We start from the raw sequence: 72,089 nt of genomic DNA on the forward strand, positions 1-72,089 counted from the left end.
GCTGTCTCCTTTGCTGCTGTAACACTGAGAATTTCCCTGTTGCAGGACTAATAAAGGACTTCTTATCTATCCATCCATCCATCTATATAGCTATCCGTCCATCTATATAGCTATCCGTCCATCTATATAGCTATCCATCCATCCATCTATATAGCTATCCATCCATCCATCCATCCATCCATCCATCTATTTAGCCATCCATCCATCCATCCATCCATCCATCCGTCCATCTATATAGCTATCCATCCATCCATCATCCATCCATCCATCCATCTATCTATATAGCTATCCATCCATCCATCTGTCCATCCATCCATCCATCCATCCATCCATCTAGCTATATAGCTATCCATCCATCCATCCACCCATCTGTCTATATAGCTATCCATCCATCCATCCATCCATCCATATAGCTATCCATTTTGGGTCATTTATTTTGGTACATTCGTAATGAAATTTACACACAATATATAGAACGACGGGTTCTTTCAAATAATATCAAAAACTGAAAAATGGAGATAGGAGGTTTTGTTCCAACAGCAGCAATATATATATATATATATATATACACATATCGCTGTTGTCAGAAGAAAACCTTGTATCTCCAAAATGGTAACAGGAGAGGGAAAAAACCTACTTTGCTTTCTGTGTAAGTCAATGGAACCAGATGTCTTTCCAAGTCATATTTAGTCATTTCTTTTGGTCCATTCGTCATGAAATGTATAGACAATGGAAAGAGCAACAGGCATTTTCACATTATGACAAAACCTGAGAAACGACAACAATGGAGGTTTTCTTATGACAGCAACGATATATTAACCCAATCCCATTTAATCAAATGTTTAGAGATGCCAGACTCCTTAAACCAAAATGACAACAAGGTGTGTATATATATATATATATATATATATATATATACATACATACATACATATGATACAACTGCATAAACTGAACCGTGTAAAGAAAGGAGTGTGACGACCACTTTAATGATCTCAAGTATGATAGGTGCCTTTATTGCCTATTGTTTTCAGATGACTAAGTACTTTGAAATGAGGGCAGACAAGAGTCCAGGGCACTCCTGTGCTGTGGAAATGGCCTGAAGTGTGGCACCCCAGCTGTGTCCACGGTGAAGACGGCTGTGTAGCTTCACTCTGCGCTCTGCCATGCTAATCTCCATGCTAAGCTACAACAAGAGCCAGAAATGGGCTTAAAACAAAGCACATGGTCTAAAACACTGATATAATAGAGAAGTGGATTCTTTTAGATACGACTGTTAGAGACGGTCGCGCTCTTCTTTTCCCGTAACATCTCCACAGTGAGCTCTGCTGATTACTCTGCCATGCTAATCTCTGAGGCTAACAACAAGAGTCTGAAAATGGTGTATCTGACTATATCTTACTGTATTATATCATACTGATGTCATAAATAAGAGGATTTTGTTTAATATTTTGTTCATTTCAGTCAGTTCTGACTTTGTTTTCCACCAAATCTCCACAGTGAGTTCTACTGTTTTGTCTGCTATGCTAATCAATAATGCTAACAGACTGCTTAGAAGTAACGCACACTCCATGCGTTCTTATTATACTGATATCATATCGCTGTTAGAACAAAACCTCGTATCTCCAAAGCTAACTTTATAGGAGAATTACACTCTCTTACGCAACTTTATTAGGTACTGTTCAGTGGCTTGTTAACACAAATAGCTAATCAGCCAATCACACGGCCGCAACTCAGTGCATTTAGGCATGTAGAGGTGGTCAAGACGACTTGCTGAAGTGCAGACCGAGCATCAGAACGGGGAAGAAAGGGGATTTAAGGGAGTTTGAACGTGGCGTGGTTGTTGGTGCCAGACGGGCTGGTCTGAGTATTTCACAAACTGCTGATCTGCTGGGATTTTCACACACAACCATCTCTAGGGTTCACAGAGAACGGTCCGAAAAAGAGGAAATATCCAGTGAGCGGTCAGTTGGGTGGACGGAAATGCCTTGTTGATGTGAGAGGTCAGAGGAGAACGGGCAGACTGGTTCCAGATGATAGAAAGGCAACAGGAACTCAAATCACCAACCAGAATCTCTGAGGAACGTTTCCAACACCTTGTTGAAAGTCTGCCACGAAGAATTAAAGCAGTTCTGAAGGCAAAAAAATTGGCATTCAACCAATGTACCACATGAACGTGGCCATAAATAGGTGCATTCTGGTAATTTGCACACAGACAAGATGTATTCAGCATTTTCTTCCACAAAATCTTCACAGTGTGTTTAACTGTTGCTCATTTTTGAAGCTAACGAGTGTTTTCTGCCCAACAGGGAATTTTAGAGACAGTCACAATCATCTTTTTCCACAAAATCTTCACAATTAGTGCAGCTTTGCGTCTAATGTTTGCCCGGCCGTGCTAATCTCTGAAACTAATAGCAGTCTATGAACTACAGGCTCTTTAGTCAAGGCCCCTGCAGGAGGGCCATCATCATGGCTTTAAAGTGAGAGTGATACTGTGTTAGAATGATCTCCAAACAGCACCGCCTCCCTTAAGTGCCTGGTATTCATTTGCGTTCCGCACTGAAACACCTCAGGGCGGAGGGAGGTGGAGAAACTCGCCTGTATAGAGGCGAATCCTTGGAAACACGGTTCTCAGAGCTCAAAACATACAATCACAGTGTCTCATTCTTTGCTCCCACCAAACAGACACAGCAGTCAAGAAGAAAGAGCTGTGGTACGACTCGTAAAATGACATGCTCAATCATGACCACCCCTTTCAAGAGCCCACCAACACTGGGGGCACGAAAAACATGCTCTGATTACTCAGAGCTTTTGTGTTTACTATGAAAGTGTGTGTGAATGTATATTATCTACTAAGGAATGACATCATTCAATGACATACATTTCGCCGTTGTATCTCCGTTTTTTGACATTTTTCAGTTTTTGACATAATTGACATAAATAAGGAAAAACCTGGTGCCCTTTACATTGTGTGTAAATTTCATATTGAATGGACCAAAAGAAACGGCCCAAAATGGCTTGGAAAGACGTCTGGTTCCATTGTCTTACATTCAAAGTAAAGTAGGTTGTTTCCTTCTCCTGTAAAGTTACCATGTTGGAGATACGAGATTTTCTTCTTCTTTTCAAATGATAATACTTTTATTTCTACTTGACTAATTGATTTACAATCAATTACTATTTACAGTGAGTTATTAATAATCTTTATTTCATTTAGTATGATTTGATTCGGGTGGTCCAGCACCTGGAAGGCCGTTTCTATCTGTAAGTGGTGTAAGCAGTCCTATTAGATACCTTTATCAAGATTGATGAAGTATTAATTCTTCTAACCTTGCAAACAAACGATAGATAGATAGATAGATAGATAGATAGATAGATAGATAGATAGATAGATAGATAGATAGATAGATAGATAGATAGATAGGTAGGTTTGTGCGTACTGTTGCCCAATGTTGTGGCCATCTATTCATCTCTTTGCCCATCTAGCTCTCTCTCACTCTCCAGGGAAAAGGCATTCCATCTGAGCTGATGACTAAAGGCCTGGACGCTTCCAATTTTTACATGTCTGGGTTTGGTGTTTGGCAAGAAAACTACTAGGAAAAGTGGACATTTCAAAGACAATCAGGACGACATACTGTAGACAGAAACAGAATTTCCGGGGGGAATTTTCATGATCCAGAACTTTATATTCTTTTGACTTTTTCCTTTAGTCTGGTTATGCAGATTGATTGAGTCATTAATGGATGGAATCAGGTCTTAAGCGATTTTTAACATTTATTTAGCTAGGTATATTAGGTTGCTTGCAGAATATGGCTGTTTAAATCAGGGTTTTGATGAAAAATCATCACTGACGCTGCAAGTTAGCCCAACCTGTGATTAATATGTGTATAGAAACTTGGCCCACACCTGAATACAATTCTACAGGCTGATAAAACATTCTCTGCTTTCATCATCCCTATACATTCCTTACATACTTTAAATGTTGCACATTCAGTGTCATTCCTCCCAACTCTTCAGCAGGACACCTCTGTTTGACCTTAGAAACTGGCCGTTGCTTGATGCTGCTGGCCATGTTGTCTCAAAAGCTTACTGTTCGAAACTCTGACCACACTGTTCTCTCTGAAGCAGCCGCAAAGTCACCATGCCCAATGCCAAGTGTCGGCTGGAGAGGTGTAAAGCCCCCCAGCATTGGGTTGTGGAGAAGTTGAACTGTGTTCTCTGGAGTGATGGAGCTCCATTCAAGACTTTTAAGGTGTTTGTGATCCAGAACTATTCATCCAACATCAGTACCTGACCTCAAATCCTCTCAGCAAAGTTCCAACATCTAGTGCAAAGCCATCAGAGAAGACTAGAAGCTCTTACTGCAGCTGTTCCCTAGTAATACATTTGATTTTTTAGTTAAAGGACAAAGAGCAAGTGTCTCTAAACTTTTGATCATGTGGTGTATGTGGCCAAGCTGAAATGAGCTGTTAATTAGCATTAAAATATCACTGTTGTCCGAAGAAAACCTTGTATCTCCAAATAGGAAAAAACCTACTGTACTTTTAATGTGAGTCAATGGAACCAGACTTTTTTCCAAGTAATTTTAAGGCATTTCTTTTGGCCCATTCATCGTGAAATTTACACACAGTGTAAAGGACAAAAAGTATTTTCAAATTATGTCAAAAAGAGAAAAACGACAAAAATGGAGATACGAGGTTTTTAACATATTACCTGTATTTACCTGATATCTGTATTTCAGATACCCCAATAGTATCCTTACCTGTGAGATACACTGTCTTGCTTTTAAATTCAGTGAAAAGATATTTTCACACCGTAAGTTCTCTAAATCGTCTCATGTCCGAATCGCTGCTCTTTGAAGAAAACATTGTATCTCAATTTTTGTCAATTTTCAGTTTTTGTCATAATTTGAAAAAACCTGTTGCCTTTTACATTGTTTGTAGATTTCACAATGAATGGACCAAAAGAAATGACCCCAAATCACTTGCAAAGACGTCTGGTTCCATTGACCTACATTATAAGTAAACTAAAGTGTTTTCCTTCTCCTGTAAAGTTATTATCCATTTTGGATATACAAGGTTTTCTTCAGACAGCAGTGATATACCACCTGCTATACTCTGTTAGCTTGTAACTGCATGTGTGGTGTTTCGGTCTATATTGAGGTTTGGAACTGGTTAAATAAACACACCAACATCCAGAAAATGACTGTTTATTTTATAAATATATAATCATTATTAATTAACATTCTATACATTGTGTTTATTCAAATATTAACACTTTTCTCAGCAAATAAACACAAACTACACAAATAAATAGATTTTGAAAATGAGTCTTGGGTGCCTAAGACTTTCACACAGTGCTGTATGTTCAACTTATATTAGTCACATATAAGGACATGAATATGGACATACATGCTAGCTTATTCACAACTGCCCTTATTAGATATGGGACATCTATTTTAGCCGTATATCAATATTTGCACAAAACATTATTCGTATACAGATGGCACAGATTACTGATATGCTATCTTTATGTTACATAATATCGGGTTTCTATACTCGTTTATATTCGTCTATGTTGCTGTATGACTAAGCTCTAAACCTGTGCACATTGTAAGCCATGCAATATGATTCAAACATGAAATAACAACATATATTTACATATATTTTGAAATATGCCCGACATTTTATGGTATCTATCCATATATGTCTATCAGGTTTCCTTATGGGTAAAAATCTGTTTTTTTTTTCATTAGCTGATGGATAATTAGCTGATGGATCAAATCAAATGCCAACTTTTGCCACTTTGGGCATTCCTGTGGTAGCGGACAGCGTCACGGCCTTGTTATTATATCCGTACACACTTTACTTGAACATGGGTTGCTAAGTCATTTTGGAAACCTTGTAAAGCCTGTTAGAATCTCTCCCTCTCTCTCTCTCCCTCTCTGGTTTCGGTGCCCTGTGCTCTGTGGTTGTCAGGTTGTGTTGGGCTGGGAGGCGGGTTGCTCTGCTGCAGAACCTGTTTGGTTGGTCAGTTTACGCATATCTGTCAGGAGCTCTATGCCTAACCAAGTGAGCAAAGGCATCAGATTTAGTCCGAGTTCAGAGGAGTCAACATCTGCACCTGCATCTCAGCGTTGGACCCCTCAGCATCTTCAGGTAAGACCCACTTACATAGCAGCAAACGTAAAATATTACATGATGGGATACAATCTGTAGGGAGAACTCTTAGAATACACTCTCAGAAATACAGGTACTAAACTGTCACTGCCACTGGGGTGGCCACTGGGGTGGTCTCCTCAAGGGTGCGTCTCAGTACCTTTAGACAGGGAACATAACTGAACCATAATCCACTGAAATGATACTGTACTGACTCCACACACCCTGCCTCGCCTCCAGGCTGCCCTGTATTAAAACATTCAGTTATGAAGAGGTACAAATGCCAACTTTTACCCGGAAAAACTGATTTAAGGACCACAGTTGGACCTTGAAACCACTGCTGTACGTTTAAGGGGACATTTACAATGTTTGTATCTTGATGACCCAAAAATGCGCCTGAACAGAACCTGCATTTCTGACAGTGTATGGACAGAAAAATGCTAATTTTGTTGTGCAAGTTGTTTACAGTACGCTGCATGGTGCTTAGGCTGAGCATGTGTTCCTTGGCAAGGTGTGGCTCGGTGACAGTTCCGAGGATTATGATGGTGCTTGGTGTGGCACTAGTTTGTTGTTGTACAGTAATTTTAAAGTAAAGTTTGTTATCAGAATTGTCTACATTTCTACAGTTGCAGTTTCTACAGTTGTTGTGCCATGAGCTTCGGGTTTTGCCGCCTTTACAACTTTCAAAAATGTTCAGTCAGCTGTTGGTACAGAAAACGTGAAGCTTGCTTCCATTTATATTCAGTGCATTTCTACTAGCTGGCTTTATAGAAATGTGCCTTGCTATATCAAGTGCTCCGGAGGGGCCATCATAGCTAACTGGGAAACGTATAGCTTGTAGAATTATTAATAATAATAATAATATAAAATAAAAAGAAATAATCATATTTACCAGTAATAACATCCTGTAGCTTATCATGATGAGAAATGTGTCTCACTGTTTCTGCATAATTCAAGTATTAAGCTGTAAAGTCTTGGATTTATTTATAATGGTGGTAATAGGAACCAGATGTCTGTAAATCAAATATAGCCATTCAACTAATCCAAAAAGGCCACTGAACCCAGACACGCCTTCTGAGTATTTGTATATAGTGTTGGTAAAGGTAAAATAGCGGTAGAAGTAGATGATTTTAGGACAAATCCATGTTTCTAAACGATCATGGAACAATATCTCAGGCCTCCAGCAATGCATATGGAGCCCTTTCATTAAAACCAACTTTCTGTGAGACGTCTGGTTCCTATGAGTTTCTCTAGAGCCGAGCGTTTCACTTCAGAACTCGGTCAAGATGTTTGCCATGTCCAGAGGACAGTTAAGTAGGCCTATCCGGTAAAGGAGTGGTGAGACCTAGTCTAAGACTAGTGCCAACTAGTACTGCAGTATTGGACATGTGTGTTAAGTGGGTGTGGTCGTACAGTGTTTTTGCTACAGACATGTGATAGGATTTATTCTTGCAGTACACTTGAAAAAATAATAATTATATCAGTTTAATTACACACCACATTTCCATTCAGTCCCACAGAGAAAGAGTGAGGATGCATGGGCTTATATGGAAAAGAAGTCTGAACTTTTTAGTCTGTAAAGTCAAACAATTCACTTTTTTTTGAGTACGCTTAACAAAACGACATCAGATGCCATCTATCCCTGTGGGCAGGCCTTGCAGTCGGGGAAAAAGATGAATTCTGTATTGATTTTAAGCTTCCAACCCTTTATAAAGCGCATAATACCTAAATGAATGGTACCGTGGGTTTGGCGTTAATGGCCATTATCATGGTGGTATTAGAGTGCCCCACCACACCTTTTTCAGTTCTAACGCAGATAAGCCCTTGCATATGGCGAGGAACAGTGCTTGCTGTGGCTAAAGACGAGGTGAGGACAGGTGTGAATGTGAGGTGTGTTCGAGAGGGAGAGAGAGGTATGCGGCAGGGCCTGGTGCGCAGCACGTCAACTTCAACTCATCCGAACAGACAGGTTTTGCGCATTCATCTCCATCTCAGCACCATGCCTGCCATTCCACTGGCATGAGCTGGCACTAGCACTGGCACTAACACACGCACACATAATTACTGTTTTAAAAGATACGATGCTAAGGGTTTAATGAATGTTTCTATTTCTAATGCGGATATGCTTTTAATTCAATGGAGGGATTCCTCAATAGCCTGTTCCCAGCACTGTTCAGCAGCAAGGTCTGGGTAATTAGCGCAGACCTCTAGCTAGACTAAAGGGACAGACTAAAGGGACAGACTAAAGGGACAGACTAACTCTAGTTAAAGGGGTAAATGTCTCTAGCTAAACTAAAGGGATACAGGTCTCTAGTTAAAGGGGTAAATGTCTCTAGCTAAACTAAAGGGGTACAGGTCTCTAGTTAAAGGGGTAAATGTCTCTAGCTAAACTAAAGGGGTACAGGTCTCTAGTTAAAGGGGTAAATGTCTCTAGCTAAACTAAAGGGGTACAGGTCTCTAGTTAAAGGGGTAAATGTCTCTAGCTAAACTAAAGGGGTACAGGTCTCTAGTTAAAGGAGTAAATGGCTCTAGCTAAACTAAAGGGGTACAGGTCTCTAGTTAAAGGGGTAAATGTCTCTAGCTAAACTAAAGGGGTACAGGTCTCTAGTTAAAGGGGTAAATGTCTCTAGCTAAACTAAAGGGGTACAGGTCTCTAGTTAAAGGGGTAAATGTCTCTAGCTAAACTAAAGGGATACAGGTCTCTAGTTAAAGGAGTAAATGGCTCTAGCTAAACTAAAGGGGTACAGGTCTCTAGTTAAAGGGGTAAATGTCTCTAGCTAAACTAAAGGGGTACAGGTCTCTAGTTAAAGGGGTAAATGTCTCTAGCTAAGCTAAAGGGATACAGGTCTCTAGTTAAAGGGGTAAATGTCTCTAGCTAAACTAAAGGGGTACAGGTCTCTAGTTAAAGGGGTAAATGTCTCTAGCTAAACTAAAGGGGTACAGGTCTCTAGTTAAAGGGGTAAATGTCTCTAGCTAAACTAAAGGGATACAGGTCTCTAGTTAAAGGGGTAAATGTCTCTAGCTAAACTAAAGGGATACAGGTCTCTAGTTAAAGGGGTAAATGTCTCTAGCTAAACTAAAGGGGTACAGGTCTCTAGTTAAAGGGGTAAATGTCTCTAGCTAAACTAAAGGGGTACAGGTCTCTAGTTAAAGGGGTAAATGTCTCTAGCTAAGCTAAAGGGACACAGACCTCTAAACAGTCAGCTACTAGAGAGCGTGATATTAGTGATATTAGTGATATGAGTAATTAGTCATGGTGTTAAATGTGCTAACAGACTGCAGTCAAGGGAAAAACCTAAAGAGTGCCTGTGTTAAGAGACGCCCTGGCTGTGGATGTTCCAGCACAGTGCCAAACTAACTGACCAGTAATCTGTTTTTGGTTGACCAAACAGAAAACCCAGATACTTATTCATACACTCAACACACATTCATGTGTGATGAGTCAACATGAGTTGACAAAAACTACAAAATGGATTTCATCGGTTTGCTTTCACAGTATCCCTGTTTCATCTCTTTGCTATTATTAGATTACCTCATTTTCCTTTTTCTGAAAACACCAGCCACACTTTATATCCTGTAAACATGTCATGGAGAATGGACAGACAGAAATGGCCCAAAATGAATTGTAATGTGATCTCATAACAGTAACCATCCAATAAATTTAAGGACATTTTACCTCTTAGAAAGTTTTTTATGATAACAAGAACATGTAGCTTTGTAGCCAAATGTACATATATATATATATATATATATATATATATAGGTATGAAAAATGGCCAAAAGTCTTCACATTACAGGTTTCCCTCATCAATATTATGCACCGTAATTTTTCACAAATAATGTAAATGTGAACAACATGTGACTTGACGGGTACCCAAACTTTTGCATACGATTGTATATTGTTGTCAGTTGAACAAAACCTCATACATCCAAAATATTATTTATATATATTTATATTATATATAGGACAATGAAAATACTTAACTTTTCATTAAAATAAAAATATTTTTTCCAAGCAATTTTAGCCCATTTCTATTGGGCCGTCCATCAAGAAATTTTCATAAAGCATAAAAGGCAGCTGGAATTTTGATTTTGACTTTTCAGAAGGAAAAAAAATCTAATCTTGACATTGTAATACTGTGTAAAGGGCAGGTGGTATTTTCGAATTTTTGTCAAAAATAAAACAAACGTCTTTTTGTTCTAAGAGTGATGATACATAGGTACAACAATGATATGAGACCAGATTGAAAATCTGAAAATTAAACTTGGAAATAAACTGAACATTTTAGAATTCTGACCATTTCAAGACAGAGACAAGTTATCATGAGTAAAACAAAGACGGAATATTGTAGACATTCTGCTTTATTTCCAGGTCTCTATTCAAATTTAAGCCAGTTTGTGCCATTGACCGCATTAAGGCCGTTGCAGTAAAAGGTCAGATCTTTTCTTCAGTCCTCTCTCTTCCAGCGAAGCTCGTGGTCAGATGACTCTCAAGAGGATTTGCACTACTCATCACAGGCTTTTGCACAAACCTGTGTTCATGCCAGCTCAAGTGCACACCGTCATTAGCCACATGGAGACGCGCTGCACCAAATACTGAGAAATTCTGAAATTCATGTTAAAATTTCAAAGATTTTTCTTTTCATTCAAATTGTTACGCTTACAATTTGCATTGAGTCGAGAGGTCTTAGACTTTTTGGGCCCACTGTATATTACTATGTAGTTATGTCATGTATATAGTTGGCATGCATGGTAGTCTTCCTACAGACAACTGTCAGTCTGCCTTCCCTCTATAGACTATACTCATATCACTAGTGCTTCCTTCTCTTCTTAAGAACCGTGAGTTAGTTCTCCTTTGAGTAACTGAGATTCAGATGTGTTGAGCTGAAGTCATCAGCACTAACAAAGCTGATGATGTGAGCGACATTCTATTTAGAAATATTCTGTACACTGAGCGCCTTCATTTGAAGCTTTGGGTGGGTGAGCGGGGTGCACCCAGGTCAGAGAGACCACAAACACTGACGACACAATGCAGTTCCATGCCCATTTATGGTAGGAGAATTATGGTTGTGGGTTCTGTGTACGTGGTCTGTTTTGAAGCTAAAACAGGATTCCTTCTGTTGATATTTATGTCAGTGTCTGAAGATGATGTGGGGACATGATGTGCAATGATGAGGTTGATTTTATTTCCATTGTATTCCCTAAAGCTTGGTACCTCAACCACTTCAGAACCTTTACAGCTGTTACGAATGGAGTATCTGGCTGTGACATTTGGAGGATAGCATGTTGTTGCTGTCGCACCTCCAAAATAGTAACTTCTTCGATTGTCATGGAAGTTCATTTAAAAAGTTCTTTTTACATTTACAATTTTGGACCATTTCTATTGGCCTGTTCATCATTAAATTGGACCACAATGTAAACAATACCTGGATCTTTAAAAAAAAAGGGTTTTTTTGTGCGTCTGGAACAATGCATATTTTCTCAAGCCATTATTGAATGGCTCAATGCGCTCAGAGGAGAATGCTAAGCCCAACATGTCTATGTACAGAATGCCATACAGAAAAAAATATCTTAAAAAAAGATGATTGATCTTTAAAACAGATCCCTTCTTGATATTTATAATAAAAATTCCAAACAAGCAAGTTCAGTCATTTTACAGCTCATAGACCTCATTAACTCACTAGCTCACTCATGAAACATGGAGCGATGAGGAGGCGGACGCAAAACACGATTTATTCGGGGCAAATCCAGGATTCGTGGTCGATACAGTCCAGGTTCAGGTAGCCAATGCGAAAAGCAGGAGGGACAGACGTGACAAAGAACACAGAAATCCAAATACTTGACAAAACACTTCGAACAGAACAAGCAAAACTTCCAACACATCAAACAAAGACGAGCACTAGATTAAGGAAAACACAGGGCTTAAATACAAGAGAGCTAACGAGGGGTTCAAAGACACAGGTAAAAAACAGGTAGAAACAATCAAGGGCGGGGACAAGAAACAAGGGGCAGAACCGGTAGGAAACCAAACAAAGAAGCACATGGACAGGAGTAAAAGGTAAACAAAAGCACATGAGGAGCCTGGGAGGGGCCAATCGTGACAACTCACATTTAGCAGGTTGAAGACTGTCCACAAGGGGGAGCTGTTAACATACAAATAGGGCTTGTGTTCATCATTAAAAGAGAAAAAACTTTACAGTAAAACTACATTATATAAAGCAAAAATCTGAATGCTTATAACAAGCTACAGATGTAAGGTAGGGCAGACGAAAGCAGTGTAAGCCTCATGGTACAGTGAATGTACACCAGGGCTAGCTTGGCACTAACATGTTGCTAACATATTATCTCAAAAAAGGGGGAAAAAAGGTTAAAAAGGTATAAGAATGATTCAAATTGATGCTGAGAATCAATAAAAAAGGACAGAAAAATATTTTGTGCCATCCAGTCGTTTGAAATTCTTAGCCAACGTGTCCAATCTACACTTCACCACACCTACTGTCTCTTTGGATTTTAGATGATAGATACTAGAACACCCTTCTATATATGCTTACTCATTTCAATAGGTGTTGGTGGTAGAACAGTGTTGAATGCTTTATGCCTTAATAGACTGCACCTAGGTTTGGAGGATGGGTTGGTACCAGAAAAGACTTGCTCTTAGGCCTGATCTGGCCTGTGGGCCACTACTTGACCCATGACACAACTGGGTCTTGAATCAGAGCCTGAGAACTAAGTGATGCTCTTTGGAAATAGCATTCCAGTGTATTTATCAAACCTTAATGATGCAAACATAATTTTAAAAATGTTCTTCTTTGTTTTGACAGATTTCTTAAGGACCTCTCTTTTGCGATATGCTGCAGTAAACAGAAATAAAAGACAATGGTAAGGGGAAAATGCAATTCATTTAATTAAATTCATTCTTTTATACGTAAATTATTTATGACTAGTTAACTTTCAATGAGTGAATACAAATATAATAATAAAAAAAGTTCCAGGTGACAGTTTCTAAACATTCATTCTGCCTTGTATTCATGATCATTCAGAATGGGGAAATCGAGAGTTCAGTCTCCTCGGACAATAAAGTCTTGGAGATCACAAGGAAAGGACCCATGTTGGATGCCGGAATTAAAGGCACTGGAATCAGTGTAAAAGGGGGTAAGAATCAAGTTTTGACCTGATCCTAAGCACGTGGTTCATAATGAACACTGAAACAGAGTTCAGTGTATTTACAGTATACCACGTCTTACTTTTGTGCAAACTTCATGCATACAATTTTATGATGACCTCACTGAGAATTTATTTACATTCGCTAGATGAAGATCAGATTGTTGCTGCCACGATTCACTTAGACCACCTTGGCAAAGAAGATGTGCTGAAATTACTCGAGATCATTAAGCCTTATGATGATAACCTCGAAATTAAGACCAAAGGAGGACTAAACACCAAAATGGTAAGCAACGTCTTAACGTTGACAGTGCGAAGAGGCAGTATATCTAACCAGAAACTCCTCAACAACTTGCTATCTCAGAAAAACACATATTGAATAAATATGTCACAATGCAAATATTGTAAATGGCATTGATTTAAAGCCGACATGCTGACTTTGATCTCATATTTATTGTTTAATGTCAAATCTAATGTGCTGTAAAATTGTGTCACTGCTTAGTTACTTAGAGGCTGTGCTGGCTATATAAGAAAATTTGAATATATCAAAAGCATGTTGCAAAATATTCAGTTTCACTTTATACCCATTTCATGTCATTTTCACGCCATATGTTCTTTCTTGTTTCCTCCCCTTAGAAACTTGGTGATCTTCTCTTGAAGGGTGAAGCCCCAAGGCTTGCAGATCCAAACCTTCAAGTTCCATCAGTTGAAGTCTGTGGGCTGAATGGAAAGTTAAACTCCCCGAAAATCAAGGATGACCTCACAGCTCCATCAGTCAATGGAGAAATCCCACAGATCAAGGTGAAGGGCTCTATACCCAACGCAACTGTGGGGGAGGGTGGCAAGTTCAGAATGCCAACTGTTGGCATGTCTGGGCCTAAACTTCAAGGTGCAAATCTAGATGGCACCATCACATCCCCCAATGTCAGTGTCTCTTCTCCAACACTGAACTCTCCAGATGTCTCAGCAGAGGTTAAGAAGCCAGACGTGAAGTATAAGGCTCCTAAGTTTAAGATGCCAAACTTCCGTTCTCCTGCTAAAAAAGTAGATGGGAATCTGGAAGTGACTACTCCAGAGTTAAAAGCAGATCTGCAATCCCCAGATTTGAGTCTGTCGGCCCCAAAGGTTGATGGAGATCTCAAAGCACCAGATCTCAATGTGAATTTGCCCAAAGCAGAAGTAAAAGGCCCAAACCTGAAGGCAGACATCCCTGATGTTGATGTTGAAGCTCCCTCTGGAAAATTAAAAGTACCTAAGCCCAAATGGGGTATCTCAAAGCCTAAGGTAAAGACTCCAAATGTTGATGCAAACATCAAAACACCAGATGCTGACCTCTCTGTACCAGATCTCAAAGCTGATGTCAAGTCCCCAGGTGTTAATGGAGCTTTACCTGATGCTAAGCTCAGCACTCCTGATGTAGACATTGACACACCAAATCTTGATGTCAATGCTCCCTCTGGTAAAATTAAATGGCCCAAATTCAAGAAACCAAAAGGAACACTGAAAGGACCATCTGTGGACATTGATACAGACGTGAAAAGTCCAGATTTGAATCTATCTGGCCCCAAAGTGGATGCAGACATCAGTGCACCAAATGCTGATGTGGATGTACCAGCAGTAAACGTAGATCTGAGTTTACCCAAGGCAGAGATAGAAACTCCAGACGTTGATCTGAAAGCTCCCAAAGTAAATGTTAATGCTCCATCTGGGAAAACCAAGTTCCCAACTCTCAAGCTACCAAAGTTAAACTTACATAAACCAAAGATGGAAGGGCCAAGTCTTGATGCAGACATAAAGACACCGGAGTTAAATGTCTCAACTCCTGATGTAAATGTGAACCTGCCCAAAGCTGAACTTGATGTGTCAAACCTAGATGCCAAGGCACCAGACGTCAAACTCTCTGCACCAAAAGTTGAAGGTGATATTACTGCACCAGACCTCGACATCAAAGTTCCAGATGCAGACCTGAAGGCCCCATCTGGCAAATTAAACCTGCCCAAACTAAATATCTTACGTCCAAAAGTGAAAGGGCCAGATGTAAATCTTGATGGTAGTCTTAATACCCCTGATATCGACGTCTCAGTCCCTGACGTCCCAAAACTTGAGGGAAAAGTCAACGCACCCACAGTGAAGTTACCCAAAGCAGATCTCAAAGGACCTGAATTAAATGTCAAAACACCAGACCTAAACCTCTCAGCACCTAAAATTGAAGGAGATGTCAGCGCACCCACTGTAAATGTAGATCTCCCCAGTGCTGATCTCAAAGCACCAGATATAACCCTTAAAACTCCAAATGTTGATACCCCATCTGGAAAAGTAAAGATACCTCATTTTAAGATGCCCAAATTTGGTCTCTCTGGACAACAAGTGAAAGAACCAGAACTTGATGCAAATATGCAAATACCAGCTGTAGATGTAAAATTACCTAAGACAGATCTCAAAGGGCCTGACTTTGACCTTAAAGCACCTGAACTCAATGCCTCTATACCAAATGTGCAGGGTTCAATTAATGCTCCAGGTGTAGATGTAAATTTGCCCAAAGCTGACCTGAAAGCTCCTCGTCTTAACCTTGATGCAAAAACACCAGATCTCAACCTCTCTGCCCCAAATGTAGACCTGAGCCTACCAGAGGCAGATATTAGGGGTCCTGATGTAGATCTAAAGGTCCCAGATGTTGATGTTAATGCACCATCTGGAAAAATGAAGATGCCACACTTGAAAATACCCAAATTTAATCTCTCTACGCCAAAAGTCAAAGGCCCAAAGGTGGATGCTGGTGCAGATCTAAAGGCACCAGATGTCAAAGGGCCTGATCTTAACCTAAAATCACCTGACCTGGATCTCTCCGTTCCCAAAATTGAGGGCTATGTTGCTGCTCCAGCTGTAGATTTAGATATACCCAAGGCTGATCTGAATGCTCCACAATTTCACATTGATGCAAAGACACCAGATCTCAATCTGTCTGCCCCAAATGTAGATGTGAGCTTGCCAAAAGGAAACATAGAGGGCCCTGATGTAGATCTAAAAGTCCCAGATGCAGACATTGATGTTCCTTCTGGAAAAGCAAAGTTGCCACACTTCAAGATGCCTAAATTTGGCCTCTCTGGGCAAAAAGTTAAAGAGCCTAAACTGGATTTCAAAGGAAATGTGGATGTTTCTGTCCCTAAGGTTGAGGGAGAAATAAATTCACCAGATGTTGACCTAAGTCTACCCAAAGCTGAAGTTAATGTCCCTGATGTTGATGTCAAGACTCCTGAAATAGAAACTCCTAGAGGAAAGATGAAACTCCTCACTTTGAAAAAACCCAAATTTGGTGGATCCACTCCAAAAGTGAAGGCACCTGTAGCTGAAATCAACGCAGATCTCAAAACTCCAGATGTTAATCTATCAGCCCCAGCAATAAAGGCAGATGTTAAAGCTCCAGATGTCGATTTAAATTTGCCTAAAGCTGGCCTCAAAGGTCCTGAGGTTGATTTGAGCTCCCCAGAAGTTGATGTAGAGGCTCCGAAAGGAAAGATAAAATTTCCAACACTTAAAAAATTCCAGTTTTCTGGCCCAAAAGTGAAATCTCCTGATGTTAAAGTTGATGCTGATGTACAAGGACCTGATGTGAGTATGTCTGCCCCCAAAGTTGAGTCACCCAAGGCTGATTTGAGTTTTCCCAAAGCCGAGGTTGACGTGGGATCTCCAGATGTCAATGTTAATGTTGATACTCCCAAGAGTAAATTCAAATGGCCCTTCAGAAGATCAAAGGATGGAACAAAGGGTGCAATTGCAGATATTCCAGATGCACCAGAGGTTGATGCTGGAGGGGTCAGTACAGATGTTACCATGGCACTTCCAAAAAATGTACCAGTGTTCAAGACGCACAGACTGCCCAGCAGCAACATCAACAACATCGAAAATATCATACAGAAAATTTCTGGGGCTGTTGACTTGAGCAGCGATCCCATCAAGACACAGGCGGAGACCTCAGTTCCTAAGGCAGAAGTGAAAATGACCCCTGCATCTTCTGTTGACAATGGAGAGACAAAAACAGTAGACATCAAAGAAAGACTGAGAATGTTTGCAGCACGCTCCTTCAGTGATCTGACCGCTCCTTCAATAGATGCCTCAGACTCAACAGCAAGCCTTGAAGTCGGGGCATCCTCAGGTCCAGAAAGTCCTACGAAAGTGAAAAGAGGAACGTTCAAAGTAGCGACTCCTGAAGCTGGCAAGAATCATCCAGTCATCAACTCAACTACAGAAGAAGATAAACTGTCTCTGAGTCTTAACAACATGCTCGGTTTGCTCACCAAATCTGACGAAGATTAAGTTTACGTAACAACAGGATACAATTCCAAACCCAGTTTTTACTGTCTGGAAAGTCTAAACCTACAAAAAAGGGATTATTGACATTGACGATGAAAGTGTGATGTAATATAAGACGATGCTTCTGTTCATGTCACACTGTCTACTTTTATAGAATTTGATTCGAAAAATTACCTAGAAAAAATGAAAATTAAACAAAAGTGTGAACGTTCTTGGGTGGAGTTCAAAGAAATGGGATAGAATTCTGCAACGTGTAATTATTTTGTAAAAAGTCTGTAAAACATTCTATCAGGTTTGTGTCAAAGTTTATGGCAATCACAGCTTAATATTTTTACATTACTAATATGAAGGAAAAGTTGTGCCTTTCATTTTGAATATCTATTTTGTCTGTACACAGTAATCTAATATATAACGTTTTTATAAATGTATATGTTCCTATATGTATTCATCAGTATTGTTGCTAATGGAAAACTATAATGCCCAATTAATTACACAAAAAAAGTCTCTGGTTCAAGTCTTTGACCAAATATTCTATAACTGTATAGAATTTCCGTAAACACTGCTATATATTTTTTCTAATAAATGTCATTTTTAATGCAGCAGTTGGAACCTTTTCCATTTTTTCACATTTAACAGGATTATTATTATTATTGGCGTGTTGCACAGTGCAGCCGTCGAAATGTTGGTCCTATGGTTGGGGCATCACGAATTTGATCCCTGGTGATGGAGCCAGGGGGGAGCATAATTGGCCTTGCTCTCTTTGGGTAGGTGGGATGGTCCCCCTTCTCCCCATCACACACTGTTAGCTGACTTAGCCGTTATTGTTCTAATCCTAGTGTGTTTAGCTGCCCAATGAAGCACGTACAAGCCTTCACCTTGGAGGGATACACCTAGATATTTGGGAGGAGGTGGATGTACCTAAATTGAAGAGAAAATGGTAAAATTCCATACTTGAAACTCGAAAGCAGTAATTTATTGTGTACAGTCAGCTCCAGAGTTACTGGCACCCCTCAAGAAAACAATCTTACAAAGTACCAACATAAATAATGATCAAATGTTCTTCGAAAATGTTTGGAGCAACTGCTTACCATTTATCTACAACACTTCCAAGGGTGTTGCTTTTTTAAGAACAATGTATTCTTCCAAAAACATATGTAGCAAAATAATTAGCATCCCCAAAGAATATTTGAAAGAAAAGTTGTGTCTTCGGTTCTTATTTTCACTCCTGTAGGAACTCTATTGCTGTCTATAAAGATGTCCTGTTACACTTTGATATAAATATGAGGTTGCATGTAAAATCCTTTTGTCCTTAAGGCCAGAGAGCTGTGGACATGGATTAGGCTCATTAAAAAATGAGCAATCCTTTGAAATGAGGGCTGTTTTGCTCCAAGTGGTCCAGGAACTCTTGCAAAAAAAATCAATGGTGTTAAGAATTCAATTAAATTCCTGGAGATTTTAAAATCCGTCTCTGTCGGAATGCTGACATTTGACCGTGGCCGGACCTTTCAGCAAGATAATGACCCCAAACACACATGAGAATCCAGACAAAAATGGTTGCTGGAACACAGAACCAACGTTTTGCGATGGCCCTCGCAAGATAAAACTGCTCACTTTGAAAAAACCCAAATTTGGTGTATCTACCTCAAAATGTGAAGGCACCTGAAGCGGAAATCAACGCAGACCTCAAAACTCCAGATGCTAGTCTCAAGATCTGAACCCCCACTGACAAGTTGTGGTGTGTTTACAATAAGGCAGTCCACAATCAAACAACACAACAATATCAAAGAACTGTACATGTTGCATGGAGGAGTGGTCCAGGATCCCTCAACAAATGTTCTCTAACCTTGTTAAGCATTTTGTTACAAAACACAGAGTAAAAATAAAAATACCAGCTTACTCATTTGTTTAAACCCCAAATATCACTCACTGTGGTTTATGTAGTATATTAATATAGGCTCAATTTCATGAAAGGTTCATGAAGAATTGTACAGTAGCTCATCGATCTGCTTCTTGATCTCATCTGTAAGTCAAATGATGTCTGTTTATCAATGACAACTCGTTGCTTTACATCATCAACTAATTTATTTATGAATATGGATAACAGAAGAGATATCCAGCACTCACACACCCCTCAAACCCACTCACACCCACTGTGTGACGTACACATACTCCACAGTCTTGTCCTTGCAACCATACAATATGACTATGAAGGTAAATGACATTTAAAATCAGTCTGAAAACAAAAGAAGATGGATTAGCCTGGGGATCTCCAATGTCTACTTTGGGCATCCCCAGCGAAAGCCAACTTTCCTTTCCATCAGCAGTTCAGTGCTTCTTTAAAAGTGGTTGCATCTCTCGAGTAAAACAAGGCAGTGGTTCCACCAGCAGTTCACACTAAATGTCAGGCTTACACCTGAACTAAAGAAACTAGAATACAGAATCCTCAAGACTGGCATGAAGATTCCTGGAAATATTAAGAGCTTCACTGAATGATGTTACTCAATAACTTCATAGTCTGTCATGAAACAATAATCAGTTCAGGAGAACATAGTACAGTTCAAATTGTTCAGAGATTGAATTTTTTCAGCCTTTAAACCTGGTTGTCTAAAGTATTTCTGACAAGAGCAACGTTAGGCACTTGGGCGGGACAACGTGGCAAGTGTCCTTCTGACCAATCAAAATTAGGCTAGACTTTTCAGCTGATGCGTCTTTCCACAGCTCTACTCACGCAAACCATAGACCTTTTAGTTGACCCGGACCGGCTACCAGTGGAACGACTGTTCTACTGTCCCAGCTGAGTGTGACTCTGTTTGGTGTGCAAGTTTTTTGGCTGGTCAACAAAAGCTCATGTTGCCTTTATGATCTAAAATCTCACACAAATTCTAATTCTGACCTCTGCCAGAAAATAAAAGCTTAACACACGGAAAAAGCCGGCAGCAGCAGGTCTGTATAGGTTGCAGTGGCTACAGCGTCCATCACTGTGCGCTGAATCGCCCACACAGTCCTGATTAAGGATATGAGTTTTCGCCATTCACTCAACTGGAAACACTGTTTATATTTTTTTTCCAAATCTAGGTTTCAGTAAATTATAATCAAGTCAAAAGTCTCTAAAATCACTAAGGTTTTTAATGTTTGCAGCCCTGTCATGTACTACTATTTGTAGAACACACTTTCCTGTCTGGTGCCAGAGACCCTCAAAAATGGCAGGAGTTGAAACTTCTGACTGATCATGATATGATCAGAACAACGTGTCCAAGTGGAAAATAACCTAAAGCTCTTTCCCCTTCAAGTGGTAAGTGGGAGGTTAGTAGCTGAAGGCTCTTTGCACAGTTAACATGAGGTTTAGTGGATTTTAGCCTTTAATGCAGTTTCTGGTCCTGTATTTTGTTGTTACTGGTAGTCAACTGAACTGACTGCGACTGATTGGCCACCTAGTGTCATAGCCACCAGTCACTGCAGAATCCAAGCCCAGAAACTGTATTCAAGGTCCTGATTTTTTAAAAAAGCTCTGAAATATGGAAGTGACTGCCGCTTTTATGTGTAAATCTCAGATCTCAGCAGCAAAAATGGAGGGTGCAAAGAAAGGAAAATATCTTTTACCCACTGTCATTTTTCTTCACCATAACTGGCCATTTACTTGTCTGGCACAGATGGATGGGTAATGTTGGTTAAATTACTCCCAATTTATTGATTAAATTATTGAAGAGTATTATTTGCATAGAATGCTTCTTTTAAGACATTTCCTTTAAAAACATCCTCCCATGTGTTGCCAAAGCATGGCTCCTTTGAAAAAGACAAAAATTCAGATCATATAATACGAGCAGACAGTTCAAAAGTCTAGGGCGAAATCCAGGAAGACTGCAGCATTTTCATATTGGACCAGAATGTGTTCTGTTCCTGATACGCCTCCCTACTGCCATCAGTAGTCATAGAGAGTCATATGTCCATATGTCCTTCTCTCAGTAGCTGTGCGGGCATCGCGTTTGTTGAACCTCAGCTAATGTGATCTCCTCCAGCGTGAAGGCCAGTCATTCTCCACCCACTGCTGGAGCAGCCTCAGTACATCAATGCGTTGGTAGAACTGGCAGAGCTGGGTGAGCTCCGTGACGGGTTTCTGGCTGTAGCGGAGCAGGAATTCCTGCGTGGGGCTGTTGTACGTGGAGCCGTGTGTCCGCTGCTCCAGCAGCGTTAGCTCGTCGTAGCTCATGCCCCAGCGGCTGGCAAAGTTCTTCCAGTTCTTGATAGTGCAGTGCGTCGGGTCCAGCTTCAGACGTAGAGAGTAGAGAAGGTCTTCGTCGTCCAGCAGGTCGCTGATTTTGGGCGGAGGAATGGAGCATAGGCACTTCTCGCAGGAGCTGGACAGGAGGTCTTTGGTGAAGTCTGAAGTGGAGATGAAACAAGGATGAAATGATTGATAGCATTTTTATCACTTGCGGCAGGGCTACCTCAAGACTAACTAGGTTAAATAACACGTACACCGATCAGGTGTAACATCATGACCACCTCCTTGTTTCTACACTCACTGTCCACTTTATCAGCTCCACTTACTCTATAGCTGCACTCTGTAGTTCTACAGTTACAGACTGTAGTCCATCTGTTTCTCTGATACTCTGTTACCCTGTTCTTCAGTGGTCAGGACCCCCATGGACCCTCACAGAGGTGGTGGATCATCCTCAGCACTACAGTAACACTGATGTATTGGTGGTATGTTAATGTGTGTTGTGCTGGTATGAGTGGATCAAACAGCAGTGCTGCAGTTTGTGTTGGTCATCCTCAGTGGTCACAGGACGCTGTAGGCTGGATATTTTTGCTTGGTGGACTAAAAACTCCAGCAGCACTGCTGTGTCTGATCCACTCAGACCAGTGCAACACTAACACACCACCACAGAGTATCAGAGAAACAGATGGACTACAGTCTGTAACTGTAGAACTACAAAGTGCAGCTATACAGTAAGTGGAGCTGATAAAATGGACAATGAGCGTAGAAACGAGGAGGTGGTCATCATGTTATGCCTGATTGGTGTACAGTCGGTGCAAAAGTTTGACGGCACAAATTTAAAGCTGCCAAGTTCAGTGCAAAATTCTATTTATTTGCTGAGATTAACATTTTTTTTGTTCTCCAATGTTTTCAATTCAGCAAATAAATGCAAAGTGTGTTCTGTAGTGGATGCTGACTTATCCTCAGTTAGAAAACCAACAAAGCATGAAATTTAGCCAGGAACATGGAACATGTTGGGCTGACAATACTGATGGTAAAATGTAGGGCTGTCATTGATTAATCAAGTAATCAGAGTTCAAATAAAAACTGAACTAAACTATAAAAAGCCATTTATAGCCTTGCAATGGATGTTTTACAAGCACTTCACTTAAAATAAAAACATACATGAATATTATGTGGAAACTTGCATGTAAATGAATGGGTCCTTCAGGTTTTGCTTTATACTGTGAAAGAATATTTTCATTATCATCAAACTACCAATTAATCATTGCTGATTCATCAATAGGCAAATGTGAATCTTTTTTATTACAAATCGTGTTTAATCAAGTAACTATGAAAGTTTTGCTGCATGAAAGAATGAATCATATGGTTTTTATGAGTATACAAGCTACATTAGCTACATCGCATACATTTACATACATAACTATAATATTCAGTGGTCTGCTAATTATTATCATCCTCAAATAGCAACTGACAAAGTAATCTTTTCATCAAAGACTTGTGAATCTAGTACACAGAAAAAAATCTGACCGCCCTTCATTTACTTAACTTCCAGTAAGAACGGCCATCAAGAACAAATCAATAATTTCCAGCCCACAGCTCTGATGAGATTAGATACAAGGCATTTCACTCATATAAAGGGGGGCAAAGTGAAAAGACAAGAAGCCAAAGCAATTTTCCAGAAATGATTTAAAATGCGACTACTAACAACCGCACAGACCACCAAAACTGCCCCCATCAGATAAACAGCACTTGCTTTTATCTTTGAGAGAGAGGTGAAAATGAAGCTGCTTCAGATCTGGAAAAAAAATCCTTCCACCGTGAAAAGCTGATAAAATGACGGAAATTTGCAAATCAAACTAAAAAGCTGCTGGTTATGGCCACTCCAGAGCCCAGACCTCAACGTCACTGAATGTGTTTGGGATCACTTGAATGACATGAAGCACAAATTGCACCCAACTTCTAAGACTGAAATTCATAGGTGTGGAAAAATCTCCCTGCAGATTTCTTTGAAAAACTGAAAAGTGAGACTCCTGGAAAAAAATGGAAGCTGTAATAAAGGCAAATTGGACACACTAAATACTGAAAAATGTATATTATTATAATAATATAATAAAACATATTTAGCTGTTGAGGCTTCTGTGTAATTGCCTGTGGTTGTTTTATGTGTATGTGGCGCTGATGCTGAAAAATGAGTAAGCTGTATTTATGGCCATTTTGCAAATTAAATAAATGAAGGCTGACTTTTGCACAATACTGTAATATACAACCCCATTTACAAAAAAGTTGGCATGCTTTGCAAAATGTAAATAAAAACAAAATGCAATGAGGTGCAAATTGTTTAAACCCTATATTTAATTGAAGACAGTACAAAGACAACAAATTGGGATGGGGCAAGAAAAGGCTGTTAAAATTGTATAATGCTAAAAACACACCTGGTCATTGATTGGCAACAGGTCAGTAAAAATGACTGGGCGCAAAAATGCATCTCAGACAGGCCGAGTCTTTCAAAAGTAAAGATGAGGAGGGGTCACCACTCTGTGGAAGACTGCACAATCAAATAGTGCAACAATTCAAGAAAAACGTTTCTCAACATAAAATAGCAAAGAGCTTTTGCTTTTCATCATCTACGGTACTTAATAACATAAAGAGATCTGGAGAAATCTCTGTATGCAAGGGACAAAGCTAAAAACTAGTACTTGCTGGCTGTGATCTTTGGGCCCTCAGACGGCACTGCATTAAAAACAGACATGATTCTGTAGTGGAAATCACTGCATGGGCTCAGAAACACTTCTGACAGGCACTGTCTGTGAAAACAGTTCATCACTGCATCCACAAGTGAAAGTTAAAACTCCTAAATGCAAGGAAGAAACTGTACATAAGCAGGATCTAGAGATGCTGCCACCTTCTCTGGGCCTGAGCTCATTCAAGATGGACTGAGGGGAAGTGGAAAGGTGTCCTGTGGTCCAATGAATCAACATTTGAAAGTCTTTTTGGAAATCATGGACGCTGTATCCTCTGGGCTAAAGACCACTCAGCTTATCAGTGCACAGTTCAAAAGCCAGTATTCATGTTGTTTTAGGGGTGCATTACTGAACATGGCATGGGTGATGTGCTCATCTGTGAAGGCACCATTAATGCTGAACGATATATATATGTTTTGGCAACATGTGCTGCCATCCAGACGACGTCTTTTTCAGGGAAGGCCTTGATTATTTCAACGAGACAATGTAAAACCACATTCTGCATGTATTACAACAGCATTGCTGCGTCTTAAAAGAGTCCAAGTGCTAATCTCACCTGCCTGTAGTCCTGACCTGTCACCACTAGAAACATTTGGTGCATTATGAAAAATATGACAAAGGAGACCCTGAGCTGAAAGTCTGTACCAAACAGGAATGGGAAAACATTATACTTTCAAAACTACAGCAGTTGGCCTCCTCAGTTCCCAAACACTCACAAAGAGGTGAAACACAGTGGTACATGCCCCAGTCCCAACTTTATTCCCAAATTCAAAATGGGCATAAAAATAAACAAATAAATAAATACAATTTCTCCATTTTAAAATTTGATATGTTGTCTTTATAATATGTTCCTTTAAAAATATGGTTTACATGATTTGCATACCATTGCATTCTATTTTTATTTACATTCTATTTACACAGCATCCCAACTTTTTTGGAAATGGGGTTGTAATATATATAATAAGAGTTTAAGATGAATGTTACATGTACCTGGAGTAATGGATCCTGGACAGATAAATTCACTTGCATCATTTTCAACTGGCTGGTAAACAAACAGAAAATGTTAGTTTCATATGTTGTCAAACATCACAAGGAAAAAAAGATAATAATTAATATATATAAATGTATATATTATATACGTTCTATGATGCCACAATGCTACATACATGATTACACTGTAAATTTCTATTTAATTACTAAGAATTTGACAGATGCACCAACACACAAATCTGTCCCCCCACCTTCACATGTCAAAAGGAAAAGGTTTGAAGGAAATTACTAACAAGAGAGAGGCCACCTACACATGCAGATACTCTCACACACCCACTTGTGAGAAATAACATCCACCGATTGTGGTTTTGGCATGTCTAAGTATAAACTTCCTGCAGGAAATTAGTGTGTGACGTACGATCAAGCAAGTCATGTGAGGGTGAGCGGCTCAAAGCGTAACAAGAATGCAAATAATTTGTTAAATTGGTCAGGACTGTAAGCCATCGTCTTAAACGAGAACTGAACAACTGAAGTTGACCCCTTCAACTACTACAATGACTTCTGAATAGCAGCTGTGCGACTACCAGCTGGTTCTGCAGCCTGTCAATGTGCGAAGAATGTGCCAGTAGCTTTGGACAAATATGCCAGATCTAATGAAAAAGGTTGATCGTGCTGACATATCGTCGCTGTCCAAAGAAAAACAAGTATCTCCAAAATAGTAACTTTAAAGGAGAGGGCAAAAACCTTGCTAATTTTCAATAGAAGTTAATGGAAAGAGATTTTATTCTAAGCAGTTCTGGAGCATTTCTATTTGTCCAATCGTCATGAAATTTTCTCACAATGTAAAGGGCAGCTGCTGAGCTTAAATGATGCAGAAAAGTAAAAATGGCAAAAAATGGAGAAAAAATAGCAAAAGATTTTTTCATTGGGCAGCGACGATATCCGTGTGTATAAAGTATGTGTGTTATCAATGACAGCTGAAGCCTGGAACCCAATTTTTAGTACTGCACAATGTACTGAAAGTTCAATGTTTTCCTAACACTACAACATGGTAAATGACTCAGTACTTTGACTTTTAATACTTTCAATTCATTTAAATAGGCCAACACTGTGCTGATATTATATTCTGTCTATAGGCAGATCAAACTGCACATGCTAATGTGACTTGGATGGGCATAGATGTGCTCATTAGCTCATTAAAACATACAGCTGAATAGTCGTATCAAGTATCATATCGCTGTTGACGGAAGAAAACCTTCTATCTCCACTTTTGACGTTTTTCAGTTTTTGACATAACTTGAAAGTACCTGTTACCCTTTACATTGAGTGTAAATTTCATGATGAACGGACTAAAAGAAACGACCCAAAATGACTTGGAAATAAATCTGGTTCCATTGACTTACATTAAAAGTAAAGTAGGTTTTATCCTTCTCCTGTAAAGTTACTATTTTGGAGATACAAGGTTTTCTTCCGACAAAAGCGTTATGTTATAAATGCTGGGCTAAATTCAGTGTGAATTGGAGGCCACTTGAGTGTTTAGGTAGTGTTTAATTAGGGTATTAGTGAGAACTAATTAATCTACAAAGCACTTCTACATCTGATAAAGCCTGATGCATTTATAAGATCATTGTAAAGCTGTATTGTGATGCAGTTAGCATTCTTTGCCCTTGGCATACTGGACATGGACATGCACCATTTTTTGAAGAACAGTATTTGAATATCCTAAAGTGAAACCATATTATATTATTATAGCATATTATATTATAACAATGTGTTTTTTGTTTATGCACCAAAGATCTGGAACACGCTACCAATAAACATCTGCAAGGCTCCTTCTGTCAGTGTTTTTAAAAAACAACTACATACATAAAAAAGCATTTAAATATTTTCAGTGTTTCCTTTGTTTTTACAGGAATATTACTATTGCTTTTATTTTCTTATTAGTTGCATGTTTATTGCATTTGTTTTTCTTTTTATTTAAACTTTTATCTGGTTATTTTTAATGGTAATTATTAAAACATCTTTTCCCTGCTACTTATTATTTGATTATCGTTTTGCCTCTTCTTCCTCATTTTACGCACTTTGAGCTGCATTTTTATCGCGCGAAAGGTGCTGTATAAATAAATAAACAATGCTTCATAAACATACATTGTATTGTTCATGCGAAACAGCGCTCAAACGATGCATTTTTGCATAAAAGCAGTTGATATTTCAGGAAATTCATGGACTTTTTTATTGAATAATTTCTGCCTACGAGAGTCAACGTCCCTTACTGACTCACTGACTGAGTGACTGACCACGAGTATTGAAACACATGTGCACAAGTGCACCATTAAATGTTGCCCTTATGTCCTCGCATTGCTATCAATATAGAACTAACTAATAATGGTAGAAAGCAGAAATGCATTCATTGCTCTTAAAACAACGATGGCCTAATAACACGTGAAATAAAGCAGTGTTGAGCACTTCTACTCAAGCTCAAGCTTCGCATTACTGCAGCGGGAGCTCTTCCTTTATCTTGCTGTATAAACAGCTTTGTTTATCCAACTTAACTGGTCGAGGTGCGGATACAGTCATCGAGCACTAGAAGATGACCGATACGTGCACCAGAATATAAGCTGGAGTAATATTTCAATGTTTTAATTGCTACTTTCAGATTGATCAATTCGTAAGTTACTACGTAACTTGGAAGCTACAATGTGCGCAGCTACACAAGGAGCTGTTTTTGCTCTTATTTTTACACTCACCTTTTTTATTATTCAAGAGAAAATACATTTTGCTTGACTCCACACGGTTCTGACTTTGTAAAAAGTGGAAAGTTAACGTCAGCTGGCTCCGAAGCTGATATGGTAGTGCCATTAGTATGTATTCTAGCAGCCACAGAAGTTCTTTTTGCTCTTATTTTTACAATCTCAAGCACAAATGCTTGCAAATATAAAATTTTACTTGACTCTGCATGTGATTCCGAGTAACAGCAGACAATCTAGTGGAAAATCTAACAGATACCAGCTACTAACAGGTTGTTATTAAGATTGAGCTGAAGAACTAAATCAGCCTTCATGAATTCATTCACGACCTATCAGTAAACAAAGCATAGTACCTTGAATCTCACTGCTATCATAAGAACTGTACTGTTTATATAAGGCAACCTGATTTACTTGAACAGTCACTGAAAGCTGTACATATTCTGATTAATGTTATACACAGAGACGCTAAAGTCAAGCTACATGCTTAAAAAAGAAGGTTCTTCAAAGGTTCTTTAGTAAAGGCAATGATTCTTTTAAGAACCATGAGTTGCATATAGAACATTTCATGCCTAAATGGCTCTTTGCATGGTGAAATGGTTCTTCAGATTGATGGAAATGTGACATTTTAGAACCTATTTAGAACCTTTTTGAAAATGGTTCTAAATAGCACCGAAAAGGGTTAGAAGCATAACATCCTAACAACAGTGGAGCCCTTTTGGTTGCTACACAGAACCCTAAAACACACTGTCCATCGATCTGAAGAGCCAGTTCACCATGCAAAGAACCTTTTAAGCATGAAATGAACAGAACCAGTGCTTTTACTAAAGAATCCCTGAGAAAACGTCTTTTTAAGAGCGTAGTTGATGTTATATTTTTCAGTAAGCGTAACTTTGCAATGTGAAAGTTATAAAAATTGTTCAACACATCAAAATATATCCTGTTTCTTAGACGAGACGAATGTCTTGCGGCTAATGGCCATCCTGTATATGCAGGCTTATAGTGTTGTTAGTCAAGAACAAACACCATCATCATAGCCATCACTCTATTTCTGAAAAGCCACACACATTCCTAGGGTGTACCCCCATTAGCCCCAGTGGTTATGCTCTGGAACTTGGCCTAGGTGGGCACTAAAACAAGATATTCCTTTTAATTTTAATTTCAATGACTCAGAAAACCCTGACTCAAAAGAATATGTGGCAGGATGAGTTTGAAAGGAGGCGGCCTGAAGAATAAGTGTTTAATAAAAGATTCATTAGGTTTGATAAAGTTAATGTTTGTATATTGCTGCTGTCGGAAGAAAACCTCGTATCTCCAAGAAAGTAACTTCACAGGAGAAGGAGTAAACCTACTTTACTTTCGATGTAAACCTTATATCTCCATTTTTGTCACTTTTCAGATTTTGACATGGTTTGAAAATGCATGTTGTCCTTTATATTGGGTGTAAATTTCATGATGAATGGAATAAAAGAAACGACCCAAAATGACTTGGAAAAAATTCTGGTTCCACTGACTTTCATTAAACATAAAGTATGTTTTTTTCCTTCTCCTGTAAAGTCACCGTTTTGGAGATACAAGGTTTTCTCCCGAATGCAAATGCAAATGCAGCGGTATAATCTCACTGTAATCACAATGTTCTAAATCTGCACCTATCGTGCAGTGGTTGGTACAGCGTACTCCATTTAGAGTCTTTCAGTGGGTTAGCTCTTGTTTTAGAAGGTCTCACCTGCTGTATTCGATCCATGGGAGGTGTGAGGTATCCAGGGGGCACCGAACTGAGCTGCAGAGTCACGTTATCTGTGTTAACAAGATCAAAGAATTACATCATGCACAAAGAAAAAAAACCAAAAAACCAAAAAAAACACAGCCTTCATGGATATGTGCGTTGGCTCATAGTTCCATTGTGGGCGCACCAGATCTGATTGACAGATAATTTGCAATTAAGCTGCCAACCTTGTCCAGGAAATGCAGTAAACAAGACATTTGCTGGGCCTTTATTTCTGTAATCGTTTTCACATGGTATTTGGTGTTTACAGCTCAGAGAATGGCTGATCGGGGTTTTATCACACATGGGAGGCGCCTTAAGAATAAGTGTTTAATAAAAAGATACACTTTATTAAAAAGATACACAATATTAATGTTTGTATATTGCTGCTGTCGGAAGAAAACCTCATATCTCCAAGAAAGAAACTTTACAGGAGTTTTGATGTATTTGAAGTCAATGGAACCAGATTTTTTTCCAAGCCATTTTGGGTCGTTTTGTTTGGTCTATTCATCATGAAATTTACACACAACATAAAGAACAACAACCATTTTCAAATTATGCCAAGAACTGAAAAATGACAAAAAGGCAGATACGAGGTTTTCTTCCGACAGCAGCGATATCCATGTCCATGTATATTCTTTAAGTTCAGAGCAGCGTTAAAACCAAACAACCAGTTCACTTAATTTAGTTTTCAGTCAGAATTGCCATTGAGAACAAATTACTCAAGAGAAACACAGAAAATTGCACAAGCCTCGATCATTGAGTTAGTTTTTTTTGTCTTTACAACAGCTTTCCAGAGACTTGCTTTCAGTTTCAGTCAAAGGGATATTATTCCGCATCTCCGAAAGTTCAGTCTTAGAAGTTGGTTGCCTTTTCTGTTTCACAGTCCAAGCAATCCCAAGCTAATTCAGTGATGTTGAGGACATGTTCTGGACTCTGGGATGGTCAGTCCTCTAGTTTAGTTCTTTTATGCGCCTTTCTTTTTCTCTTCTTGACCGCTACACGTCCTTTCAGACCCACAGCGCTGAGTGGTCTTCTCACAGTGGAAGGCTGGACAGAAACAACTGTGGATGTTTTCAGATCTGAAGCAGCTTGATTTTCTCCTCTCTCAGAGATGAAAGCTTGAAGTGCTGTTTATCTGATGGGTGGTCTCTCAGGTCTAGCAGTTTTCAATTTCCTCTTAATTGAGCAAGTGGATTATCTTGTATCGGATCTCCTCAGATATACACACTAACTTGTATTCAGTGGCTGGAAGTTAAATAAGCGACCGGTCTCTGACTTTTGCAAGGTACTGACTAGTGTACGGGAGAGCAAAGTGAAAGAAAGCATCCAATACCTTGTGGATCAGTGACTTGAACAGGGTAGTTTGACTTCAGAGACTAAGAGAAAGAAAGAAAAAAAAAGCAAACCGTCACACCTTCATTTATCATACAAAGACGTTACACAAAGAGCACGCACACACAGAGCTACCTGACACTAAGACAATATTTCTTTTATCCCTCTTTTTCTCCAAGTAGAGACATATTTGAACAGATAAGAAGCTTGAAATGCACTGAGGGGGAAAAAAAACTCTTTCAGACTGTGTGGGCTAATGAGTTGAGGACAAGCTGAAACACATCTACTGACAGAGCATCTCCGTTCCAAAGCACCGTCGGCATGCACAAAGAAAACCCTGTGCCTCCATTTTCTATTAAATCATCCAGACTTTTTTATAAACAGGCCTACATAAACTGAAAATGCCTCTATAAGTGCTTTAAAGCTCGTGCAGCTAAGAAAAGCAAAGCCAAGAAGCATTTAGCCAAACTTTAAAGTTCAATACGATCTTGTTCAGTCATCCTTGCTTCAGATAAGGAGGACGGTCAAATGCAGATTTAATCAAAGTGTTTAGTAGCTGTGCAGGCTAAGGATGGGGCTTACTAGCTGTGCAGGCTTGGCCTGCTTTCAAATTACATAGCATTCCCACAACTATGTCATCGTTTCTGCTTCGTAACCACTGCGTTTTGTTAGTGATAGCAAACAGCTTACCATATCTGTAATGAAGCTGCTGGGATCAGTGTCCTCAACCGGTTCAGAGGTGATTCTCCCTGTTAAAAACACAGCACTTGTGAACACAGCGGCAGTGACACCTAAAAAAAAAAAAAACCACAACGCAAAACAGGAACTGGCCGCGGCATCATGTGTTTCGCTTTAACTCGTCTATCCTGTCATGCAACATCCATTTCCAGGACCTATAGTACAGCTGAAGTGGGAAAGTCGGGGGTTTTCTAGCACAAGTTCGTGGTATTCTTTTTCTCTTCTTTCTGGATGATGTCTGCCCGATGAAAGTGACCAGTTAGCACCCGCTGTCTGAAAACCCACTTACACTTCGTCTTTCCATGTTTTTTTTTTATTATTATTTTTATATTGGGATTATAAACGGGGATCATCCGCATTAAAAATGCAGGTGTAAATGAACCTGAGACGCATCTAAAGCAGAATGAGGCCTTCCGGAGGTGGTTCACATGCATTGTATTTTGGTTATATGAATGTGTTTGTCTCTCCAAGCCACACTTAACTACTAAATCCACCCCCCACAACACATTACGTCTATGACCGCGATGACTAAAACAACCTTCTTGTGAAGATATACTGTGAATCAGGTTGTCATGGTTTTAAGGAAATTAATGATATGCAAAATTGTGATTTTCAAGGAACCAACTTTCACATAGCACAGGACAAAAAAAAAACAGAAATGAGGAACTGGTAGAAGGAGCCGTGGCCAGAAATGTATATCATGGTGCAACTAACATTTCTGACGGTCTCTGTATATATCAGTACATATCCAGTATTCCAACGGTTGGAAAAAAAGTCATGTGTATCCAAAACTTTACAGGAGAAGGAAAAAAGTTTTCAGAATTTATGGAAACTAATATATCAAGATTTTTCCTAAGTAATGAATTTTTATTAGTCGGTTCTTCGTGAAATTTTTACACACTGCAAAGGGTGACTGGACTTTTTAAATCATGCAAAAAAAAAGAAAGAAAAGAAAAAGAAAAACCGTACAAAAACAGAGATGTGAGGTTTTTCGCTTGGCCGCAACGACATAAGCTCCCAGGACAAAATAAGAGTCAACTTCCGTGTTTAAGGTGGTGACTAATTTTTGTCTGAGGAACTCCGGTCCCTGTTCGTCAGTTTCGTCTTCCGGCCTCAATTCTGACGAGAATTTCCTGTAGACTTGGATTTCTGCCAGTGCTGGAAGACCCGTAGGAACCTGTACGCTTTGATACACCTGCAAATTCAGCTATCTCCTTCACACTGTGGCCTTCCTTGACACGCCCAAATGCGATCACCCCTTTTTGCCAACCATTACCATCTGCTTTGCAACCCCTTTTCCATACATCCAGCGAGACATTCAGTGCACCGTACCACCTCTTCTCAATCTATGAATCCCGTCGCACACCTCGCAGGCATTTATAGCCCAATCATCCTCGTCTGCAAGAGCCTGAAGTTACTACCACCTAAAACACACGGGGTGACCTTTTGTCCGGGGAGCTTATATTTGATATGAAGTATGTGAATATATATATATATATATATATATATATATATATATATATATATATATATATATATATATATATATATATATATATATTTTTTTTTTTATAAACTGTTTTAAATGCTTAAGTAATATTTCTAATCCAAGATTAAAAAAGTAAGAAAAATGCAAAAAAGTAAAAAAAGAACATAACAATATAAAGACGAATGTACGCCACAGACACATAATCACACAGCAGCTGCTCTGAGCCAAACACAATTGATGCTAAATGTTGTTTTATATCCGTGTCCCTTATGCTGCTGCCTATGACCGACTGACATTGCTGGAATTTGGTAAACATTGTGCCACTCACACTATCTGTAGATGTAGATTAAGTCACAGATTCTCGGCTTGTAAAGGACAGGGCCCTGAAACCTCTGCTTCATCTGATGCAGCTGACTGAGATAGGCATGTGAGAAGAAACAAAATTGTGGTTAGCGGGAAAAAACCTAACCCAAGAGACAGGCCCTGGCTTTCATCCCCAACTTCGTCCAGCAAAACGAGCTTTTAACAAAGAGAACTCGATGTATGTCTCAGCTAATAGCCTGCATAGTGCTGTGGACCAAATCACAGTCAGGAGAGAATGAATGAGGCCTTGAATAGGACGAATCGCAGCGAGGGTGAGGTCTCAGAACAAGTGATGAAGTTACTGGAAGTTCTGTTTTGTAAGTAGTACACACTGCACCATACAAACTCTAACCGCCGCATCGCTTGGCCAAAAATATCGTTTTCCTTTCGACTGAGGTGTTGCTTTCGATCGAAGCCTACTGCTGACTTTACAGTGCCAACCAATCGTGGTCTGAAGGTAAGCATAAGCTTTCTCAAGTGACACTTGAACCCCTTTTTCAACTGTGTTGGACAAAAGCCCTGAATGACCAGAGCTGGATAACCCAGAGCTTTAGTGACTCAAGCAGTGTAGCGGGGCAGCTGATCATGTTACGGCATCTATAAGCAAATTGCTGTATTTGACCTGCGCTGCTGTGCAGTTTAGTCAGCTGTTCCACTTGAGAGCTTGCAAGTTGGTCATGTTAAAGAATAACTATGCCCCACTCAGCTACCCCACCCCTGGCTCAACTTGGAAAAATGCTGAAGAAATGGGAGGTGCACACTGGGAGGGGCACTGCAGTGATCTACGGTTTGGAGGTGGGGCTGCAAGGGAAACTGGGTGAGCTGAGTTTTTATAGCTAATGTGCATTAGCTACCAGAAAATATGGAGAGTAACGGAATCAAACGGCACTTTTGCAACTTCAGGGTCTTACAAGGTTGAAGATTTTTCTCCACTGCCACCCCCATCTTCGAAGAGGGAAGGTGTTTCTGATCAGGCAGCGCGTCTTGAGCCTTAACAGTATAAGCCACTGACGCAAGCCACCAAAGAGTTAACACAGTGCCAAAAAATGATTAACAGTGAAAGGCAGAGGCGGTAGAGCATTCCCTAAAACTACAACAGCTGGCTTCTAATTATCTGTTCAGCAAGTCCATATTCAATATAACCCCCTTCCTGGGTTCTTAAAGGCACTGACTGTCATCCAGGGTTTGTCCCCAAATCCTTAATCTCTGCAAGCCGTTCATGACACTCAGCAGCAGCTTTATGGAGACCTGCAAGAATCCTCCCATCAGGTTACCTAATCTTACACTGAACACTATCGATAAATCTGCTAATCATAACAACTGTGTGAGGTGGTGCAGGGGGTATTCAGCTCAGCTTGTATTTACGGTTATCTCCTCGCTCTGAGCTCCTATGCTTTCATATTTACGAGCGCAGCATGAGTAGGCCGCCAACAGGGGGCGGGAACGTTTGTTGACTGATACTGCACACTGTGACACGCCATCATGCATTGGTACGAAGACACGTCATCCGCACCTTGAACCAGAGGGGCACAGCAGAGGTAGAACTGACCACGGTAGAAATGATATATTCACAGTTTGGAAATGTGTGTTCATATTTCAGTCTCAGCGTGCAGTCACTCTTCTAGCTGATGGCCAACAATCATTATGGGCCGCACCAGTCAGACTGACCCTGATCTGCTCAATTTCACAGCGGCGGGCGCCCACAGTAGAACATTTTTCGACGCTGCAGTCAGATATTTAACATGTCGCTAAAATCTAACTTGGATCTAACGGTCACTTGGTAATTCTGCACTATCAATCTTGTCAAGCATTTTTGCTTAGTGATAACGATCAATACCCACAACTTTCAGTAGCCACCACTGTAAAGTGCCATTGCACTTCAAACAATTTCCAATTTAAGTAGGTGCAAGCTTCCTCCAATGCACGTGAACTCCACCACAGTATTTTTCCAAACCCTCCACCACTATCATGTTTTCTCATTGCATCCGAATCAAGTTACAAACATTTCTCATAGAGCATAGTAACAGTTTGAGTTCTGATACTGTAACTGTTTTCCATATTGCTTTCTGGAGAAGATGCTCTACAATGAATCACAATGACCATATGGAGAAATGATGTAAATGTGACTGTACCCATAACTGGAAGACGTGAAAGCGAGCAGGCCGAGCCGTTGCAGCTGAACCTTGGCACAACAGTCAGTGATGCTGTGAGCACACTAATATCCTGATTGAAGCTGTCCATTTAGGGTAAAAGCTGGTAAATGTCTCACCACTTCACCATGTGATTATTTTCAACCAACTGAAAAGGTCGTCTTTATGAGGAGAAATGGTCACAGGAAGTCCACCTACAGCTCTTTTGCTGGCTCTGAGAGTAATCTATTCCACTTCACTTCCCGCCAGACAGTGTCATAGTTCTGAACGCTGTCTTTGCTGTTGTCTTACGTTTAGGGCCATCAGAATTGAATACTTTTATGGTGCTGACTAGGCCTGTCACTATTATTATAACACTGCCTGACAGCACTTGTTCGGACTGACTGCAATTATGTTTCACAGTTGTTAGCTTTCATAAGCACATGTTTACACCACAAATAAAAGAATGTGTATAGGGTACATCCATTGGGTCGGGGCAAAAGCCTTTATTGAGACACAGTATGGATTTAGCAAAAAGTTTAAAGAGCGGTGGCGGTAATGTTTCTTTATTTGATATTTATAACACCTTTAGAGGGCGGCAGTGAGTAACATTTATTTATTTTATGTTTGTTAATAACACCTTTATATGACAGCGGTGAGTAATGTTTGTTTATTTGATGTTTGTTAATAACACCTTTACAGGACAGCGATGAGTAATGTTTGTTTATTTGATGTTTGTTAATAACACCTTTACAGGACAGCAGTGAGTAATGTCTGTTTATCTGATGTTTGTTAATAACACCTTTACAGGACAGCAGTGAGTAATGTTTGTTTATTTGATGTTTGTTAATAACACCTTTACAGGACAGCGGTGAGTAATGTTTGTTTATTTGATGTTTGTTAATAACACCTTTACAGGACAGCGATGACTAATGTTTGTTTATTTGATGTTTGTTAATAACACCTTTACAGGACAGCGGTGAGTAATGTTTGTTTATTTGAGGTTTGTTAATAACACCTTTACAGGACAGCGGTGAGTAATGTTTGTTTATTTGATGTTTGTTAATAACACCTTTACAGGACAACGGTGAGTAATGTTTGTTTATTTGATGTTTGTTAATAACACCTTTACAGGACAGCGATGACTAATGTTTGTTTATTTGATGTTTGTTAATAACACCTTTACAGGACAGCGATGACTAATGTTTGTTTATTTGATGTTTCTTAATAACACCTTTACAGGACAGCGGTGAGTAATGTTTGTTTATTTGATGTTTGTTAATGACACCTTTACAGGACAGCGGTGAGTAATGTTTGTTTATTTGATGTTTGTTAATAACACCTTTACAGGACAGCGATGACTAATGTTTGTTTATTTGATGTTTGTTAATAACACCTTTACAAGACAGCGATGACTAATGTTTGTTTATTTGATGTTTCTTAATAACACCTTTACAGGACAGCGGTGAGTAATGTCTGTTTATTTGATGTTTGTTAATAACGCCTTTACAGGACAGCGATGACTAATGTTTGTTTATTTGATGTTTGTTAATAACACCTTTACAGGACAGCAATGACTAATGTTTGTTTTTTTGATGTTTCTTAATAACACCTTTACAGGACAGCGGTGAGTAATGTTTGTTTATTTGATGTTTGTTAATAACACCTTTACAGGACAGCGGTGAGTAATGTTTGTTTATTTGATGTTTGTTAATAACACCTTTACAGGACAGCGGTGAGCAATGTTTGTTTTTTTGATGTTTGTTAATAACACCTTTACAGGACAGCGATGACTAATGTTTGTTTATTTGATGTTTGTTAATAACACCTTTACAGGACAGCGATGACTAATGTTTGTTTTTTTGATGTTTCTTAATAACACCTTTACAGGACAGCGATGACTAATGTTTGTTTATTTGATGTTTGTTAATAACACCTTTACAGGACAGCGGTGAGTAATGTTTGTTTATTTGATGTTTGTTAATGACACCTTTACAGGACAGCAGTGAGTAATGTTTGTTTATTTGATGTTTGTTAATAACACCTTTACAGGACAGCGGTGAGTAATGTTTGTTTATTTGATGTTTGTTAATAACACCTTTACAGGACAGCGGTGAGCAATGTTTGTTTTTTTGATGTTTGTTAATAACACCTTTACAGGACAGCGATGACTAATGTTTGTTTATTTGATGTTTGTTAATAACACCTTTACAGGACAGCGATGACTAATGTTTGTTTATTTGATGTTTGTTAATAACACCTTTACAGGACAGCGGTGAGTAATGTTTGTTTATTTGATGTTTGTTAATAACACCTTTACAGGACAGCGATGACTAATGTTTGTTTATTTGATGTTTGTTAATAACACCTTTACAGGACAGCGGTGAGTAATGTTTGTTTATTTGATGTTTGTTAATAACACCTTTACAGGACAGCGATGACTAATGTTTGTTTATTTGATGCTTGTTAATAACACCTTTACAGGACAGCAGTGAGTAATGTTTGTTTATTTGATGTTTGTTAATAACACCTTTACAGGACAGCGGTGAGTAATGTTTGTTTATTTGATGTTTGTTAATAACACCTTTACAGGACAGCGATGACTAATGTTTGTTTTTTTTATGTTTCTTAATAACACCTTTACAGGATAGCGGTGAGTAATGTTTGTTTATTTGATGTTTGTTAATAACACCTTTACAGGACAGCGGTGAGTAATGTTTGTTTATTTCATGTTTGTTAATAACACCTTTACAGGACAGCGGTGAGCAATGTTTGTTTTATTGATGTTTGTTAATAACACCTTTACAGGACAGCGATGACTAATGTTTGTTTATTTGATGTTTGTTAACAACACCTTTACAGGACAGCGATGACTAATGTTTGTTTATTTGATGTTTGTTAATAACACCTTTACAGGACAGCGGTGAGTAATGTTTGTTTATTTGATGTTTGTTAATAACACCTTTACAGGACAGCGGTGAGTAATGTCTGTTTATTTGATGTTTGTTAATAACACTTTTAGTGCACAGCGGTGAGTAACATATTTATTCATTTGATGTTTGTTAATAACACCTTTATAGAGCAAAAGCCAGACTTGTCTGTTTATTTTGTATTTGTTTATAACACCTTATACGACAGCAGGGAGTGATGTTTGTTTATTTTATGTTTGTTAACCGCAAGGTCGCCGGTTCGATCCCCAGAGCCGACAGTACATGCCTGAGGTGTCCTTGAGCGAGAAACCTAACCCACAAATGCTCCCCGGGCGCCGTGGACAGGGCTGCCCACCACTCCGGGCAAGCGTGCTCACTGCCCCCTAGTGTATGTGCTCATGTATATGTGGTGTTTCACTTCACTGATGGGTTAAATGTGGAGGTGAAATTTCCCTCTTGTGGTACTAATAAGGGGTTAATTAATCTTTTTAAAGCCACGCCGACTTCTAGTTTGTTACTGAAAAGAGGATATCAAAAAGATATTGTTCAAGAATCAGAACAAAGGTCAAGATATTGTCTTGGTAACGGTACCAATAATGCCATTTTTGAATGATAAGGCCAATTCATTGCATATCCAGATCACATTTGCTTACTTAATGTCAGAATTACTTGACTGACAGTAACAAATCTTTTTCAGTATCTATTAACCCCTTAAAATCTTAAGCTTATTCCACACCAAAGCTTATTATTCAGTAACTACAGGCACTTCAATGCAAACTAGTCAAGCTTTTCTTAGGTTATAGAAGTGTGTAATAATACTCTGTGCCCACCGGTGGGTCCTGGGTGTTTAAAGGTTTTTTTCTTACTGCTGCTGTCCTGCAGTGACCTGGAAAATGAACTGAGACACTATTAAACGCAAGAACAGTACTGTTTCCAAACCAACACACCAAAAAAAAAAAAAAACTGAAAAATCGCCCAAGTCATAAATTCCACGACGTGAAGGCTCTGAGTGTGTGTGGCACAAAGCATTTGAAAGTGCTTCCCTGAAAGTGTTCTCAATTGTTCCTAAATCGGAGCGTCATGGTGTGATGAGAAATGGTCTGCGGTCAGACCTGTAAGCCTGTGTTTCTCATACCCTGAGAAATAAAGATCTAGAAAGCAAAATAAAACCTCGAGGGTACCTGCAGCCTAAACCACTGAAACAGGAAAGAGACAGTGAAAGACTCAGGATGTACGTTCAGAAGAAATTTGGCAAAACAGGTCAGGTACATTCAGCTGGACTGAACCATCGCAGCCTTTTCTGAAGAAGTGGGAGCACCTAGTTTTCTAAAGAAAGGCCTTAGTGCAGTGATAGGTCTGATCTCCTACGCATCAGCATGTAGACTCAGCTCGTCATTGTTTCTGCTTAGCAAAGGGAATGCGGAGAGCGTGTTGCTGCTTGCCCTGGATGAACTTGAAGAGATGAAATATAAACCACATCATAATATATGGCTGCAGGGCTGCCCTTCCACTCAGATTAGGCCCACTTTTCTTCCCTGGCCACCCGTATACATCCATTTAGAGCTCAGAGAAAAAAGTAACACCCCAATATAAATGGTCTAAAACACGTCTTTGTCCTAAAACACGCAAAAATGAATGCAAAAACTTGTGTTACCCAAAAAAATAAAGCATTCTTTGGCTGCCTGTTGTGCTTCTCCAGACACAATTCATTCTTACTTTGGTTTTGTGATACTAATGCAGGTAAGACATTCAGGTCTGCCCAAAAATGGGCAGTTTCTTGGGCATGGCCTGGTTGTGGTCAGTTTCTTGGACCTGGCCTGGTTGTTGAATAAACAGCAATGGCAACAGAGTTTCACCACTAATCTGGACACGGGGAAGCAGCCCAAACAGGCCGTGTCGTTAGTTTTGCCCAACATAAAGAAGGAATCTCTTTTTTTACTTATGATCTATAACCATTTATGACTCAGATGTGTCTACCCATAAGTAGACGTGAAGGGAAGGACACCAGACGGTGAAGAGCACAAGGGGAAAGACAAAAAAACCCTACCAGCTCCAAAACCACATCCTACAACAAAACCGCCAGGTAAGGGCTCGGCCTCAGCTGCTGAGCCTACATTCACCCGAACCCTCCAACAAGACAAAATTCCAACGATTTTTCAGCATTTCCATTCAGAGCGATGTGAAATGGTGCATTCTTAGAGTGGAGGTGATGGGAACCAGGGGTCAGCCTGTCTACAACACATATATAGTCATTTTAATTCACGAACCAAAACCACCAGTGAACCTAGACGAGTCTTCTGAGTTATACATGTAGTTTTTATGATGATAAAATAGTGGTAAATCTGAAAAAATGAAACCGTTTTTGAACCACTTTTGAAAATTCTGCATAATTACATGGATGAGATGTAAATAAAGTCATTCAGAGTGGTTTGGTGTGAAACGCCCCGTTATAGAAACAGAGACAGAACTGTTCACAGTGGTGGTGGTAGGAACCAGACGTCTTTAAAAGCTCCCTTACAGAAAGTTACAGTATAAAACGGTTATATAGATGTTATGTGATAGCTTTGTGATAAAGTTTTGTCTTAAAATGCATTTTAACACATTGACTTTAATCCATTCGTGGTGGTGATGCAAAATAGTTCTCAAAAAACCCATTTTTTCCAAATTTACAACTATTTAACCACCATCCACATTGCATATAGAAGCCCAGAAGACACGCGTAAGGTTCACTGGTGGTTCTGGATGGTAAATAAAATGGCCTTACTTGTGTTGTATACATGGTGACCCATAGTTACTATCACCACCACTTTCTTTACAATGAATCATATCACACCAACCCACTCTGAATGACATCCCAACCACTGAATTATGCAGAATTAAAAAAAAAAACAAGGGTGGATTTCCCCCTTTAAGGTGTTCTACAGGAAACTCTGGTGTCTAATGGTCAACATTAAGCCAATTGGTTGGGAAGCAGGTTCTAATCACTATGAATGGATTCACAAAGTATGTCAGAATATTGTCAATATCGTCAATATTCAGAGACATTAGGCAGCCCTTTAATGCAACAACCTTCAGTGGGGGAGCTTTTAGAGGCATTAATCTCACCCAAAGTCTGGTTCCTACCACCACAAGCCTAAAGATACTGCCTCAAGTTTATCTAGAACAACATTTCAAACCACCAATGACTGTTTACATCTTGAAGCAGGTTCTAATCACTATGAATCGAATAAAAATGTCAAAAAACGTCGTTAAACAATATTCAGAGTCATTAGGCAGCCCTTTAATGCAATAACCTTCCGTGAGGCAGCTTTTAGAGGCATTAGCCTCACCCAAAGTCTGGTTCCTACCACCACAACCCTAAAAATACTGCCTCAAGTTTATCTAGAACAACATCTCAAACCACCAATGACTGTTTACACCCTCACCGCTTAAACACACGTACTAGACTTAGAAATGTTGGAAATCGCTAGAATTCCCGTTTTAGAGCCAAACACAAAGGCGAGAACACCCCAAAACTATCGCTTTATCAGGGAAGCGGGTCAAGGAGCAGGAAAAGGTGTGATTTGGACTGAAAACAGGCTAAAGGTTACTCACCAAACGGCTCGTCGAGCGCCTTCAGACTGGCCATGTTCGCCATTAGCGTGTCGAGCATAGGCTGCGCGCGAGAGGCGACCGTTACAAGAGTGAAGCGCGAGCGTCGCTATAGCAGCAGAAGCTAACACACACGTACACGCACACACACACACAAACAAGGTGTCTAACCTTCACAGCGCACCTGATCCTCTCCTGCCTTTCTCCATTTCACCCCTCTCTAAAATAACCTCAACTGTCGGTGAGCTCCGCGGTTCGGCTGCCCTCCTCTCCCTCAGGCGGCTAAAGTGGCTCCTGAGAAGCCGCGTTAGCTACACCCCCTCGGAGCCGGGGACGCCTTCACGTTACCTCACACGTTAGAAAAAGAAAATTCCGCTCAGGGAGGACTTCAGCCGGATACCACTCTTTTCCTCTTCATTCGTAGAACCTCAAGAAGAAGTAGAAGAGAGAGAGAGAGAGAGAGAGAGAGAGCAGCCGTTGAAAAAGGGGAAGTTTTTTCTCCTCAGCTTTGTTGTCGAGTGTTAATCCAGTAGACTCAGTAGGTCTACCAGAGCTGGACGAAGTACACAAACCATGTACTGGAGTTGAAGTCCAGACCCCCAAGGTAAATATTACTCCAGTAAAAGTAGAAGTTCCTCCCTTTAGACCTCCATTTGAGTAAAAGTACTAAAGTATTTCCCTTCAAATGTACTTAAGTATAAAGTAAAAGTACTAAAAGAGTAATTCTGGCTCTGATCTGGTCCTGTTATCATTTTTATAACCAGACTGGCTTCATGACCTCATTTCAGGTGAAAGTCCTCCAGCGTCTCTCTTGGTAAACCAGTCTTTTAATAGAATGTCATTAATTAGTGACGCTGACGTCTATTAAAATGATCAGAAGCACAAAACACTGAAGGTAAACAGTTTCCATCAGGGAGAACCGAGTGGCTCTGAAATCACTTTTTACACACAAGCAAAGTTTCAGTTTCAGATTTATTTACAACTTAGTTCCAAGTTTAAGTTGAATAAAAACTGGCTTTAAACTCAGGATCACAGATGAGCTCCTTTACTATGTTGATCTGTAGGCGTCTGTTCATAAACATAAACCAGCCCAAACTAATTTACTATAAAATGAAATGGTGTTTGTAGAAATTCAGAAAAAAGCCGCGTCAGTCTCGACTGCATATGTGGACATATTTCTATATTGAGCTCTATTTACACAAAGTTAGGTTAGTTCATCATTTATGTTGAACAGACTCTCCCAAAGTTTTACGCTGCTGCGCTGACGTTGAACCGCGTGCTGCACTGGGTCGGTATGACCAACAGGTCAAAACCAGCTCTAAACAAAGTGACCGCTGGGCCCTGATTGGTGCTCTGGCTTTGCGCTTCTTTCGTTTTGACATGTTACGTTTTTATACACACAGAAACCAAAAGGAACGACAGATTTCTCAAAATGTAGGAGGAAAAAGTCGGATATTAGACTCTGAAATGTAGTGGAATGAAAGGAAAAAGTCGCCCAGAATAGAGAAACTTCAGTACAGATACATGAAAAAATACTAAAGTACAGAAACCAATTACATTTACTGAGTTACTGTCCACCACTGCTCACTAATACAGGTAAGACATTCAGGTCTGCCCAACATGGGCAGTTTCTTGGGCATGGCCTGGTTGTGGTCAGTTTCTTGGACCTGGCCTGGTTGTTGAATAAACAGCAATGGCAACAGAGTTTCACCACTAAAAAAGCCCATGTTGGCCTAATCTGGACCCGGGGAAGCAGCCCAAACAGGCCGTCTCGTTAGTTTTGCCCAACATAAAGAAGGAATCTCTTTTCTTACTTATGATCTATAACCATTTATGACTCAGATATATCTACCCATAAGTAGAGGTGAAGGGAAGGACACCAGACGGTGAAGAGCACAAGGGGAAAGACAAAAAAACCCTACCAGCTTCAAAACCACATCCTACAACAAAACCACCAGGTAAGGGCTCGGCCTCAGCTGCTGAGCCTACATTCACCTGAATGTAGCACATCCACTTGGCCTGACTGCATGTTTTTGGACTGTAGGAGGAAACCGGAGAACCCGAAGAACATGCAAACGCCTCACAGAGGGGACCCCAGTCACCCGGCCGGGGAATCGAACCCAGGCCCCCCTCGCTGTGAGGTGACACCGCTACCCACCACGCCACTGTGCCACCTACACAGAACCACTGGTGGACGATTTTTGATTCTGTGTAAGTCACAAAATTCAGCCTTATATTAATTTTAATCACCACCGTCTTCCTGCAACATAGCAGTACTTTGAAGCCCGGGACTGTGGGGTTAGCTGTAACGTGGTGTTAGAGCCATGCCACCTTTAGTATACAGTAAAAAGACAACTGGAGTAAATTTTTCTTTTTGTTCTATATTGTTACACAGATTTTAACATGAGAAACCTACATAGTCCTGCTGGTGGCGTCCTGTATAAATAACAATAATGCTTGGCCATGTTGTTTTACCGCACAGGAACGAGATTCTAATGCATGACAATGACTTAGTAAGGTGTGGGAATGAGATAATTAAGCCTTGTCCACAACATAAAAAAGCATGGTCTCATTCCCATTCCTTCCTAAGTCTTGTCCACAGCTTAATTGTCTTATTCCCATGGCTCACTAAGACGTCGCCACACATTAGGATCTCGTTCCCACACCTTACTAAGTCATGACCATGCATTATTTTTATTTATATAGGATGTCACCAGCAGAGCTCCGTAAGATCCTAATGCAAGGCTGCAATTTGGTAAGGCATGATCTCATTCCCACACCTTACTAATTATCTCATTCCCATGCCTTACTAAGTCGTGGCCATTCATTAGGATCTCGTTCCCCACACGTTAATACGGCATGGCCACGCATTATTTTTATGTATTTATTTATTTATTCATTTATTTTTTAGCAGGACCCCTAACGCATGGCCACAATTTAATAAGGCATGATTTCATTGCCACGCCTTACCAATTATCTCATTCCCATGCTTTACTAAGTCATGGCCATGCATTAGGATCTTGTTCCCACACATTAATACGGTATGGCCACACATTATTTTTATTTATTTATTTATTCATTTATTTTTTAGCAGGACCCCTAACACATGGCCACAATTTAGTAAGGCATGATCTCATTCCCACGCCTTACCAATTATCTCATTCCCATGCTTTACTAAGTCATGGCCATGCATTATGATCTTGTTCCCACATGTTAATAAAGCATGGCCACACATTATTTTTATTTATTTATTAAATTTTTTTATTTAGCAGGACTCCTGATGCATGGCCACAGTTTAGTGAGGCATGATCTCATTCCCACGCCTTGCCAATTATCCCTTTCCTATGCCTTTCCAAGTCGTGGCCACGCATTAGGATCTCATTCCCACATGTTAATAAGACGTGGCCACATGTTATTTTTATTTATATGGGATGTCACCAGCAAGGCCCTTTAGATAAAGTTTGAAATCAAGGATTTCTTCTTTATTTTTATCTTTCAGGTGGTATTAAAGAAGGTTATTAATTAAATTGACATTAACAGCTGGTAAAGCTGTAGTTATAAAGAGATAATATTCCGTATTTTTCTGATGTGGGATGTTTTTATTTGCTGTCCAAAAAATGTGTTTGTCGTTTGGCTCACGGTCTCGGGTCAGTTTTCATTTATAATCTGATGTGTGTGTATATAATATTGACTGAGCTGTCTGTCTGTTTCATACATAAATAATATATAATGCAGTTTGGCTGGAAAACATATTTGTTTCTTTCACCTTAGAATCATATAGAATTTATATTGTTCGCACTAATTCATCAGACTTTTCTAGCAAGTGTTACAATTAACCCTCTGTTACAGTTAACCCCACCCATAGAGTAACTCGTAACATTGCACTCCCTGGCATTTTCGATGGAATTGTACATGAACGGTAAGTTCAAGCGTTTGTAGCAGAGATGTATGTCGTCGCTGTCCATTGAAAACCATGTGTCTCCATTTTTGTCTCATTTTTATTTTTCTACATCATTTCAGGAGGCAGATGATCCGCTAAAGGGCGACCCCTAAAGGGAGCAGCCGAAAGAAGAAGAAGATTTCAACACGCCAGCTGTTCTTCATGTTGTGTGAAAATTTCCTGATGAACGGACCAATAGAAATGCTCTAAAATCCCTTGGAACAAAATCTCTTTGCATTGACTTACATTGAAAGGTAAGAGTGTTTTTGCCCTCTCCTGTAAAGCTACTAATTTGGAGATCCGTGGAGATGTGTGGTTGGTTAGTGTAGTGGGTAACATCTCTGCCTTCTATGCTGTAGACTGGGGTTCAATCCCCACCTGGGTAAAACACCCTACACTATACCAATAATAATCCTTGGGCAAGACTCTTAACAACACGTTCGCCTACCTGTGTAAAATGATCAAACTGTAAGTTGCTCTGGATAAGAGGGTCGGCCAAATGCCATAAATGTAAAACTATATGTTGTACGTGGCAGGAATCTGAACTAAACTGAGAAGTGTTAACAGGCACTCAAACCCACCAACATGATGAAATCCCAATGATTTTCAACATAATTTCATCCTCATTCTCATGGTTGCCTTCACCGCCACTCTGACTCAGCATGGTTCTTTAGAAGAGAGCATTTCACACCTGACCGTTCAGAATGACCTCGATCACATCTGGACAGTTTCATTATGCAGTGATCTTGCGAAATCCACTGAACGGCCCCCTAAAAGGTCCAAATCAAGCGTTCAGCTTTTTATCTTATATCCCCCCGCCATGGTCGACTGATGATGCTTGTGTGAATATCTCTACTACAGAAGACCATTTCACAGCCTCTTTTTAATTCTGTTTGGAATTAATCTGGCTGCTTTCGTCCAGGCTGTGGTCTTTTCCGTGGTTCTTCATGGAAGCGAAAGATGGACAATAGTGATGCTTTCGGGCAGCAAAGAAAACAAAACAATCCTTGACCAAATCAAGCATCACCTGTCACCTCTCGTAGCTCATATAATCAAAGTGAAGAGCTCTTGTTTTGGACATATGAGAAAGACCACTTCATTGAAAATGAAAGGGAATCGAATTCATCTGATGGCCTTTGTTCTGATTGGCTGTCCTGTATTGCACCTCATCCAAAAAGCAGCCGGGGCTGAGACATGATGAAGGGAATGAGGAACGAGTGGTGTGTCTTGGGACAATGTACATCATGACCACCTCCTTGTTTCTACACTCATTGTCCATCTTATCAGCTCCACTTACTGTATAGCTGCACTTTGTAGTTCTACAGTTACAGACTGTAGTCCATCTGTTTCTCTGATACTTTGTTGGCCCCCTTTTACCCAGTTCTTCAGTGGTGAGGAACCCCATGGACCCTCGAGCAGTGATACTGAGGTGTTTAAAAACTCCAGCAGCACTGCTGTGTCTGATGTCCACTCAGACCAGCATAGCAGACATTAACACACCACCACCATGTCAGTGCTGAGAATGATCCACCACCCAAATAGTACCTGCTCTGAGGGTCCATGGGCAGTCCTGACCACTGAAGAACAGGGTAACAGGGGGCTAATGAAGTATCAGAGAAACAGATGTATATATATATATATATATATATATATATATATATATAACAACAACAATATAATATATTAATAGTGAGCATAGTTGTGGTGCCCTTGTGGCTCAGGGGCCTTAAGTGACTGCTTATAACACTTATTGCAAGAAACATCCCTGCTTTATGTTTTATATATTTATTCATATATGGGTCCTTCTGTTGTAGTGGTTCAAAATATTGTTCCTTTATAACAAACATTTGTTTAAAGGAACATAAATGGGAAATTTGTTGTGCTTAACTTTGTGGCTGCGAGGGGCGCCATAAAGAGTCAGGGGGATTCGGATGAGCAGAAGCCACGAAGACCCAGGGTTCTACAAAGATTGTACTGTGTTTTTTTCTTAATTAAAATGCTTTATTCATTAAAAAATAATTACAGACTAGTTTTAGTAACAAATCATGCCTTCTGTGATCTCCCCAGTGACACCTTCACATTTTTCACTTAAAACGGCATTCAGGGAAAAGCGAGTGTGCAAGAGCAGACTATGTGAATTTCAGACGACCGGTGAAGACCATGTATCAATCATATAAAGACCCTGTATCAGTCAAATAAAGACCCTGTATTGATCATATAAAGACCCTGTATCATATAAAGACCCTGTATCAGTCAAATAAAGACCCTGTATTGATCATATAAAGACCCTGTATCATATAAAGACCCTGTATCAATCATATAAAGACCCTGTATCAATCATATAAAGACCTGTATCATATAAAGACCCTGTATCAATCATATAAAGACCATGTATCAATTATATAAAGACCCTGTATCAATCATATAAAGACCTGTATCATATAAAGACCCTGTATCAGTCAAATAAAGACCCTGTATTGATCATATAAAGACCCTGTATCAATCATATAAAGACCCTGTATCAATCATATAAAGACCTGTATCATATAAAGACCCTGTATCAGTCAAATAAAGACCCTGTATTGATCATATAAAGACCCTGTATCATATAAAGACCCTGTATCAATCATATAAAGACGCTGTATCATATAAAGACCCTGTATCAATCATATAAAGACCCTGTATCAATCATATAAAGACCCTGTATCATATAAAGACCATGTATCAATCATATAAAGACCCTGTATCATATAAAGACCATGTATCAATCATATAAAGACCCTGTATCATATAAAGACCATGTATCAATCATATAAAGACCCTGTATCATATAAAGACCATGTATCAATCATATAAAGACCCTGTATCATATAAAAACCCCGTATCATATAAAGACCCTGTATCATATAAAGACCATGTATCAATCATATAAAGACCCTGTATCATATAAAGACCATGTATCAATCATATAAAGACCCTGTATCATATAAAGACCATGTATCAATTATATAAAGACCCTGTATCAATCATATAAAGACCCTGTATCATATAAAGACCCTGTATCATATAAAGACCATGTATTTTGACAGTACTTTACGAAAAGGAAGGTAATGAGTGGAATGTGATGTGCATTTATTTACTGTACGGTTATGAATTTGGTATTTTCAACAATTGACAGAAGAAAAAGAAAAAGGCCGAAGCCAAAGAAAGGTAGTTATATACGTGGACAGGGAGAAGATTATAATAATGTTGCAAAATGTCTTAAATGTCCCTCAAAAAAATGTTCTTCATTGCTAAAATAAAGTGAATAACACTGATGTTCCGGTATTGACCGATTGTTCCGGTATTGACCGATTGTTCCGGTATTGACCGATTGTTCTGGAATCGAATTCTGAAAAATGAAATTTCACTGTAATGAACTGACAAAAGAAATGTCAGTGTATCCTCTGCGAATTTCTGATCTTCCTCTCTGAAAAATTCAGAGAGGTACACAAACCCTTCACTTGAGTAAAGGTAAAACTAAAATTTAGAAGTGCAGCGTTCAAAAATCCCCATACAAAACTTGTTCCAGTAGTCATGGGTGCTGTCTGGCAAACTTTAGACACGTCATGCGTCTAAATTCTTTTTTGAGAGCAGAGCCTTCTTCCTTCCTGACACTGCATGTGGGGCGAAGTTGTGAAGCCTCTTTCAGGTAATTGACACTTGTAGATTTGACCAAGGTAAGTCTTGCCTGTAGCTCGTTTGATGTTATCTTGATGTGTTTGGACAATTTCTACTGCATCGTTCGGCAGGTCTCGATAGTTTTCCCATAATTTGGAATTTCCGTCATTGGTCTCTATTTCTTCCAGTCACTTTTGAGAGAGATTGACTATGAATTGCTCAAAAATCTCATGAAATGTCATATGTGTTCTCAAGCTTATCAGTCACACCTTCTTCTCAATGCCTCAGAGTGCTAACATGATGTAGCGACATATTTCCGTTGCTTAAACACACCAGACCACAAGTGTCTGATATTTATGTAAGTCTGTGTCCTTCGTGTTACACACAAGGAAAAAGCATGTTGGATGATTTTAATAGGACAAATTAAATCACCAAATTTTTCAGTATTTAGTGTTTCCACTCTTTACTTTCTTACAGCTTTCGTTCTTTTTGGGAGACTCGCTTTCAGTTTTTCAGAGAAATCTTCAAGAATATTTTTCCACACCCACAAAGTTCGGTCTTCGAAGTTGTATTATAACAATCCAAGTAACCCCAAACGTTTTCAGCGATGTTCAGGTCTGGACTCTGGGGTGGTCAGTCCACCGGCAGCATTTCTGTTAGATTTTCTTCATTTTTTGGTTTCTGGATATCTGCACATCATTTTAGACCCACAGCGCTGAGTCGTCTCCTCGCAGCGGAAGGCTGGACAGAAACACCTGTGGATGTTTTCAGATCTGAAGCAGCTTGATTTTCTCCTCTCTCAGAGATCAAAGCTTGAAGTGCTGCATTTCGACAAGTTGTGTGTTGAATACTGCATTTCTGATGGGGACAGGTTTGGTGGTCTGCCAGGCCCTGCAGACTTTCTTGGCGTATTTTTTCACTTATTTTCCTTTGTCTTTCCACTTCTTGATGCAAGTGGTTTATTGTGTATATAATATCCTCAGAAATATCTCCTGAACAATGAATATCTTGTACCTAAACGCCGTTTTCCATTTAAATAAATAAGTAAAAGGTAGGCCCTGACTTTTGCACAGGACTGTACATGAGCGTCGTTGACATTAAGCATCCATATATTCATATATGTTGGAAAACAAACTTGGTTTTTTACAGCATTGTAAATATAAGTCAGAGTTTGGATAAATATCTTGGCTTTGTTAGCTTTTAATGTATTAAGCTGGTGGATTAAATATCTGTAGACCACAAAATATGCAAGGAACTATGAAAGACAGGAGCTGCGTTTCAAGTTGCCACCATAAGAGGGCACCATCGCTATGGAAGAATTCAATCAAAGCGAATGGCAGTCTCTTCCCATCTTGTTGATTCATGTATGTGGATTCACATTATACAGTATGTTAATCCCGTAAATGCATTCCATGAGTGGCTTACAATCCCAGAAGGAGTGCCACTGAGTGAGTGCCCTTCCGTAAAACCCCTGATTCAACTCTTGAAAGGTTTGAGAATTAGTCGAGTTGAATCAAGTCTGAAGAAAAGGGAAGGTAGTGCTTTGGTGATTGTATACCTGGGTGAGTAGCAGAGGTGGACGAAATACACAAACCCTGTACTTGAGTTGAAGTAGAGACCCCCAAGGTAAATATTCCTCCAGTAAAAGTAGAAGTTCCTCCCTTTGTACCTCCATTTGAGTAAAAGTACTAAAGTATTTCCCTTCAAATGTACTTAAGTATAAAGTAAAAGTACTAAAAGAGTAATTGTGGCTCTGATCTGGTCCTGTTATCATTTTTATAAGCAGACTGGCTTCATGAACTCATTTCAGGTGAAAGTCCTCCAGCGTCTCTCTTGGTAAACCAGTCTTTTAATAGAACGTCATTAATTAGTGACGCAGACGTCTATTAAAATGATCAGAAGCACAAAACACTGAAGGTAAACAGTTTCCATCAGGGAGAACCGAGTGGCTCTGAAATCACTTTTTACACACAAGCAAAGTTTCAGTTTCAGATTTATTTACAACTTAGTTCCAAGTTTAAGTTGAATAAAAACTGGCTTTAAACTCAGGATCACAGATGAGCTCCTTTACTATGTTGATCTGTAGGCGTCTGTTCATAAACATAAACCAGCCCAAACTCATTTACTATAAAATGAAACGGTGTTTGTAGAAATTCAGAAAAAAGCCGCGTCAGTCTCGACTGCATATGTGGACATATTTCTATATTGTGCTCTATTTACACAAAGTTAGGTTAGTTCATCATTTATGTTGAACAGACTCTCCCAAAGTTTTACGCTGCTGCGCTGACGTTGAACCGTGTGCTGCACTGGGTCGGTATGACCAACAGGTCAAAACCAGCTCTAAACAAAGTGACCGCTGGGCCCTGATTGGTGCTCTGGCTTTGCGCTTCTTTCGTTTTGACATGTTACGTTTTTATACACACAGAAACCAAAAGGAACGACAGATTTCTCAAAATGTAGGAGGAAAAAGTCGGATATTAGACTCTGAAATGTAGTGGAGTGAAAGGAAAAAGTCCAGAATGGAGAAACTTCAGTACAGATACACCAAAAAATACTAAAGTGCAGAAACCAATTACATTTACTGAGTTACTGTCCACCACTGGTGAGCAGGCTGTTATTTCTGGCTATTATGTTTTACATTTTTCTGTCTTGGCTGTTGGTTTTCATTCAGGATGCCGTGGCAAAGTATTACAAACCGAGGTCTCAGGTACACAAATGCAGGAGTCGTGTCACTGGCTTACAAAAATCTCTTATTTTGAAATAAAAGTCACGCCGATGACGTCACTAGACCTCCTTTGGCCTGTTTTCTGAGGATCTATGAAGAAAAGCTCATGGTGAGTCACTGTGTCTCTCAGTTCTCAGAGATCTTCTCATTCAGCTCATGATCTAATATGAAGCTTTTAGCTGACGTCACTGGTGTGACCGACTTTATTCTGAGGTCACTGTGAAAAAATAGAAACACAAATGGATTAAATTCCATATTTTAGTGGACGTTCCCTGATTGACAGCGTGTGGTTTGATGCTCTGTAAAATGCATTGTTCATTAATAACGTCTCTGGTGTTTCCTTCATTATGTGGAACACCGATGAGGATCAGTAACGTCAGTGACTCCTGTGGAGAGACAGAAGAGTAAGCGTTTCTGTAGAATGACCCTTCTATGATGTACCTGTGATTAACTGAAAGCTTCTAGTTAACTACTAGCCCATTTTGTTACAGTGACACCACAAGTTGTTTGATTGTATACATTTATTTTACATGTGAACGCATTTCACTGCGCACCAAAATAGTGTAGTGCATCCAAAATGGGAGATGTTCCACATAAAGATGCGTTCCTTGAGGTTGGAAAAGCTTTATTGACTTTGACAAAATCCCAGTGAATTTAATGGGAAAGTGCACAAATCTGTTTTTGTGTTTGGATTCATTAATAAAAATGATAATATTCAACAGCACCCACACTCAGCGTGTCCTTATTGACAGGCATTCAAAACCCCCAAAACTCCTTTACACAGAGGAAAACACTGAATTTGCTTGTTTTTCAATGGAAACTCAAAACTATTAGACTGTTGTTGTGTAAATGGAAAACACCATTCAAACATTCTCAGTGCAGGTTGGAAAACGTATGTGAACCCCCAGGCTAATGACTTCATCAAAAGCTAATTGGAGTCAGAGGTCGGCAAACCAGTCCAATCAAAGTGAGATTGGAGGTGTGGGTTAGAGCTACACCTAAAAAAAAAAAAAAATGCTGCGTGTCTTGACACCTTAATATGGTGGGCTTTTAGGGCCTTTATTAAGAAAAATAAAAATAGTAGACTTTGAGAATAAAGTCGTCATGTTTAGAGAAAAAAGTCATAATATTTGGATAAATACTTCATAAATACAGTCACCCCCCCTACAGTTAGCCCCCCTACAGTTAGCCCCCTTTATCCTCCAAATATTACAAATTTCTTCTCGAAATATTACGACTTTATTCTCAAAGACTACTATTTTTATTTTTATTAACAGTGGCCCTAAAACGCTGCCGTACCTTAACACTCCAAAATGCTACTGGGAAAATATTTTGTGGATTGATGACTTTCTCTGGTGGACTACGTGTGGCATAATAGGGCACACATTGGGGTATGATGGAGGGAGCATCATGATTTGGCTTGCTTGGCTGACCCTGGGTGTGGTCCAATTGTTACCATCAAGGGAAAAATGAATTCCCAGGTTTATTAAAGTGTTTCACAGAATTATGTCAGGTTGACTGTCTGCTGGCTGAAGCTCAGTAGAAGCTGGGTGATGCAGCAGGACAATGACCCTAAACATCAAAGTAAATCTACCACAGAGTGGCTAGGTTGTTGCGAGGGTGTTGCCAGCTGTGTGCGATGGCATTCCAGGTGATTGCTAGGTGCTTGGGGTTGATTGCTATGATTTTTTCATGTGGTGAGTAGGGTGTGGTACTGGATTTCTGTCTGTAAGTTAGGTGCACAAACGCCCCCCCCCCCCCCCCCTAGCTGTGTAGAAGCAATCCGTTCCCAATCAGGCCAAACGTTTTGGAGGAGTGTTGATATCTTGAAAACGGCGAAATGAGTTAGCGGCCAAATATCTGGCAGGAAAAGAGGAAGAAGTAGAAAAGAAAATTGTAAAGTCGGATGACGTGTTCAGTAACAAATGGATATAATGACCATCATTCTCTGCCATTGTTCTCTTCTTTCTTTCTTTCTTTCTTTCCATCATGCTCTCTCTCTCCACTAGTAAATGTCACGCTCTTGCCACCCTTCATCAGTGCGTGGTATTAGATGTATCCATGTAGAAAGAGAACATTAATACTCCTCTAGGGACCTGCCAGCTGGATAATTAGCTGTGAGCCTCAAGCTAGCTGCAGCATTGTTTGAAACGGCAGACTGTGGCATGATCTACAGCTTTGTATTGGTGTAAGTACCCCACCCCCACACCACCCCCCACCCCACCTCACCCCACCTCTACACTCCATAGCGTGACACAGGCATGCAACAGAGCATCCATGCTAATAAAACAGAGCAGAGGGAAAAATCAACAGTGCAATTTAGCGCTTAATCAGCAGAGATAATTGCTGCAGATTACTGAGACACGGAAGAAAAATACCATGCCATTAACCGTGCCACACCCAAACATGCACCATAGCTGATCTGTATCTGGAGATGCAACACAGAGAATCTAGAAAATTAAAGTGATATAATGAGAGTAATATAAAAGACAGAGAGAGAGAGAGAGATAATCTACACGACTGCAGAATGAAACAATGAAAGCAAAAAAGAAAATGATAAGAGAAGAAAATGAGGGGACAGACAAGATAGAGTGAATATAAGCAATGCTTGTAATTTGTCTAATGTCCAGCAGGAGGCACTGTGAGACTACAGCATAAAAATAGCAGCTGGAAACTGCAAAAGGGATGTTAGTAAAGTGCAGAGAGTGTGAAGAGGAAGGGAGAGAGAGAAATGGGGGAGTCTAGAAAGATTAGAAGAAGAGAAACCATCGGTGGAGGTTCTACAAAACACGTTTGTATTCCTGTCTTTGCGGGGTATTTCCTTTGCTGTATGAATTACTGTAGTCACATGCTGCTGTACAACATGGAGCATGACCCCTAATATCAGCAACCAATAACAAAACTCACTTTTTCAGATCAAAACCGCATTTTACATCATGAGGATGAGGCACAATGTGTTCGCTTCATGAAACAGTCCTTCCAATTTAACACATTATAACAGGGGTCTTTAATTAAAATCAATAAGGTCCAGTTAGAGAAAATTTCCTCAAGCAAAGGTCCAGAACATCATAATGTCTAACCTGCATCATGACTCAGTGTCATATACTGTTTACTGAAGTAGCCGAGTAGGAATATCAGCATCTTATACAGTCGACAGCTGAATATCAGACCAAATAAAGTCCAGTTCAGTCAGATTTCAACAACATTTACTGAACATCAGATCAAATAAAGTCCAGTTCGGTCAGATTTCAACAACATTTACTGAACATCAGATCAAATAAAGTCCAGTTCGGTCAGATTTCAACAACATTTACTGAATATCAGATCAAATAAAGTCCAGTTCGGTCAGATTTCAACAACATTTACTGAATATCAGATCAAATAAAGTCCAGTTCGGTCAGATTTCAACAACATTTACTGAACATCAGATCAAATAAAGTCCAGTTCGGTCAGATTTCAACAACATTTACTGTCAGTTTCCTCTTTTTAGATCACGTCATGTGGAATAACTTCCCTCTGACTCACTTTCTTCTCTGACTGCTGTTTCTCTCCTCTTCCCTCCCCTGTGTGGCGTCACTCACCTGAGTCTCAGTACTCATCGTAATGCACAGATCTGATTGGCTGAGAAGCGTCACGTGTGATATTTACAATGCATGTGATTGGTCTGTGAGTCTCCCGGCTGCTAAAGCTACCGTAAAGGCTAGAAAAAGCTATGCCGATTAAAACAGGACCACCGCTTCGAAATGAAATTATTCTTATAATTTATCGGTTACATGTCCAGGTCCATATAGGACAGCGTCTGGGTCTGGACTTGGACTGTGGTCCGCCTATTTGTGACCTCTGCCCTATAAATTGCCATCTTTGCACCCCATCTCCTCCCTGTTCCTGAGTCTTATCTCAGTCCCACCACATTTAAAAAAAGGGGGGTGTCTGGCCTTCCAGCCCCAAGCAGAAGACGCCCCGAAGGCATGTGGGTTCTGACTGAAAAGTCCACTCTGGATTAGTGCTGTGAGCTGTGTAACATAGATGTAACAATGTTGTCAAGGGCATTTTAATAATAGTATTGAAACAAGGCAATGTAATATCATGTTGTGCAGCCCTGCAAGCCTCATTGGTTTGACAGAATTCACAATTTTGTGTCCTTTTTACATTTTCATCTATCGCTGTTCTCTCACTACAATACCCAGCATGCATTACGCAAGTACATCATGCAACTATTGGGAATATGTGGCCCAAAAATGCGTCAGCTATCAGGGTCCTTACTGCATTAGCCAGTTAGCAGGGGGACAAAACGTCACGTACCTGACCCAAATCACCTGTAGTTTTTCAAAAATTCCTCCCAGAAACACACAGGGGGGTTTTCTAGTCTTTAAAATGGAAAATTCCACTAGTGGGATTTATCGTACCACCACTGTGGGAGGTGATTAGGCATGTTATTCAACGGGTGTAGGTCTGGTTCAGTTTTTCTTTTTGGCCAATGGGCCCCTTTAAACCTAACCATTGCTGCAACCCAACCTTTAGCCTAGCCAGTTCGAACTATGAGCCTGATCCTAACCTTAAACACAGGGGTGTCGAAACGTTTTTCAAAGAGGGCCGACATATTATTGACAAATGATTCAAAATATTAAGATTTCAGAATACAAGCACATAGAATCAGAGCTTTCTCTGAGTTGCCGTGTTTCCTATCACTGTGTAAAAGATGCACATGGCCTCTTTTATTCTAGGAGCAGTTTGGATCAATAAGCGCTTATAATAAATGATTAAACTGTTTGTTAGTTAATGTTCTTCACATATCAAATAAACGCAGTGTAGCCACATTTTTGTTCCACCTTAAATGGTTAATATTTACTGAACTACTGAATTTGCTCTGATAAGAAGTTTTCCATCTCACCAAAATCAGCAGTTTTCGGTGTTTAATTTGAGCTTGCTGTCTGTAGTCTTGACTAAATGTCATTCACTAAATGGAGCTGCAGGTCTGGTCTGCTGCCACCATCAGGTGAAAGCAAGAACTGCAACATACTAGCTGACGAGCCACTTATAATACACCATAAAACAGAAGCTGGGGGCCGATTAAAATCTGTTCACGGGCCACATTTGGACTTTGGAGTTTGGACAGCTCTGCTTAAACAGAACCCAAGACACAAAAAATAAAGATTTGACAACATTTAATTTTGTAAATGATGGAATTCTGAAAAAAAAAAACAAAAACAGGCACATAAAGGACTCATTGTGCATACTGTCCTGTGCTAAAGGCACCTAAGCACATTATTTAGAGCCGTTTATCTTGGCAATAAGAGTAATTAGTCCTCACAAGTGAACAAAAACAAATATGCGCACACTATTTTGAAAAAAAAGAAGAAAATCCATCGTTCTGTCAGCTATGGAGGATAGAATTCCTGTTACCCCAGCAATTACTCTGTTATTCGCTTTCCTTTCATAAACAATTTTCTGCCAGAGCCATTATTCATCCTAATCTATTTTATTAACACTTCTTTCTCTGTCACTTCAAATCTGAACTGAAGCACAAAACATGACTCCAGTGGCTGTGTTCACAGTGCAGCACGTCCCTGTCGTCTTCCAGGGCACCCGCTCGCACCGCTGCTCGTAACAGCGCAGCCACCAGTGTTAAATTAACACTTACAATGTACACTGGCAAGGATTGTAGGTGCACAGAGTAGTGCAGTGTTACCGCAGTGTAGGGCTGTGTTACCGCAGTGTAGGGCTGTGTTACCGCAGTGTAGGGCTGTGGTACTGCAGTGTAGAGCTGTGGTACTGCAGTGTAGGGCAGTGTTACCGTAGTGTAGGGCAGTGTTACCGCAGTGTAGTGCAGTGTTACCGCAGTGTAGGGCTGTGTTACCGCAGTGTAGGGCAGTGTTACCGCAGTGTAGGGCTGTGTTACCGCAGTGTAGGGCTGTGGTACTGCAGTGTAGGGCAGTGTTACCGTAGTGTAGGGCAGTGTTACCGCAGTGTAGGGCAGTGTTACCGCAGTGTAGGGCTGTGTTACCGCAGTGTAGGGCTGTGTTACCGCAGTGTAGGGCAGTGTTACCGTAGTGTAGAGCTGTGCTACCACACTGTAGGGCTGTGTTACCACAGTGTAGATCTGTGTTAATGCAGTGTAGGACTGTGGTGTAGATCTGTATTAATGCAGTGTAGGACTGTGGTGTAGATCTGTGTTAATGCAGTGTAGGACTGTGGTGTAGATCTGTGTTAATGCAGTGTAGGACTGTGGTGTAGATCTGTGTTAATGCAGTGTAGGACTGTGGTGTAGATCTGTGTTAATGCAGTGTAGGACTGTGGTGTAGATCTGTATTAATGCAGTGTAGGACTGTGGTGTAGATCTGTATTAATGCAGTGTAGGACTGTGGTGTAGATCTGTATTAATGCAGTGTAGGACTGTGGTGTAGATCTGTATTAATGCAGTGTAGGACTGTGGTGTAGACCTGTATTAATGCAGTGTAGGACTGTGGTGTAGATCTGTATTAATGCAGTGTAGGACTGTGGTGTAGACCTGTATTAATGCAGTGTAGGACTGTGGTGTAGACCTGTATTAATGCAGTGTAGGACTGTGGTGTAGATCTGTATTACTGCAGTGTAGGACTGTGGTGTAGACCTGTATTAATGCAGTGTAGGACTGTGGTGTAGATCTGTATTAATGCAGTGTAGGACTGTGGTGTAGATCTGTGTTAATGCAGTGTAGGACTGTGGTGTAGACCTGTATTAATGCAGTGTAGGACTGTGGTGTAGATCTGTATTAATGCAGTGTAGGACTGTGGTGTAGATCTGTGTTAATGCAGTGTAGGACTGTGGTGTAGATCTGTATTAATGCAGTGTAGGACTGTGGTGTAGATCTGTATTAATGCAGTGTAGGACTGTGGTGTAGATCTGTATTAATGCAGTGTAGGACTGTGGTGTAGATCTGTATTAATGCAGTGTAGGACTGTGGTGTAGGGCTGTTAGACGTCACATTCAAATTGTCCCCTTGTCTCTTTGTCAAATATTCAAATACACTGTATGGACAGAAATGTCAGGACACCCCTCCTGATTATTGAGTTCATACGAGCTCCACACAGAAAGGACCCTGGTTGCCCAGCTGCGGAACCCAGGCCCTTGCTGTGAGGCGACAGCGCTACCCACCACACCACCTTGCCTTACAACACGTTTTCTACCATTTGAAATATCCTAGCAATGGCATCCACATAACCCCATGGCTACCTGTGATAAATACCACAGCTATAACAACAGCAGCTATACATGCAAATATAAATCAACAAAACATGTAATTTGACCAGTTTAATTTTTGCTCATGACTTGAGACAGACTTTGTCTGAGGGCCATGCATTTGCTTTATGGATCCAGTGCAGCCAAGACTGCAGCCCTTCACAAACTTCATTACTTGTCAAATGAATTTGCAAATCCCTAAATAAACAAATATTTAAATGAATATGAATGCATGCCCAGGCTTTGCCCTTGTGAAATCAGCCAGTTTGGTAGGATGAATAAGACCCCTGGTAGCACCATGCTTGGTAATGCATGCTGAATAGCTCTGGCAGGTCTAATTCAGTTTTAACAATTAGCAAAACACACTCAGATCGGATTACACCCTGAATCGCTTATTTGAATCACTCGCAGCAGATCGGAGGGCCACAAGTCCCCGCGCCGAACTGCTGGAGTGTGAAAGTCACATTACTAAACTATTATTCACTCAACGTGTGGGACGGCAGGCAATTTAGGCATGATTACCAGACAATTAGAGAGTCATTTACAAAGGTGTGAAATTAAGAGATGAGGGGAGAGAAGAGACAAAGCGAGAGAGGTAATCTATTTAGGGAGAGAGAGAAAGCGAGAGAGCGAGGGAAAGTAAGAGAGAAGGACCAGTTGTGACTCATTCTCTAGAACGATTCATTCTGACGGACAGTTATAATGATAATGCTTCTCCGTTCAAAAGAAAGTCCTTGCATGAATGCACAAATGAAACTGATCAAAACAAATCACAATAGAGAAGAACAAAGAAACGATTCCAGATTAGGACTTATTTTCATCATGTGGATACATGAGAAACATTTTCCTCAGTATGATCAAAGCCACCTGCCATAGACGCTGCAGTGTGTTTCATACATGATGAGACATTAAATTGAATGAGTCACATACTTTCCTCCAATTTGCAATCATTTCTGTGTCTGTCACTCTCATCTTGAGGACCTTTCCTTATTTAGACAATTCTGCCGTATAGTCTGTTTTTCTATGAGAAAAATAAGTGTTTTTTGAAAGCCTGTGCGGTTTGGCCTACCAGGCCTGCACATTTAGGAGGGCAGGAACAAAGGGGCAACTTTAAAGTAAATGGAACTTAAGCCATAACAATTTACGTAAAAACACCAGATGTTTAAAATATTACAGATGACCAGTATAGGGTTCTACTTTAGCAGCTGTAGCCAGTCAGCAGCCTGTCCATGTTGTCCTCTCACATTCTCTCTCTCTCTCTCTCTCTCTCTCTCTCTCTCTCTCTCTCTCACACACACACATATGTTGGAGGGCCAGGTATCACATGATCCCCCAAAGGCTTTAGAGCCAGAGAGAGGCAGGACATTCTGATCCAATACACCTAGCTCTAATGATCAGATGCCCCTGAAGGGACAAAAGGGCAACTTTAAAGTAAATGAAACTTAACCTGTGTGTGGTGTTGGTGTTTTTGTTACTCAGTGGTCTGGTGGACCCACCACATTATTGTTTTTAAATCAATTCAGCCATAACAATTTATGTAAAAAAAACAGATGTTTAAAATATCACAGATGACCAGCGTAGGGTTCTCCATTAGCAGCTGTAGCCAGTCAGCAGCCTGTCCATGTTGTTCACCCTCACACACACACACATACAAACATACATACACACAGACACACTAACAGCAGGCCATGTAGGAGGTGAACAGAGTGAAGGACACCGCACCTCCACACTTTTATTCCCCACAGGTTCACCACAACACCACATGTAATACAAATGTGTGGGGGGTGAACAGAGTGAAGGCACTGAAAATGAGAAAAGGCCGAGAATCTGAGGTTGAAATAATAATAAATCACATCAATTTTTCTTTTGGTAAACATTGAAAATGGGCCCCCAGACCCCAACACCACACAAGGGTTAATTTAATTTACAGAATATTGCAACCACTCTCATCAAGAGAGTCTAACTAGTTTTTCCTAAAGCTAAATATTTCTGCTATGACTGCTGCACAATGGGGCCCAGCAAATCACTGGAGTTCGGGCCTGTTTTGGAACAATTTTTCACATACAGCATCGCCTACGGATTTCTTTCGTAATGTTTTTTTTTTAATGCCGTAGATTTATTTTAATTTGAAAGGTGTCCAACAGAGGGTTCTGGTGTTCAACCTGGTGAGTTCAGTGTAATGAGTCAGAATAAGCCAGACGCGTGCAGATAAAAAAATAAGAAAGCAGCTTTACTAGTTAAATCATGGTCCAGAGTCGCCGGCCAAACCCAAAAGAGACAGGAGGCACAGAAAAACAGCACAAGGCAAAGAAGTACGAAGAGGATCGGGCATAAAGCAAAGTCAAAAACACAGAAGAACAACTGATACCAAAATACAAACAAACCCAAATAAACACTCAGTAGCTCTATGAAAGAAACAACACCACACAAAGAGCTAGTCCAAAAGCCCGGCCTTTAAACTATCACTAACTAGTCATTTGATCAAAACCACAGGTGTTACAGATCAGTACTCAGGCAAAGGAGAGCGCTTATTGGAGCATGTTGGAGGGCCAGGTGTCGCATGATGCCCCAGAGGATTCTGGGGAATGGAGTCCTTGAAGGCTTCAGAGCCAGAGAGAGGCGTGGTATTCAGATCCAACACACCTGGGTCTAATGCTCAGTTGCCCACGAAGGCCTTCGTTTCCTGGATCAGGTATGTTCGATTAGGGCTGGAGCTGAACTGTGCAGATCTCCAGAACCAGGATTGGGCGCTCCTGCTATAGAGCTTCTTCACAGTCACTGCATCGTCACATCTGTAAATAATAGCCCTTTCAAACATCCTTCTGCATCTTTCAACAGGGTCGCTGGTGTTTAGGCTCCCTCGAAAATCTTCTTTCAGCCTTAGTAGAGGTTTAGTAGAGCAGTTGGTATGTCTGGTAGTTCTACTGAGATGGAGGGAGAAGCTAGTTTGTTGTAGCTAAAGCAGGTCATGCAAAACGTAAAAACATTTGAACTTTGTATGACCCTGCACATCTGCCGTGGAGCTAGTTTACCGCTCTGAGGAGCTCAGGGGCGAGTCTGGTGAATGGAGTGCACTGCGGCAGACGACTGTGTCTGCATCCCATTTTGCCAAAGCAGTTGTTTTCAGACAGTGGAACGTATTCCGCAAAAATCCATGTCGGAACCATGAGGAATTTGCCTGCGACAGATTTGCAAAGCAGAGAAGGAGCAAAGCAGATCTTTATATAAAACACATCACATATCCTAAATTAAACCTGCACTCATTGTGCTTCTTTTTGGAGAAAAAGTCCACCAGGTTTCATTTTTAACATTCGCCACATTAACAGGAGCCCTGAACAGTACAACCAAGACAGAAACAGCATCGTTGTGTTTCCACATTACAGTAATGTTAAACTAATCACTGAGCTACCGTGGTGAAGAGTCTATTAAGAGTCTATAAGGTTTTTAAGATGACAATCTCCAGGACTGTAAATACGTGAATAAATGTTTGTCTTGGAGCATTTTTATCACAAATGAGTAAATCTATCCTGCTGTACAGCCGACATTCGCTCTCCAGTTCAGTTTTACCCTCTTTTTTGATTGGTTACCTCATTAAAAGTGACACATGACGAGCGGAGCTTTTTAGCTGAAGTTGAACATTTTTACACCTAATTGAGTGGAAATGTAGGTGAGCCTGAGAGTTTGCACTCTCTTTTTCACACAAAAAAAAAAAAATACTTTCGGCATACTACAGATGTGTAAAATACAAGTTTATCCCAGCATGGTGTGTTTCATCGCTCAACGCAAGTGCATAGTAAACATAGTAAAACCACCTCTGCTTTAATCCGTCTCTGTTAAGTGCAGGAGGGTTCGTGTCAGGCTTTGGCTTCCGTCCAGCCTGGTTGGGTTGGGCTTAGGCTTCAGTTTATGTCCCTTTAAAAAGTGCCAGTGTTACCACTTAAGCAGAGATTTGAACCCCAATCTCCAGCCTACAAGGCAGTTCTATCTAACTGCTACTTGTGAGTTCAACATGGTGGTGGTAGTATGAGAGAAAACACTGAGAACTTGGGAGTTCTGGGCATCTTCTGCCCTGAGCTAGAAGGCAAGACCCCCACTGCCCTCCGAATACTTGATCAAGGGAAGGTGAGGATGTGAAAGTTAGATTGGAAGAAAGAGGCGTTTCAGGCATGCTCCTCCCCCTAAAATATGTACATTAAATATGTTGCTTCTGTCAGACCATCCATCCATCCTTCCATTTTCTAAGCCGCTTCTCCGTCAGGGTCGCGGGGGGGATGCTGGAGCCTATCCCAGCAGTCTTCGGGCGGAAGGCTGGATACACCCTGGACAGGTAACCAGTCCATCGCAGGGCAGACAGACAGACACAGACAGTCACTCACACCCAGGGGCAATTTAGCACGTCCAATCAGCCTGACTGCATGTCTTTGGACTGTGGGAGGAAACCGGAGAACCCGGAGGAACCCCACGCAGACACTGGGAGAACATGCAAACTCCACACAGAGAGGACCCCGGTCACCCGGCCAGAGAATCGAACCCAGGCCCTACTTACTGTGAGGCGACAGCGCTACCCACCACTCCACCGTGCCGCCTTTGTCAGAACAAAGCCTTTTATTTCCATTTTTGTCATTTTTTTGGACATTTTTTTTTGAATGGACAAAAAGAAACAGACAAAATGACTTGGGATGTAACATATGTTTCTTCCTTCTTCTGTAAAGGTACCATTTTGGAGATACGAGGTTTTACACTGGCCTGAATCCCTATCTCTAGCAACATTGGCTGCTTGTTGTTCCCAATAACCGCATTTTAAGGAGATTCTCAGGTTACTCTGACCTGACCTCTATTACTGGATATCCTGCAGATAAAACACTGAAGTGAAACCTCCACAGGTGATTGCTCAAGAACAAAACAGCTTATGGGACCCAACCTGACCTGCAAGCTATGTTCCCTGAGCATGGCTACGTGTTTAGAATGGCCATGTCAAACACAATTATTATACATGCTGACAAAGAGACCATGTATACAGTCTGAGGGCAAAGGGACAACCCCCTCTGGGGTCTATCTGTGCCCATACTTAGTTGCCACATACATTTTTTGACTAGATATCACTGACCTCTGAAAGGCGAGCTGAAATAAGACTTTACTACATTTGCTACACGCAAGACTCCTAACGTCATAAGACTCGCCACAATTCTGAGCAAACCAGCAAGCTGTCTCGTCTGCTAGAAGCTTTAGCATTAGCATGCTACAGTTTGAGTAGTAGTCGCCCTGCTTACATGTAACCAAGTGATGTCAACTAAATTAGCAGGAGAGCTAACTAGCATGTATGTAGCATGTTTTGTGCAATGTATTTCAGCTTTGGGGTATTTTTACCTCAGTTGATAAAACCTTCAAATAAAAAACAGCTTATGGGCATCAGGCCAACAGCAACCTTGGTGGTCTGTTTCTTCGTTTCTGTCCTCCCATGCTGTGAAATGGTCAGTAATGCGGTGAATGTGAAAGGCCTTGTTCTTAAGGTTCTCGCAGTTCTACCCAGCAATTTTCAAGCCCTTTGCTTTTTTCATTAACTCCATCCTTCTCACTCTGGCCTTTTATGCTGCATAAAAAAAATGCACCCTTCATCTCCGAGGATACGCACTGTATTAGGTTGGGCGACTGGAGCTGCAGTGGGTAGCGTGTGTGTGTGTGTGTGTGTGTGTGTTTATTTTTTGACATTTTGAAAAAGACAGTTGCTTCTCAAGCTGTCGAAATTTCATGATGAAAGGATCAACAGAAATGGTCCAAAATACCTTGGAAAAATAGAACAAATATTTTTCCATTTACTTGCAGTAAAAGTTAAGAAGGTTTTTCCTTGTCCTTATATATGCTCTTTAGTAGAGGTTTGAATGGAAGGGGGCAAAAAAAAAACAACAATTTTTTCTGTTGGTTTATTTTCACACAAAATCTTCCCCCGATGTGAAGAGCAGAAAAATAAAAATCAACAAAAATGGAGATCTATGTTTTTCTTTGGAAAGTGATGATATGTATTATTAATATGTAATATGGATAGTGTGTGTGTGTGTGTGTGTGTATATATATATATATATATATATATATATATATATATATATACCACTTTATTAGGTACACCTTACTAGTTATTCCTCAGAGATTCTGGTTGTTTATTTGAGTTCCTGTTGTCTTTCTATCATCTGGAACCAGTCTGCCCATTCTCCTCTGACCTCTCACATCAACAAGGCATTTTCGTCCACACAACTGACCGCTCACTGGATATTTCCTCTTTTTCGGACCGTTCTCTGTAAACCCTAGAGATGGTTGTGTGTGAAAATCCCAGTAGATCAGCAGTTTCTGAAATACTCAGACCAGCCCGTCTGGCACCAACAACCACGCCACGTTCAAAGCCCCTTAAATCCCCTTTCTTCCCCGTTCTGATGCTCGGTCTGCACTTCAGCAAGTTGTCTTGACCTCCTCTACATGCCTAAATTGAGTTGTGGCTATGTGATTGGCTGATTAGCTATTTGTGTTAACCAGCAAGTGAACAGGTATACCTAATAAAGTGGCTGGTGAGTGTATGTACAAATATAATGGCCGTGTGTGTGTATGTTAAATTCTGCAGATAGGCAGTAGAAGTATGTTCCCTTTTCCCTGTAGAGGATGAGTTAACTTGAAATTGGACCATTAACCAAACATTTCACTTAACAAGTGAGCCCATATTCTTTGCATATGACTGTACTTTTTTAATAAACACACATATATCACTGCTGTCGGAAACAAAACCTTGCATCTCCATTTTTGTCATTTTTCAGTTTTTGACATAATTTGAAAATACCTGTGTTGCTATATATTGTGTGTAAATTTCATTATGAAAGAACCAAGAGAAATTACCCAAATTTGCTTGGAAAAACGTCTCGTTCCATAAACTTACATTAAAATAATAATAATAATAATACATTTTATTTGACGGCGCCTTTCTGACACTCAAGGTCACCTTACATAAAATGAGACAATAATAATAGTAAATAAACAAGTAAAACAATAAAACACAGTAAAAAACAGAGTAAAAACAAAGTGATAACACTCAAAGTATAAAATAAAATAAAATAAATGAAAATAAAATAAAAATGGATAAAAATGAATAAAACAGAGTGATTGGAGTTAGGAGTTATATGCAGATCTAAAGAGATAAAAGTAGAGTATGTTTTCCTTTCTTCCGTAAAGTTATCCTTTTGGAGATACGAGGTTTTGATCCGACAACAGCGACATGTAAGTACCTACATGTAACATTATCATCACATACATACATGGAATGATATCATTACACGAGTCTATGTGATTCGTTTGGGTATGTGATATTGATGTTTTCCCCCATTAAGTTTGGGATATTTCTATTGCTCTGTTCATCACACAATTCCAACCTATTGTTAAGGACAGTAGGTATTTTAATATTATTTTAATATTATTTTAATATTATTTTAATATTTTAATAATGTTAATTCCTATATGTAACTATCCTGTATGTAAGCCTAAACCAAACCTCAGTAATAAAAATAAATCTTGCTGTTTCATTTAAAAAACTTAACAAAGGCACCATTTTTGTGTAATTTTCTTATAAATTCAGGGCTTCTTTGTTCTGAGCATGTACAAAACACACACACACACACACACACACACACACACACACACACATGCTCACATGTTCACATGCCATCGTCTGGCATTTCTGTGGTATTTTCTATCCTAGAAAAATCTGATCCACTCTCATGGACCTTGTGGAGCTGATAGTGATGATCAGTGACACACACAGGCACACAGCCTGCTTTCTGTACATGAACTCGCACTGACCATTTTTACTTTTTCATCTTCTGGCATTTTTATCCTAGAAATATCTTCTGAAGCTGACAGCAATCATAGTGGACACGGGCAGGATTAAAGCCCGAACACACGCACAGACTCACACAGGTTTGGTTTCATACTACATGAGGACAGTCATAGACAGTACTGTGAAAAGGTCAGAGACCACCGTTCATTTATAAAAATAAAAAACCCCAGAAAATATATTACATTTACGGCAGACGCTTTTATCCAGAGTGACTTACAATTTAATCTTCTTTTTTAATATAGCTAGGCGAAGGTAGCGTTAGGAGTCTTGCCCAAGGACTCTTATTGGTGTAGTGTAGGGTGCTTACTCAGGTGGGGGATTGAACCCCAGTCTACAGCATAGAAGGCAGAGATGTTACCCACTACACTATACCACTGTATTTAACAGGGAATTATACAGAAGTGTAATTAATGATATAGAATTTTTTCAATATTGACTGTATCCACTCTGCCTTTATTACAGCTTCTATTCTTTTCAGGAGACTCACTTTCAGTTTATGCAGGGATATTTTTCCACATAAGTTCAGTCTTAGAAGTTGGTTGCATTTTCTGCTTCTCATGATCTGAAGCATAAATGGAGCTTGATTTTCTCCTCTTTCACAAAAAGAAAAAGTCATAGGCTGTGGGTTAGGGAACCGGCCTTGTGACTGGACGGTTGCCGGTTTGATCCCCCGGGCCGACAGTTTGTGATTGAAGTGCTTGAGCAAGACACCTAACCCCCAACTGCTCACTGCCCCCTAGTGTGTGTGTTCACTAGTGTGTATGTGGTGTTTCACTGCAAGGATGGCTTAAACATGGAGATGAAATTTCCCCATTGTGGGACTAATAAGAGTCACTTAATCTTACAAAATGGAAGCTTTCAGTATGGTTTATCTGTTAGGGGCAATTTTTGTGATCCACCAGGTTATATAAAGGTGCTGGGAGACCCATTTATTTATATAATTGAATCATTTTTAACTGTTTTTTTTTCACTTTTCCTGGTTTTTGCTGAAATGTGGAGCTTTTGTAAAAAGCACTGCATTCTAGGCCTTTAGGAAAGGTTTAACGAGTTTTGTGAAATTCTATAGGCCAACCCCTGAAAAACAACCTCATATCATTATCCCTCCTCCACCAAACTTTACAGTTGACACAATGCAATCGGGCAGGTAACGTTCTCCTGACATTCGCCAAACAAAGACTCGTATAAGGATTGCATGCAGCTGCTTCACAGTATTTATTATTTCAAATGTATATAAAATGTATATGAAATTTACATTGACATATTGTATGTTATTAAATTCAAATGTTGAGATGCCCAACAAAAATGGTCCAATCAGGATTTTTTTCGCTGTGGTATGTTGGTAGATACAGCCACGTGAGCTCTCCCAGTGAGCTCTTCAGGAGCTGAACTGAAGGACTGATGTATCAGATTAATCACTAACATAATTAGGAAGTGACAGTGGAATCAGCCAATCGCATTCCTAGGCACTGACTGCGACTGCAAGTGGTAGCTTGACAAATGGATTTTAGTCAATTGTTAGAAAACACCAGCAGCAGTTCAGGGCAAGAGTTACTATAATGAAGCAATAGAACTCAAGAGGGAGTGTGTTATCCCAAAATAACATCACTGCCGTGATTTGATTGCAGGCATGACCTGGAGTGTTCTATTTCTTTTATATACAATTTCTATCTGATTGAATGAGGTGGGTAATCCTGTAAATAATCTGTTAAATAGAAGAATAATATCCGTGTAAACGTCTGTATCTGATTACATTCCCTATTGGAAAGTTTCAGTCCGTTCTGCATGTGCGTTGCGTCACAGTGACAGTTTATACCGTTCAAGCAGAAACTGGTCTGCAGAGGAGACGAAGTTCATGCTCTGATCTTTAAAAGACGGCGGTGGGACAGACGTCCAGCTTATGTGTCTCGGAGCACGACGTCGTCCTCTCAGCCTTCTTTAATAAGGACATGTGAAAGACGTTTTCCTGAATCTGACGTCATTTTAAAGCAATTAAAAATACAAGCACTGCTCACTGCTGCTCATCTCCCTCTGACTGGAGCTCGTGATGTTTGCTGTTATGGCAAGTGGTTCTCCACACATGCGTATCATTTTGCATCAGATTACTTGCTGTGAGCATGTAAACGAAGATTTTCCATCAGATTGTTGATTACAGTGAGCATATAAACACCTCTGCCTGAATCTGTAATCGGACTGTATTCAATCGGATTGGCAAAAATCTTTGCATGTGAACACAGACCATGGTTTCAGTGAATAGCTGCACTGAAGAGACTGAGGGAGAGAGAGAGAGAGAGAGAGAAAGGAAACAAAGAAAAAGGCCTTCACACTGATATTGTCTGATCTCTCTGCCATTTCATACTGTCATAAGTATATAAAGGAAAGCGTTAAAAGCGAACGCTAAAGGATTCAGTTTGTCATCAATGTTAAATCTATCATTATATATATATATATATGTGTGTATTCACGTGCTTTTATATTGTAGTGTGATGTGGCATTTAGCTCACAGTCAGTGTCAAGTCTATATATTCAAATACTTCTCATCTCTCCCTGACTGATGGATGAACAGTCACTCAGACTTCACAGAGGCGATGTCTTGACCAGAATAGCACCGTGGCCCTGCAGCATAATCGCGTTGCTCTGGAGAAAATGTGAAAATCTCCCCCAGCCTGCAGCGCCCCATTAACTCACTGCAGTGGCCTCAGATTAAGAACGTGACAAGTCGTCTGAGGAGACAGCTGCACTGGGCGTGCACGGAAGGAGCATTCGAGGAGGATGGAGGGATACAATCTAAATTAGAGAAGAGTGTAACTGCTGTGTGCACTGGAAGGCAGTTTTGCGTTGCAGGAGTCAGTGAGGAGCATCTTCAAATTCTTGGAGACTGCAGTAAGATCCACAGCCGGGCTTAAGTTCCACCTTCCAGACTGGATTTGGTGCACTGTTTCTTTTTATTTACTGACTTCAACATATTGAATAAATATAAAATGTGCCATAACATTTGCAGAGGCCATATCAGGGCCGGTTTACGAGGAGCCTGGCCACTTCCTTCTCCCGCCGTTATATCAAAAACAGGACTGTTAAACAGCAGAGGGCACCCGCAAGGGAGTCCTCAATGAATGGGAGTTAGTGGAGCTCAACGGCTAAACGAAAAGTTGTATTTAAATGTATTTAAAAAAAAGAAAACTCACTTGTATGTTTCCATTTTCCTACAGCAAACGGGTTTTGGGCAGCAGAGGGCAGGCTTTACTGCTAGAGCGGGATGATTGATGGGCAGCTCATTGGCTGTTCGCACTCACCGATGTCATGGACCTACATGAGGTGCTGCTTTAAACTCCTATAGCTCGAGTTTAAAAGCTCTTAAACATATATCAGCAGTGTTAGTGTTTATGCTGTTCTGTGTGATTGTATCCTTTTACATTAAAAATGTTTAAACATTTATAAACTATGATTTTGCTCAAATGCTCCATATCAACCCATTCATTTTGGGCCCACTCAAGAGCGCCCTCTAGCATTTGAGAAACCTGAAAGACGTTGCAGAGTGGGAATTCTGCCCTCTACAAGTTCTCTGGCCATATTTTATGTTACTTTTTCCCGATATGTAAAATTCAGCACATAAATGTGCAGCAGTGTGTTTTCTATGGAGGATTTATACTTGTCATCTGACCAGGGGCACCCAAAGTTTTCCATACAACTGTATAATAACAAAATGTAGAAAAGTTCACTTAAAGGAAGCTTGCTGTGTGCCTGTTTGGCCATGTGGTGAGAAACGGAATTATAAACAACAGTGACGCTGTTTATCACTCGCAAATGCACATCTGCTGCTGTCATTGTTCATACCTTGAAAGTTTTAGTAATGCTGAGCTAAATCACTGTTTGTGAGCAGTAGTGTGTCACGGTTGGCTCCTCCCAGTCCTGTCCATGTGCTCTTGTTTTGGTTTTGTAACTCCGACCCTGATTGTTTTCACCTGTCCCTCATTGTTACGTGTATTTAAGCCCTGTGTTTGCCCCTTGTGTT

At 40.1% G+C, this 72,089-nt stretch overlaps 2 protein-coding genes across 5 annotated transcripts; one reads left to right on the plus strand and one right to left on the minus strand.

Moving 5' to 3' along the window:
- Positions 1–6,067: 6,067 nt before the first annotated feature.
- On the plus strand, positions 6,068–18,226 carry si:ch211-125o16.4 (neuroblast differentiation-associated protein AHNAK). Its single transcript, XM_017702562.2, has 5 exons — positions 6,068–6,155; positions 12,977–13,034; positions 13,196–13,307; positions 13,466–13,602; positions 13,953–18,226. The coding sequence occupies exons 2-5, from the start codon at positions 13,032–13,034 to the stop codon at positions 17,628–17,630; spliced, it is 3,930 nt and encodes a 1,309-aa protein (XP_017558051.2). The 5' UTR covers positions 6,068–6,155; positions 12,977–13,031; the 3' UTR covers positions 17,631–18,226.
- Positions 18,227–18,575: 349 nt separating this feature from the next.
- On the minus strand, positions 18,576–43,075 carry edaradd (EDAR-associated death domain). Of its 4 annotated transcripts, none has more exons than XM_017702560.2 (6): positions 43,013–43,075; positions 32,115–32,173; positions 31,426–31,468; positions 30,051–30,121; positions 25,581–25,632; positions 18,576–22,007 (listed from the first exon to the last, which is right to left on the minus strand). In XM_017702560.2, exons 2-6 carry the CDS (start codon positions 32,115–32,117, stop codon positions 21,625–21,627), a joined length of 552 nt encoding a protein of 183 aa, XP_017558049.1. In that variant the 5' UTR covers positions 32,118–32,173; positions 43,013–43,075; the 3' UTR covers positions 18,576–21,624. The 4 variants fall into 4 exon arrangements, with proteins under 4 accessions (XP_017558049.1, XP_017558048.1, XP_017558047.1 ...); XM_017702559.2 differs by lacking the exon at positions 43,013–43,075 and adding an exon at positions 42,836–43,006; XM_017702558.2 differs by lacking the exon at positions 43,013–43,075 and adding an exon at positions 42,668–43,006.
- Between the last annotated feature and the right edge of the window lie 29,014 nt (positions 43,076–72,089).

This window comes from Pygocentrus nattereri, chromosome 10 (assembly GCF_015220715.1).
Source record: "Pygocentrus nattereri isolate fPygNat1 chromosome 10, fPygNat1.pri, whole genome shotgun sequence".
Lineage (NCBI taxonomy): Eukaryota > Metazoa > Chordata > Actinopteri > Characiformes > Serrasalmidae > Pygocentrus > Pygocentrus nattereri.

Coding starts and splice junctions, on each gene's coding strand:
- si:ch211-125o16.4 (XM_017702562.2), top strand. Junction 13,308..13,465: donor TGGAATCAGTGTAAAAGGGG/GTAAGAATCAAG, acceptor TACATTCGCTAG/ATGAAGATCAGATTGTTGCT. Junction 13,603..13,952: donor GAGGACTAAACACCAAAATG/GTAAGCAACGTC, acceptor TCCTCCCCTTAG/AAACTTGGTGATCTTCTCTT.
- edaradd (XM_017702558.2), bottom strand. CDS start 42,725: ATGCTCGACACGCTAATGGCGAACATGGCCAGTCTGAAGGCGCTCGAC. Junction 25,633..30,050: donor CCATGGATCGAATACAGCAG/GTGAGACCTTCT, acceptor TTTGTTTACCAG/CCAGTTGAAAATGATGCAAG. Junction 22,008..25,580: donor TCCAGGATCCATTACTCCAG/GTACATGTAACA, acceptor TCTCCACTTCAG/ACTTCACCAAAGACCTCCTG.